The 72,089-nt window shown below is 31.3% G+C and overlaps 3 protein-coding genes across 9 annotated transcripts; 1 reads left to right on the forward strand and 2 right to left on the reverse strand.

Moving 5' to 3' along the window:
- The first annotated feature begins 174 nt into the window (after nt 1-174).
- On the forward strand, nt 175-1,161 carry LOC107844924 (pathogenesis-related protein PRMS-like). Its single transcript, XM_016689243.2, has one exon. It carries the CDS (start codon nt 249-251, stop codon nt 990-992), a length of 744 nt encoding a protein of 247 aa, XP_016544729.1. The 5' UTR covers nt 175-248; the 3' UTR covers nt 993-1,161.
- A 15,208-nt stretch (nt 1,162-16,369) lies between these two features.
- LOC107844455 lies at nt 16,370-17,038 on the reverse strand. The gene has a single exon (XM_016688866.1). It carries the CDS (start codon nt 17,036-17,038, stop codon nt 16,370-16,372), a length of 669 nt encoding a protein of 222 aa, XP_016544352.1.
- Nucleotides 17,039-23,201: 6,163 nt separating this feature from the next.
- Nucleotides 23,202-38,315, reverse strand: LOC107844456 (protein ALUMINUM SENSITIVE 3). 7 transcript variants are annotated; one of them, XR_007046209.1, is made up of 7 exons: nt 37,731-38,131; nt 34,959-35,204; nt 33,980-34,204; nt 25,939-26,084; nt 25,497-25,871; nt 23,922-24,520; nt 23,202-23,723 (listed from the first exon to the last, which is right to left on the reverse strand). XR_007046209.1 is itself a non-coding variant. In XM_047398592.1 (4 exons), the coding sequence occupies exons 2-4, from the start codon at nt 25,546-25,548 to the stop codon at nt 23,280-23,282; spliced, it is 1,095 nt and encodes a 364-aa protein (XP_047254548.1). In that variant the 5' UTR covers nt 25,549-26,084; nt 26,436-27,352; the 3' UTR covers nt 23,202-23,279. The 7 variants fall into 7 exon arrangements, 5 of the variants coding, with proteins under 5 accessions (XP_047254548.1, XP_016543115.1, XP_016543111.1 ...); XR_007046208.1 differs by having other exon boundaries at nt 25,497-26,084; XM_047398592.1 differs by lacking the exons at nt 33,980-34,204; nt 34,959-35,204; nt 37,731-38,131 and adding an exon at nt 26,436-27,352 and having other exon boundaries at nt 25,497-26,084.
- Between the last annotated feature and the right edge of the window lie 33,774 nt (nt 38,316-72,089).

The raw sequence follows: 72,089 nt of genomic DNA on the forward strand, positions 1-72,089 counted from the left end.
GCAAATCTTGAGATATGAGGCAAATATTTTTCCTAACTAAAAAATTTTTGAGGCCAATGTGAATCCAAATTTGTGAATTTAAAGATGGCCACAGCTTTAGCTACTCTTTGTTCCTCTTTTGACGCTGAATTATTCATGTAGAACTAACACTAAATTCAAAGTCAACATTAAAAGGGAATATTAGTAGAAACCCAAAATTCCAGGACCCTAGGAGGAACCGTTTTCCTATTTGCCATTTATCCTTTTGTATGCATTGTCATTATCAAATGTCAATGCTAATAAAACAAGCCCAAATCCTATCAGCAGCAATTTTGCTGTTTTTCAATTTCAATTTCACTTTTATTTCCTCCACAGAAGCAACCTCTGTCCAACAATTCGATTGGGTCCAACAAGAATTCCTCAAATCCCACAACGATCTAAGAGCAAGCGTTGGCGTCTCACCCTTACAGTGGGACTCCACCCTGGCTACGTTCTCTCTATCCTGGGCGAACCAGCTTAAGCAACAATGCAACTACAGGCATCATTCCACGAGCCCTTACGGGGAGAACATATTCTGGGAAGTCTATAGGCAGAACACCGCCACCAGCGTTGTCCAGAAATGGTTCGCAGAGAAACAGTTATTCAACCATGCTACAAATCTTTGTACTTGCCAGCCTGAACGCGCTGGATGTGAATGCGGACATTACCTGAACGTTGTATGGCGTGCTACCAAGAAAGTTGGCTGCAGTGGATTTGTCTATTGCGATGATCAAAAGGGCGCGATTGTTGTTTGCTCGTATGATCCTATAGGGAACGTAAAGGGCGTTAACCCTTTGAATCCTTCTAACAATGCAGGTGACACATCAACAGTTTCCCCACAAAATCCTGTGAATACTAGCAATGCGCGGCGTGCCAGAGGAAGAAAACACAATTTGGTAGTAAAATCACCAGCTTCTTTGAGACAGCCTTCCAATTCCAAAAATTCTCAACGTGGTAGAGGTAGAAGAAACTAGCGCGATTAAACAGCTCTGATTTCACTATCGGAGCATTGCCATGATTAGTGGTGATGCTCCATCAATAGATGAGATATGATCTCTAATGTAACACTGTGTGTAATCAGAATGTAACAATTGCTCTGCCAAAAAAAAAAAAAAAAGGATCGAAATTGATATTTTTTTTTCATTTGAATTCATCCTAATTTAAGGCATTATTAATATCAATCATTTAATCTGGAAGAAAATACTGGTTGATTTTTCAGATTATCACTCAACTAATAGATATTATCCTAAAAGTTACTTTTTATTGAAGAAAATTAGAATCAAGGAAAAAAGAATATTTTATGACTTTGAGTGAATATATGAGAAATCAACTCAAGTAAATATGTTCTTACAAAATTTGCATACCTTCTGCTTAATCAACGATATGAGCAGATTACATATTAAGAAGAGTTGGGACAAAAACATTACATTTAGAGCTTTATTTTGTTACTAAGAGTGACTTCTTTTTTAGGAAAAATTACAGTTTATAGGTAAAAATCTTTTATAATTACATGGTATGGGTAATGTTTTAAATAATTACAATTCATAGGTAATTGTCAGTTAAAATTCAGTTTTATGTGGGATCATTTATACAAATATAATTTGTAATGTATATAACTAAAGGTAAATAAGATTTTTCTCTCTCATAATTAATATTTTATTTTCTCCCTTAGCCGATTGGAGCGATATGCGGCAAAGGTTACTCCTACAATCTTATTGGATGTTATAGGCGGCAGAAAGTATTCCATCCAAATTCTAACTTTCAACTCAAAATTTTTTTGTTGAAGATTGTGAAAATCTCAAACGTTTGCCTAAGAAATATCAAAAAAAAAATATATCTTTTCCTATTTCTTCTCCCAATTTTTCTCTAATTTTGTACTTTCAAATACACATTAGCTTTATTTTGTCCATTGAAGATTACCTTGAAGCTTTTTTCATCCCTAAAAATATGTAGAGATTTGATTTGAAGATTTGATGGTAAATTTTATATACTTACGGATATACAGATTTGTGCTTCTTTATTTTTTTAAGTTATTCTCTACATTATCCACTAATTTTATTTAATTTTTCATATCTATGCAGTGTTAATTAGGTGTGCAAGTAAGCAATTTGTAGTTTTTCAAATGGATGGGGAAACCCCTTTTAGGAGATTAACAAGAGGTATTGAACATGTAGACAAGACTAATTGTGGTACTCCATCATTTGATTTGGGAGTTTCTCAATTAGACAGTGACAATGCTGGTTTTGTAGCGGAATTGGAAGAAGACAAGTTAAGAACAGAGAGTTGAAGAAAAAGTGTCAATGATCATGTTAAAATTCGAAATAGCATGATAGATTGTCAATCAAAAGACGATTCAATCAACGCTTCAAAAATATCAATGGTCAGTACAAGTGGATCAAAAAAAAAATATCAAATTTTAGCAATGCTGAAAGAGAAAAATGTTTCAAGCTTTATCAATCCAAAACGGAGAGTAATGATGTTGAGATTCAACATAAGGTATTTTTGTATGTTTATCAATTAGATTTTTTGTAGTTTAGTTATTTCATAATATTAAACTTTTGTATTTGTGCAATTGTATTCGATGTAAAGATATATACATATATTAACATAAATCAGTTATACTTATGTAAATATAACTATATTTGTAATCATATACATATATACATATATATATATATATATATACATAAAGTTATACATATATTCAATTCGGTTAGCATATAAAACTTTTATTTGTTTTATGATATGTAATTGTATACAATTAGTTTATGGATGAGGTTTTATATATATTTGATAATTTTTTGTGATCATTTGTGTTTTTTTGGTTAAACAGTATAGTAGTTTTGTCATCACATATCTTCCTAAGAAGTCCCCGCATGTTTCGTGTTATGTGGAGATGAAGATATTTGATACTTTAAAACAAAAGCTATCCAGTGTTCAGCTTAGAAGATTTATGGAAACATGCTTTGGTCAATACACCAATATGCTGGAATCATGGGTTCAGCCCCAATTGTTTAGGTGCGCTATGTCCCTTGAGTTGAAAACTAGTTCAACGGATGCTATAATGTTGCGATTTAACGAAAACACATTAAGATTTTCACTGAGGAATTTTGCAATTATTTCTGGTCTGAACTGTGTTGCTTGCAAAGGTGATTTTGTATTCGACACAAGCGTATCGAATAGATTAATGCAAATGTATTTTGATGGTGAAGAAGAACCATACAAAGCAACATTATTCCAGGAATTTGAGGATAAAGTATGGGGTTAGAATGACGATGATGCTTTGAAGATTTCTATTCTATATTTTGTTCATCGTTTTATCATGTCTGGCGAGATGCATACTGTTCAAGTTCTAAGAATTCATTTTGATGTGGTTGAGCACGAATGATACATGAATTATTGTCGGGGAAAAGAAGCTTTCGAAGATCTTGCCAAGTCCATATCAAGGAAGCTGACCTCTGATGGACAATATTATCAACTTCATGGCATACCATACGTTATGCAAGTATGGATGTATGAGTGTTGCTCGAAGGTTGATAAGCGACTTACCAAAAGGGTGAATTCCGAGGTTGCTGAATTGAAAAAAACATAAAAGACCGGCCAAGGTACAAATGGCTTATGAAGAACATGTTTATGTGCAAAAAGGTAAAATTAAGTGTCTTAGTAATCTCAAATACAATTTTTTTTTTATAAGTTTATATTTGATTTGGTTCATATATACAAAACTGATTACTAATCCATAAATAATGTCCAGATTTCCTTTCGAAACATCAAGGCATCCGCAAGTGAAATTGCAGCTTTCCAACTCTCACCGAAAATTATTGACAATGTTATCGTTGTGAATTCTTCAATGAATGATGTTGTTAATTCTGACGACAACTTTCAATATATTCCTCCAATCTCTCTTAATCGTAAAGGAAAGAGTAAAATAGGTATATCTATATCACCCTCAAAAAGGAAACGGAAGTAGAAGCAAATGTCTTCGAGTGCCTCAATAGCAATCAAGACTCCTACAAAGGTGGTTTCAAACGCGGCAGCCTCTAACACATCTCCACTTTTGAAAAATAAAACAGTCAAAAAGTCCACCTTAAATAAGAAGTCTATAGAGTATTGAACGACATGTGACCGATACAACAGTGAAGAGAACCATTCCGATCCATGATCTCAATATTCTCAATCAGAAAGTCGATGCACTTGAAAATTATGTAAGTATACTATAATCGTCTTCAAATTTTACATAAATTCATATTATTAAATTACCAATGTAAATTCATTATATAAAATGTAGGTGACGTCAGAATTTTAAAATCTGCGCAATTTAATAAATGTCAATCATAACATCATCATGGATGCTATCAAAAGTAAAAATATTGACGAGAAGGTATGATGTATACTATCATTATTTTCAAATGAATCATTTATAATTTAAATAATTATTTGTAATACATGTTAGGATTTCATAAAAAAATCATCAGTTGATGAGCAAGGAGAAATTCCATCCATGAATGTGCATTGTGCTCTTGGCAGTAGCAATTATTCAAAGGTAACTATTTTTGAGGTGATAAAATATATTTTTCCGATATATATTCTTACATACATATAGAAGTTGTTTCTTGATGTATGTCATGTTATTCAACGAACACATATCTACAAACCTGATAAAATAGTATATATGTGTCAAGCTAAATTTTCATAAATATACCTATATACTATTAGATTTTTTTTGTTCTTTACTAGTATAGAATGTTATGATGTTGATATTTTGTATTCGTATGTGAATTAATTTGATACATATATTAACATTTTACAGTTTTACTTAATTATATATACATGTATACATATATACATTTATAATTGTACATATGCAAATATACACATTTAACTCTGCCATCATATACAAATTTTATGTTTGTTGTGATAAGTAGTGTTAATACACTTATAATACATATATGCATAATGAATATATATTTGACTATTGGATTTAACTCTTACCCATATTGCTTGTAATCAGAGTAATATGGGCGCCAATCATATCCCTTCCTGTTTGTATGTTCCTACTGTACGTGAGCATGATGCGAATGTAAATGTTCAAGCTGAGATGGATAGTGGTCATGAAGATGTTGAAATAAAAGATCAGTCATTCGACCCGATGGAGGTACATGTACTTTTAATTGAATTAAATTTTTTTTGAGATGATATAATATGTATTTACGCTACATGTTCTTACGTACATATGACATTTTAATGAACTTTTATATACTAGGTTCCTAATACAAAATCAACTTTGAAGGTTCAAAATGTTGTTATTTATATTGAAGAGTTAACTGATGATTTGAAAAACATATTCAGTGGTTATGAGGATGTTACATAAAAAGACCAGTCATTCGACCCGATGGAAGCACATGTACTTTTAAATGAATTAAGGTTTACTATTTCTCATTTATTTATCCTATTTTTATAATCATTACTTTCATTTTTATTTTAGGTGGATGAAACTAAAGTTATTTGTGAAGAAGGTGATCATTATCATGTAGATGTACAACACGATCTTCATATTGTTGCAGCCTTGCTTCACATGGAAAAACCAATAGAAATCGAGCATCCAAAGTCAATTCAAAATAAAACGGAACCTCAGTGTACATTTCCAGATGAACTACTTTCTAATTTAAATACTGAAAGGCGTATCATAGATATGCACAGAAGAAAACTAGCCTAAAAAACACCAAAACTAGCTCCGAGAAAATGAAAACCAGGTCGATAGAAAACATCTCCATACATGACTGATTTTGGATCCGGATCTGGTACTACAATAAGTTGGTTATTTCTAAAGTTGTTATATACTATAAATATTCCATTATTTAACTAATATTTAATTTTCAGGTAGCTCATCAAGGTTGCCTAAGGTTTTTAGTACAAAACATCCATTCGTATTCAACGCCTTATATGAGCGACACAATCAAAAATTGTACAGCAGTTTTTTGAGTTGGGTACTTGAAGGAACACTAAATAAATACTCCACCAAGTATGTTATTTGTACCTTACTATTTTAGATAACATAAGTATTATATGTGTCAATCTAAATAGTTATACATATAAATATATAATATTAAAATTTTTTGTTGTTTAGTAGTACAGAATGTCTTAATGTGAAGTATTCTATATGTACGTTTCTATTATTGTAACGCCCCGAATATGATACCCAAAATGCTACACGGTTCTCATGACTCCAAAGGACCGCAAGCTAACCCATGATTGATATTTGTACCTGAACACTGCATAATATACTAAATAATTACGGAAATAAAGGCTGAAAGCTCATAAGGTTCAAAACCATAACATAACTGATAAAAATATAACATTTGGATGGGGTATGAAATACCCAAAATAGCTGAAATAACTGTCTGAACATGATAGTCTGAAAAGCCTCTAACTGACTGAACTGTCTGAATAAGAAGTTGATAGGACATGTCCCCAACTAACTCCAACTAATAAATTAAATAATAGGATAATAAAGTAATGGTCATATCCTCGAAGGATGAGGACTCACTGCTAACTCTGACTGCGAAGACTGAAATGCTACTGATGCTCTAGAGCTCGTACTTCTGAACCTATGGCATAAAACAACATATTGCAAATGTGTCAGTACGTTGGAATATAATGGTATGCATATGAGGTAGGCTGAATGCAAAGGGTTCACATGCATGAACTATACTAACTGACTGAATAACATGAATGTGAGAATGCATGCATGAATACATAATAATCGTAACTAAGTATGTGATAACATGATTACTGAGTTTGAGTACTGATAACATGAGATACTGATATCTGTATAACTGAAATAACTGATACTGATCGACTATATCTGACAGTCATGATTCTGATAAAACTAGCTGAGTTTTGTATTATTCTGAGTTGACTGTATCTGACAGTCCTGATTCTGTACTAAAACTATGGGAAGTAGTCATATAACCGACATACCTCTAATACTCCATTATGGTTGAGTTGGGGTCCAATCTGTAACCCCAATTGGAAGGGTATCGATACTGTGCCACTGGTAGGGACAATCTGTGAGTAACCCTCATATAATAGATAACTCTAGTGAGAACGGTAGAAGCCCTCATATAACAGGTTAAGCCACCTCATCTGCCCTCATATAACAGGCTATGATGTCTCAACCTACGCTGGCTACGTAGTTCTGAAATGCAAGGATTACTTCTAAGAATCACACCCTTGTATCACAGGTGGGTTCCCATCCTTGGGTTCGCTCGGTGCTAATTTCTACTCTCATCTGGATAGACACTGAACATGATTAACTAAACTGACTGGACTGAGTTAACTGAGTTTCGTTGAATGACGAAATACTACTGAGATTACTGAATTTCTGAAGTTTCTGAGTTTACTGAGTTTTCCTAAGTCACGTGACAAACTGAATTTCTATGAACATGGATCGACTGAAAGTATCTTGAAAACATGACTCTGGCTCTAGGCACACATCTAATTGTCGGGTACAAGTACCCCCAGGACTCGATAGAATGAAACTAACAAAGCATGACTTTCTTGAATACATGACCAACATCACAATCCATAATACAATAAATTGGAGAATTCATGAAGTACAAGTTCTAAAGCACCACAATGGCCACACATATATCCATAACTCATTGACTAAGACATTTCATCAAACACTTGACATGCATAAACTTGTACATAAATGGGGATTTCATATTATCATACTAGTATGGCACTTTTTTTCTTCACATAGGCATTTAATCAAACACATGGGGAGCATGCTTTGGCTATACAATCATCAACACATCTAACAATCATGGACACATCAATCAACGTGTAAATTTAAGGGTTTATCATAATTACTATGCAAATCACCACATCCTAAGGTCAATCATTGGAATATGTAATTTCAAACATGAATCAAAACCCCCACAACATCATGAAAATGAATTTTAATTCAATTTAAATCATGAACATTCATAAATACACAAATCTTGTATATTGAAAAGAGATTCTTGAGCTTCATGGGTGAAAGGGACCCCCTGAATTAGCACATGACATACCTGGTAGTGAGTTTCTTAAAGTTCTTGAACTTGAAGAATTTGAATCTCTTAGTTCTTGAAGAAGATTTGAATTTTGTTGCTTAAGGATTTCTCTTAGGGAGAAAACCCTAATTTTTGATATTGTGGAAGAATAATGAAATTATGAGCCTTGGTCGGATATTACTAGGTATATAAATGGGTAGTAAAAGATCAACAAGCCCCTTTAAAAATAACTTAAAAATTTGCTAAACGAAACCTGCAACGGCCCGTTGCTGGATTGACGGTCCGTCGTTTTGACCTTTATAGGTGGACAAGGATAGGGACTCACTGCCTAAGTAGCGACGGCTTGGGCGACGGTCTGTCGCAAGTTCGTCGGTCCGTCAACCTATCCATACCACCTTATCTAGAAGGTTTCCGCACTGTCTTGGCTGCGACGATCAAGGCGACAATCCGTCGCTGAGTCGACGGTCCATCAACCTGGTCGTCGCACCTGGGCGATTCTGGCAGCTCTGAGTAAAACGTCCATAACTTTTCACTCCGATACCGGATTAAGATGAAATTAGTATTATTGGAAAGCTAATTCAATTTTCCATATGATAAAAAGTGAAAATATTCAAAATTCCACATGTGCAGAAAAATAAATTCATATTTCAAATTAAGCTTTTAACATTCTTGGAATAATTTCTATCTAGGAAAAAGTACGGGTTATTACAATATCTCCCCCTGGAGAATATTTGTCCTCAAATAAGACTGAGTGAGATAGAAGAATATAAATTGACGTACATACTGAAAATGAACAATTGGAACATGATCTCATGACTGACATGACTGATAACTGAATATATAATACTGATCATGCATATTTGATGCATGTATAACTGATTCATGAATGCATGACTGAGTCTTCTGATGAGCCAAGGTTCTCACAATGAGAATGCATATCTGATGTATGATTACATAACTGAATAGCATATGAATGCATGACTGAATATGCAATGGTATTTAATACTAAGTTTGTGATAGAATTCTAAACATGAAATGGAAACCAAGTTTGTAACTGAAACCTGAACATGAAACTGAAAAGCTTAAGGAGAACTGTTACCTTGAGCTAGATCTGAGTCGACGGAGAAGAGGTGAGGATACTTGGTAAGCATGTTTGCTTATACTTTCCAAGTAGCTCCCTCAACGGACTTATTTTGATAAAGAACTTTGACTAGAGAGACTTCTTTGTTCCTCAGTCTACGAGTCTGGTAGTCAAGAATTTCGACTGGAATCTCTTCATAAGAGAGGCTGTTCTGAACATCTATGCTCTGAATAGTGACTACAACTGTTGGGTCACCTATGCACTTCTTGAGCAAAGAGACACGGAAGACTGGATGAACTGAGGCTAAATCTGAAGGCAATTCGAGCTCATAAGCTATCTTGCTAAAACAACTGAGAATTTTGAAGGGACTGACATATCGGGGACTGAGATTTTCCTTCTATCCAAACCTCTTCACTCCCTTCATCAGAGAGATCTTTAGATAGACATAATTACCAATCTTGAACTTGAGATCCTTTCTGCGTACATCTACATAAGACTTCTATCGGCTCTGAACAGCCCAGAGTCTTTCTCTGATCAACTGGACTTTCTCTAAAGTGTCGAACACTAAGTCAGGCCCTATAACTGAGGCCTCACTAACTTCGAACAAACTGATTAGAGATCTGCATCTCCTACCATAGAGAGCTTCGAATGGAGCCATCCAAATACTAGAATGATAGTTCTTGTTGTATGCAAACTCAATCAAAAGCAAGTGGTCATCCCAACTACCCTTGAAATCAATTGCACACGCCCTTAGCATATCTTCTAAAGTCTGACTAGTCCTTTCTACTTGACCATCTACCTGAGAATGAAAGGTTGTACTGAGATGAACTTGGGTACCAAGACTCTTTTGGAATGCTTTCTATAAATGAGAGGTGAACTGGGTACCTCTGTCTGAGATAATTGATAATGGAACACCATACAATCTGACCAACTCTCTGATGTAGAGTTTGCCATAATCCTCGGTTGAATAAGAGGTATGGACTGAAAGAAAATGGGCTGATTTGGTCATTCTATCTATAATGACCCAAACTGAATCATGCTGGCGATGAGTAAGAGGTAAACCCATCACGAAGTCCATGTTCACTTCTTCCCACTTCCAAGTAGGAATACAAAACTCCTGCATGGATTCGCTAGACTTCTGATGCTCTATCTTAACCTACTGATATGTATAGCACTTAGCAATAAACTCTGTAATATCTCTCTTCAACCCATTCCACCAATAGATTTCTCGCAATTCACGGTACATCTTTGTGGCCCCTGGATAAATAGAGTAGCGCACTATTTGTTTCTACAAAAATTTGCTGCCTTAAGTCATCTACACCTGGAACACACAGACAACCCTGACAATGCAAAACACCATCTCCTCCTTAGGAAAAAACCTCTACTTTCTAATCCTTGACTGACTCTTTAAACTTGACAAGGCTGGGATCTCTATTTTGCTTCTCTTTCACCTCAAAAACTAGAGATAATTCTGAACTACTCGGAACCCATATGTCACCCTCCTCTGAATCGACTAAGCGAACACCTAGTCTGGCAAGCTGATGGATTTCTTGAGATAATTTCTTCTTACTATCCTTAACATGAGCAACACTACCGGTAGACATTCTACTAAGAGCGTTGGCCATGATGTTGGCCTTTCCCGAATGATAAAGGACACTCATGTCATAATCTTTCAAGAGCTCTAACCACCTTCTTTGACGAAGATTAAGATCTTTCTGAGAAAAGACATACCGAAGGCTCTTATGATCTGTGAACATATCTACATAAACTCCATATAGATAATGCCTCCAAATCTTTAAGGAAAAAACTACGGCTGCTAACTCAAGATCATGAGTAGGATAATTCTTCTCATGGGGTTTAAGCTGTCTGGAGGCGTAGGTTATGACCTTACCATGCTGCATGAGGACACAACCCAAACCTACTCTAGATGCATCACAATACACTATGAAACCATCTGAACTATCTGGAAGAGCTAAGACTGGAGCTGAGGTGAGTCGGGTCTTCAACTCCTGAAAACTCTTCTCATAAGGATCTGACCACTGAAACTTGACTTTATTCTGAGTCAATCTGGACATAGGGGATGTAATAGAATAAAATCCCTCAACAAACCGTCTGTGATAGCAGCCAAAACTAAAAAACTCCTGATATCTAATAGAGAGGCAATTCTGGACCAGTTTCTTACCGCTTCGGTCTTTTGAGGATCAACCCTAATGCCATCACAGGAAATGATATAACCAAAGAATTCTACTGACCTTAGCCAAACTCACACTTACTGAATTTAGTAAATATCTAACAATTTTTGAGAGTCTGAAGTACGATTCTGAGATGGTTTGCATGATCATGCTCACTGTGGGAATAGACCAGAATGTCATCTATGAAGACTATGACAATCATGTCGAAGTACTGCTTGAACACCCTATTCATCAAGTCCATAAAAGCTGTTGGGACATTATTAAGACCAAAGGACATTACTAGGAATTTGAAGTGACCATACTGAGTACGAAAGGCTATTTTTGAAATATCACATTCTCTGACTCTAAGCTAATGATAGCCTGATCTGTGGTCTATCATAGAGAAATAGCTGGCACCCTGAAGTTGGTCAAATAAGTCATCGATTCTGGTAAAAGGATACTTGTTCTTGACCCTGAGAGAACCGTCTTTCTTGCATACGAATAAGGCTGAGTATCAGGAAGAAGATTAATGTCGAAGTCTATTTCCCTTTTGGGAGGAATTCTTGGAAGATTTTCGGGAAAGACCTCTGAATATTCATTCACGACTGGAATTGAATCAAGATTGGGAGTTTCAAAACTAGTGTCCTTAACTCAAATAAGATGATAGACACATTCCTTAGATATTATTTTCCTTGCCCAGAGTCAGGAAACAAGCTGACCTCTGAAAGCGGATACACTACCCTTCCACTCTAGGATGGGTTCATTCGAAAACTAAAAATGAACTATTCTATTTCTGCAGTTGACTGTGGCATAGCAGGAATGAAGCCAATTCATGCCGAGAATGACATCAAAATCAGTCATCTCTAATTTAACTAAATCTGCTGAGGTGACTTTTTGAAATATCATAACCGGACAATTCCTGTATACCCGTTGGGCTATGATGGTTTTACCCACTGGGTAGAGACTAGAAAGGGCTTTGCTAGAATTTTAGGACTGACTCCAAAATCAAATGCTATATAGGGAGTAACAAAAGACAAAGAAGCTCCTGGATCTAGCAAAGTATAAACATGTACATAATACATATGTAATGTACCAGTAACCGCATCAGGAGAATTTTTCTAATCTTGTCGGGACTGGAGAGCATAAAATCGATTTGGACGTTGCCCACTAGTAGCACTGAAAGTGGCACCCTACTGGTTTAGGTGACCGAACTGAGCTAAGGAACAGTTTTGCTAACTCTGAGGACCTGGCTGAGGATAGTCTCTAACTCTATGGTCTGTCTTGCCACATCCAAAATAAATACCACTGCCAGCTCTGCAAATACCCTAATGGTGCTTGCCACAAGTCTGGCAAAGAGGATAGGTATGGGCACTGCTAATACTACCCTGAGACTTAGAGCCTAGCGCTCTATCTCTATTACCATACCTGAACTTAGGAGCTGGAGCACTAGCTGAAGAAGGAGCTGGAACTGCTGACTTAGGACGAAATTGAGAACGGTTTGCTCCTTCTAATTTGGTCTGAGCAAAGTTGAAACTACCTGTCCTTGCTCTCTTATTCTGTTTCTCCCTCATCTTAATATTTTGCTCCTCTATCTGCTGAGCATGAGTTATAAGTATGGCTAGAGTCATGTCACTATTCAACATTGCTGACCTATACTCGTTGACCACACTATCATTCACCCCAGAAACAAACTTACTCATATTGTCCCTACTGTCTGCAACCACATAAGAGGCGTATCTGGCTAATTGAGTAAAAGAGAATACTCTTTCACCATCATGTTGCCATGCCTAAGGTTGATGAGTTCTAACACCTTAGCTTCTCTTATCTCTAGGGGCAAGAACCTCTCTAAAAATACGGTGACAAACTCCTCCCACTCAATAGGCTCTGCATCATCTAGCCTTTTTGACTTCCACTGCTTGTACCATGTATGAGCAATATCCTGCAACTGATTTGCAGGTAGCTTCGCACTCTCACTGGAAGTAATCCCCAGATATCCGTAACCTTCTGAAATTAATCAAGAAATTCCTGAGGGTCCTCGTCTGACTTAGACCCAAAAAATAATAGAGGATTCATTCGGGAGAAGTCCCGAATCTTGGCTGCAGCTGAATTGGCCACTGGGTTGGCCGGAATAACAGTTGGTTATTTATTCTAAGTAGCGACTAACTGAGAAAGAGTAGTGAATACAGCTCTGAACTCTGCATGAGAAACATGTTCGCCCAAAGAATCTTCGGGCTGAGGGGCTTGCTGATTACCGTTTCTTATTTTAAGAGGCATGTTCTGTAGAAGAAAGGGAGAAATGGATTAGACTGAGAGATTGACTTGAGATTATGCTCATTGGCACAACATAAATACTGAAATAAGGGAAACTATTCCTAAAACATCTTATAGCCTCCTGTACATAAATGTGGCGTGCAATACACCCATGTACAAGACTCTACTAGATGCGGCTTTCAGACATCCTAGGACACTATTGAACCTTAGGCTTTGATACCAAGTTTATAACGCCCTGAATCTAGTACCCAGAAGGCTACATGGTGCTCATGACCCTGAAGGACCACAAGCTAACCCATGACTAATATCTGTACCTGAACACTGCATAATATACTGAATGATTGCAGAAATAAAGGCTGAAAGGCCATAAGGTTCAAAACCGTAACATAAATGATAAAAATATAACATTTGGATAGGGTATTAAATACCCAAAATAATTGAAATAACTGTCTGAACATGATAATCCGAAAAACTTCTAACTGATTGAATTGTCTGAATAAGGAGTTGATGGGACATGTCCCCAACTAACTCCAACAAATAAATTAATTAATGAGATAATAAAGTAATAGTCATGTCCTTAAAGGATGAAGACTCACTGCTAACTCTGACTGCAGAGACTGGAATACTACTGATGCTTTAGAGCTCGTGCTTCTGAACTTATGGTATTAAATACCATAGCGCAAATGCATCAGTGCGTTGGATGGGACATGTCCCCAACTAACTCCAACTAATAAATCAATTAATGAGATAATAAAGTAATAGTCATGTCCTTAAAGGATGAAGACTCACTGCTAACTCTGACTGCGGAGACTGGAATACTACTGATGCTTTAGAGCTCGTGCTTCTGAACTTATGGTATAAAATACCATAGCGCAAATGCATCAGTGCGTTGGATGTACTGGTATGTAGTGAGGTAGGCTAAATATAAAAGATTCATATGCATGAACTATACTAACTAACTGAATAACATGAATGTGAGAATGCTTGCATGAATATATAATAACCATAACTGAGTTCATGATAACATGATTACTGAGTCTGAGTACTGATAACATGAGATACTGATATCTGTATAACTAAAATAACTGATACTGAGTGACTGTATCTGATAGTCTAGATTCTGATGAAACTAGCTGGGTTTCTTACTATTCTGAGTTGACTGTATCTGACAGTCCTGAATACTGTAGAACTATCTGAGTTCTATTACTGAGATTGAATAATTTATCTGACAGTCCTGATTCTGTACTAAAACTATGGAAAGTAGTCATATAACTGACATACAACTAATACACCATTTTGGCTGAGTTGGGTTCCAATCTGTAACCTCAATTGGAAGAGTGTCAATACCGCGCCACTGGTAAGGACAATCTATGAGTAACCCTCATATAATAGATAACTCTAGTGAGAATAGTGGGAACCCTCATATAACAGGTTAAGTCACCTCATCTACCCTCATATAACAGGTTATGATGTCGCAACCTACGCTGGCTACGTAGTTCTGGAATACAAGGATTGCTTCTAAGAATCACACCCTCGTATCACAGGTGGATTCCTATCCTTGGCTTTGCTCGGTGCTAATTTCTACTCCCATATGGATAGACACTGAACATGATTAACTAAACTGACTGGACTGAGTTAACTGAGTTTCGTTGAATGACGAAATACTACTGAGATTACTGAATTTTTGAGGTTTCTGAGTTTACTGAGTTTTCCTGATTCACATGACTAACTAAATTTCTATGAACATGGCTGGACTGAGAGTATCTTGAAAACATGACTCTGTCTCTAGGTACACATCTAATTATCGGGTACAAGTACCCCCAGGACTCGATAGAATGAAACTGACAAAGCTTGACTTTGTTGAATACATGACCAACATCACAATCCATAATACAATAAGTTGGAGAATTCATGAAGTACAAGTTCTAAAGCACCACAATGGCCACACATATATCCATAACTCATTGACTAAGACATTTCATCGAACACTTGTCATGCATAAACTTGTACATAAATGGAGATTTTATATTATCATACGAGTATGGCACTTTTCTTTCACATAGGCATTTAATCGAACACATGGGTAGTATTCTTTGGTTATACAATTATCAACATATCTAATAATCATGGACACATCAATCAACATGTAAATTTAAGTGTTTATCATGATTACTATGCAAATCACCACATCCTAGGGTTAGTGGCGGACCCAGAATTTAAAGGTTGTGGGTGCTCTAATTTTTTTAAAACATATGTTAACGATGACATAATACAAATATATAACTATTTAAATACAATATTAAAATAAAAGTACAATTAATATTACCATTGCCAACAAAGGCTTCTAGTGACAAGTATCATACAAAAAAGGCTTCAGATCATAAGTCGGAATTCAGAAAAAGACTTATAATCATAGGACACCGATCACAACTGTGCTCGATGACTTTTCATATTTTGAAAACAATGAATAATAGCATCATTTCTTACAGCTGTAAATACCTTACGCTCTACATAGCAAACTAAACAACCATTTAAAAGTTCATCACCCATGTTGTTGCGGAGTTTATTTTTTATGTAGTTCATGGAAGAGAATGCTCGTTCCACAGAAGTAGTAGCAACGGAAAAATGAGAGTCAACTTGATGAGTAAATAAACAAGAGGTCAAGTCTGATGCAATTCTGATTCAACCAAAACTTTAGCAAAATCAGTAATTTCCTTTATATTGTAAAATCTTTTATCAGAACCTCGAACATGTGCTATGAAGTTATCAAGCTAACAACTGAGATCTCGAAGTTTGCTGCTATCAAACTCATTCGAATAATATTCAGCCAACCTCATTACTTTTTTCTTATCAAAATTACCAAATAACTTGGTTGGATGTAAACAAGACATACCAAGAAGTAAGTCAGTACTAACAATGTCGAAATGATTATTAAGCTCCTGAAGTAGCAAATCAATAACAACATAAAATCTTTCAACCCAAAAATTATGAGAATATGTAACATCAAGAGCTCTACGTTTTGACTTACCAGGAATATAGCGAGCTTCCATTTTTGGGATCGCTATCTCATATTTATCACATAAAGAAAAGATACCATCCAATAATGATCTCCATCCACTATCCCTCATTCTTTGCAACTCTTGCTTTGCAGTATTGAGTAGTTCTAGAGCATTGACAATATTTTGATCCATCTTTTGCAACGAGGATTTCAAATAATTTGTTATCATTAGAACTTTCCACATCAAATATAGCATAAAAGCAAAATCAAACCCCTTAATCGTATTCTCAAAAGTATCAGTTGTAAGTTTGTCAAGATAATTTGGGCACTCGCGTGCAGAAAATTCAAGCACATAAAGAATTGATGGAAATATGTCAATGAAGTTCTCTAATGTCTTAAGTGATAAAACCAACGAGTGTCGCATGGCCGTTGAAGTCCGCATTCTTGATTTAGTCCCCGTTCAGTGTGCAATTCACCAGAAATGATCAACTCTTCTAATTTTGCAGCTTGATGTTGTCTTAGCAAATCCCTACGCTTATAAGATGTTCCAACAATATTCAACACATTAGTAACTAAACAAAAAAAATCATCCATATCTGGATTCTTCTTCACAAGAGCCACGAGTGTCAGTTGCAACTGGTGAGCAAAACAATGAGTAGAATAAGAAGATGGAGTATCACGCAAAATTAAGCTCTTACGACTATTTAGTTCACCTTGCATGTTACTTGCACCATCATAACCTTGTCCGCGTATTTGGGACGGACTTAGTGAGTGATCTAAAAGAAAAGAATAGATTGACTCCTTTAATAATCGTGCAGATGTATAACTAACGTGGACAACACCAACAAATCACTCTATCACTTCACCCTTTTTGTCCACATATCACAAAACAAGTGTCATTTGCTCCTTATGTGATATATCTTTTGATTTATTAACTAGTATCCCAAAATAATCACCATCTAAGTCTTCCATGATAACTTTAATTGTTTCTTTTGTACAAGCATCAACAATATCTTTTTAAATTTTTGGACAATACATCATTTTATTTTTTGGGGCATTTTCTAAAATAATGCTCCCAACATCCTCATCAATATTTCCATACCATCGTAAAAGCTCAAGAAATATACCTTTATTTGTAGAAGATACACTCTCATCGTGACAATGAAATGGCAATCCCAATTTCAAAAGAAACCTTTCCACGTTAATTGAAGCACTCAAGCGACGCCGAGATTCATTTTTTTCTTTCTCAGAATGCTTGTCAAAAGATGTGCGAATAGATTGTGATTGATTCATCAAATCAATCATCATGTTGAAACACTTGTTGTGGATGCTATTAACCTCTCCAATATGAGTTCTGAATCTCTCCAAAGCCTTGTTCCAACCCTTAAAGCAATTTTACGTAAAAGCAATATCGGCCATATTACCACGAACTTCATGCTTATTTTTAAACAAGTAGCAACACAAACAATATGCAACATTTTTTGATATATTGTACTCTAATCACTTGAAATATTAACCCTTGAACCAACCAGGATTAAATTTACGCATCGTAATTTTTTTCTTTTCAAATTAATTTTTGGAAAAAATGTGATCCTTAGGCTGACAAGGACCCTTTTAAATATAATATCTTCTAACTTCATCACGTATATTAACATCATATTCTACTATAGACCTTCTTTCTGCCGAGTCAACTTTCAAATATGTAAATTGATATTTGAAGGAGTAATATCTCTTTGAACTTTCAAAGGTATGGATAAAGCAACGGGTGGGATAACAACATTAGAGCTAGGTTGCCCACGTTTTGATCTAATGACAAACTTATCCATCCTAATTTACATAGATTTATAAAAAATCCTGCAAAACAAGATTCCATTAATATGATTTTCAAGCAAGAATCTTTCATAGAATCATATCTATAGAAGATTGGTGAAAAAAAAATCTAAAATTCTTATTTCATTATTGTGACATTTAGGAGATTGGTGAAGTAGCAAAGTACTTTAAAACTAATTGCTAAACAAGATGCAAGAATTTATTTTCGATTCGTACGTTTGTTATTCACCTTTTGTTGTATTTTCCAAATCAAATACTCTTTTTGTTGTATATTATTAGATATCAATTTGACATTTTTCACTTCTTTTTGAAGAAATTTTCCTTTCTTTGACAAAAAAATAGGGAGAACAATAACAAATCTCTACTAACTCATATATTTTCTAATTTCTATGGCAATTATAATGAATAAGAAATAGATAGATATCGTATAAAAATTCAAATTCAAAATCATATTTTAAATTTTTAACTCTGAAGAAAAGTAAAGTACCTGCGCTTTGAGATTGGTGAATGATGATTATGAAAATGGAAAATAAAATTAAAAGAAGAAGATGAAATTTGATGTTTATTTAGTTTTGGAAGAGGATAGTTTTTTATGGAGTGCCTGGAGGATGCCGAGAATGCCAAAGGGAAAGGGTAAAGTGCTTGACTTGGAGTAATTAAAAAACTATAAAAGCTTTCTTTTTTTGTTTAATGAATCAAGAAGTAAACAAAGTATAAAAAATTAACAAATGAAAAGTCAAAAAAAAAAATCAACTGTGGGATTCTGTAATTAATAGTTAATAATATATTATTTATAAATAAACAATATATAAAGAAGCTTAGTGCGTGTAAATACTAATGTAAAGTAGCATAAAAACTTATAAAAAGTAATGTGCAGCTCAGAGAATCGAACACAGAGACCTGGACATGGAAGTCCAACCTCAAACCACTGCACCCAGCCATGTGTTTGTTCACTAAGTGCATTTTTATATATTATATTATTTATTTTATATTTCTTATATAATTACACCTAATCTACGTCGAGTTTAGTGGGTACCGGAGCACCCAAAAAATACGTAGGTCCGCCCTTTCCTAGGGTCAATCATTGGAATATGTATTTTCAAACATGAATCAAAACCCACAACATCATGAACATGAATTTCAATTCAATTTAAATCATGAACATTTATAAATACACAAATCTTGGATTTTGAAAAGAGATTCTTAAGCTTCATGGGTGAAAGGGACCCATGAATAAACATATGATATACCTGGTAGTGAGTTTCTTGAAGTTCTTGAACTTGAAGAATTTGAATCTCTTAGTTCTTGAAGAAGATTTAGATTTTGTTGCTTAAGGATTGCTCTTAGAGAGAAACCCTAATTTTTTATGTTGTGGAAGAATAATGAAATTATGAGCCTTAATCGGATATTACTATGTATATAAATGGGTGGTAAAAGATCAAAAAGACTCTTTAAAATGGCTTAAAAATTCGCTAAATGGAACCAGCGACGGCTCGTGCGACGGCCCATCGCTAGATTGACGGTCTGTCGTTTCGACCATCGTAGGTGAACCAGGATAGGGACTCACTTCCTAAGTAGCGACGGCTTGGACGACGGTCTGTCGCAAGTTCGACGGTCCATCAACCTGTCCGTCGCACCTTATAGAGAAGGTTGTCGCACTGCCTTGGCTGCGATGGTCCGTCGCTAAGTCGACGGTCCGTCGCTGAGTCGACGGTCTGTCAACCTGACCGTTGCACTTGGGCAATTCTAGCAGCTCTGAGTAAAACGTCCATAACTTTTCACTCTGATACCGAATTTAGACGAAATTGGTATCGTTGGAAAGCTAATTCAATTTCTCACATGATAAAAAGTGAAAATCTTCAAAATTCCACGTGTACAAAAAAACGGATTCATATTTCAAAGTGAGTTTCTAACATTCTTGGGACGATTTCAAGCTAGAAAATAGTACGGGGTATTACAATTATGTGTAAAAAATATGACAAATTTTTACACAAAACAGTAGTACTTAAAACTTTATCTATACAAATATACAAATATGAAACATTATCATCATACACAATTTTTATGTGTGTTCAGATATGTAGTGTTAATTCATTTATAATTCATATATGCATAATGCATATATTAATTTCAAGTTAAGTTTCATATTTCTTACGTGGATCTTGTACATACATGCTAAATAATTTTACTTTCATAGGAGTTCTGCCGAGGATCACTACTTGAGCAAAAAATCAGTCATCAAGCCACGTTTATTCTTTGGTGCTGAATCAATTGAGGATAAGAACTGATTTTATATGCTATCATTTCTCAATAAAATGTTGAATGACTTGGTTAGTTGATATTCTCTTTTTGTTAATTCAGCTGAATATATTACACATTTAGTAATTGTGTGAAGCATAAAAATTCCTTTTGCTTACAGCACATTGATGTGATTCTGTATTACTTGCGTAAGAAATCAAAGTACGAGCCGAACAATCAATACAAATACAATACAGTTAACTGTTTATTCATGACAACATTATCGGATATTTTTGACAAGTATGCAGACAGTACAAAGTAGTATAACCTGGCAAATCAAGAGTTGACAATCATCGAATACATTAACGGATATAGACTCCATGCTTCTGTACCTTGGCATACTGTGGATTACATTTTTATTCCAGTTAATATTGGCAGAATACATTGGGTGTTGGTTGTTCTGTCATTCAATGATAGATGTCTGTACGTGTAGGACTCTCTTAGATATGCTTGTCATGATGCCTCTGTTGCCCTCGAAGTGAAGAAGCAGTTAGAATTGTTACCTTCATATATAATAATTTTCTATTTCTATAAAAAAAAAAAAAAGGTATTGATTTTACCTCACATCCCAAGTACATTGGTCATGAAGAATCTTCCCTAGATGTGGTATTCATGGATAATGTACCACCACAATCTCCTGGAAGCTTGTAAGTAGTTATTTCAATGATTTTTATTCTATCAAATTTTTTATATATAAAGATGAATTTTGATAGCAGTACTTACTGTTAAACAAATTGATTCAAGGATTGTGAAGTCTTCATTGTTGCATACGTAGAGTATCTTAGCCATGAAAAAGGTATACCACATGGATATTTTGATACAGAAACTTTTTGGACTCGTTATGCTGCTCTTCTATGGCAGCATGGGACTCAGAAGAATGCAATTGGCACAGTTAGTGATGATGAGAGTCTGGACAGGCCAGTGATGCCTCAATTTGAGTGTGAGAGTAGTGACATGATAATTATACCTTAGTACTTATGCTTCTCTATTTTGTTGGTTTTAGTTGAAAATATAAACTGATGTTCAATCCCTTTTTTTAATCAAATATCGAACATGATTCTCCATTTTGTTGGAAGTTGACAACTGTCGTATTTTTTTTTAATTCTAATCTAGATTGTGTTATAAGCGCGTTGTCTAAAGTATACTAGTAGAATACTAATGGTATACATAAATGATATAATATACATTATGATGGTTAGAACCAAAGGCATATTACATTAGACTGTATATATGATTAACAACTACATTACTGATAATTTATTTATACAATTGTGGCTATTAAATAAAAGTTAAGCATAATCAAATTCATATGTATATAACACTTCAACTATTCGTACTTTCCTATATATATATATACATACATACATACATACATACATACATATCAACTGACATTTTTTGAAATATGTTAATTTATCTCAAAATACATATATTCATATAAATGTATTATTCGTATTATTAAACAATAACGTTTGATATAACATAATTTGAAACATATATAATCTTCAAAAGGTATAAACATAAATATGATTAACAATATACAAATGATATAATATGCATATATACAATCGATAGATGTTATGATGGTTAGAACCAAAGGCATATTACATTAGACTGCATATATGATTAACAACTACATTACTGATAATTTATTTATACAATTAGAGCTATTAAATAAAAGTTAATAATAATCAAATTCATAAATATATAACACTTCAACTATCCGTACTTTCCTACATATATACATACATACATATCAACTGACATTTTTTGGAATATGTTAATTTATCTCAAAATACATATATTCATATAAATGTATTATTCATATTATTAAATAATTGCGTTTGATATATTATAACTTGAGTATAATTATAAATATGATTAACAATATACAAATGATATAATATACATATATACAAATGATAGAAGTTATGATGGTTAGAACCAAAGGCATATTACATTAGACTGCATATATGATCAACAACTACATTACTGATAATTTATTTATACAATTGTAGTTATTAAATAAAAGTTAAGCATAATCAAATTCATATTTATATAACACTTCAACTATTCGTACTTTCCTATATATATACATTCATACATATCAACTGACATTTTTTGAAATATGTTAATTTATCTCAAAATACATATATCCTTATAAATGTATTATTCATATTATTAAACAATTACGTTTGATATAATATAATTTGAAACATATATAATCTTCAAATGGTATAGGCATAAATATATGTATATATATTATGAGTATATACAATAACGTATGCATATAATATGATAAACACCATTATTACAATAGACTGCACACATTTATAGTTATGATGTAAAGTGAATTATATATGTATAAACATGTCCATATAGCGTGAAAAATTACAATTTGAATGTAATATACAAACAAAGAATATATCAAAATGCGTTATGTTATTGATCATTACTTTGAACATAAATCAATCACAAGTCATAACTGATATTTTATTTCTATTGCCGAAAATATTCAAAAAAAGACAAACATAAATAAATTAAAATGTGTAAAATTATTCAACTCGACGTATTTTCCTACACAAACGCCTATTATGACCATTCATCCCACAAGCACTGCATGAATTAGTGGATACAGTCTTGTAAAAATCTCCAACAGACTTTTGTCTTTCTCTTTTCTTTGGCCTCCCGGGGGGGCATGTGTACTTGGGTGGTAGAACAATTTCACTCAATATAAAATCTGGTATCTCCCATGTAGACCTATCAGGCAGTGGCAATAAAGGAATCTCATACGTGTCCAACATCGCTACTGGCTTGTATAAGTTAGAGCAGTAATCATCAGCTTCAAAATGTTTGCTCTTTAAAACTGCATAAGCATGAGCACACGGAATTTTATCAATTTGAAATCTTTGGCAAGTACATGTCTTCTTCTCCAAACAAATGATATAACGTCTATTTTCATGTAGCCCGGTATAAACATAGTCCGTTGCAGGTACAACCTGTGATGAATAAATAGTTATATATATATATATATACACATATTTGTATATGCAGATAAGTATATGTATATATGTATACATTAAAACAAAACATTAAAAACGTTTATTTCTAATAAATTACTACAAATAATTATAAATGTATATATGTAAATATTAAAATAAAATATTAATATTATTTATTTATAATAAATTACTTACCCTCATTCGTGTGCTTTTGGCCTCATTTAACTCAAGAAGATCATTGTATCTCCGGCAAATAAGGGTGCATATAAATGTCCCAACTTGTCGATTGTTACGATTCCATCTTCCAAACATCTTTCTAACTTCCTCTAAGAAATCATATATAGGCAATTCCGTCGCTTCCTTTAGATGCTTATTTATGATTTCTGCAATGTTTGATGTGAGTCTAAAACCACGATTTACAGTAGCATACACCCTAGTCCACTTGTCATAACCAGCCTTCTGCAAGTACTCTTTCACCCTAACATCTATTTGTTCGACCTTCTTCATTAGACTGTTAAATTCAAAAATTGTATATGCTTTAAACACATCAGCTAATTTTGCATGCAACTTTCTGAAATTGGTTACGACATTTTTCCGTAGATGCCAGATGCAAGCATACTGTACAACACCATCATACACAGTCGACACAACCTTTATAATACTCTCGTTTCTGTCGGACACAACACACATATTTGGTTTTACACCATGAGCTTCTTTTAACTGCTCAAAGAACCAACTCCAAGCTGCATAATTCTCAGAATCCAATATTTCATTAGCAAGTAGAAATATATGTCCTGCATAATCAAGATATACATAAACAATTATACAATGTGTTTTTCAGATAATGTATTTCAAATAATATTGTATTTACTAACACCTTAACAATGTTTAAAGTGCAATTAATGTATAAAAAAAATTAATGGGCTAACCTGCTCCATCTAGTGTACTAGCTAACACAAAAGTTCCATTATATATTCCTCTAAGGTGACTTCCATCAACAACAACAATAGGTCTACATGAATTAAATACTTTAATTGAAGAATACAACGATATAAACACATATAGGAATTCATTGTATTTTATTTTTTTCATCTGTATGTACGAACCAGGGTATGTTTTTTCCAACATGTATAAATAGCCCGGCAATCTGTTGTATAAAGCATACGATGTACCCCTCAATGAAATCAAAGCTTTCTCCCTAGCCCTCCAAGCCATTGTATAAGTCAGATCCAATCCAAGCTCATTCTTAATATCCTCCTGTATATGTTTAGCCGTATACACACTTTTATGGTTGGATAACTTTTATTTAAAAATGCCTCCAATCAATGAACTACTAACATGTTTTTTCTCATACACCCGATCCTTTAAAGGACACATACGCTCCTGACGAAATCGACGAATCTTATACAAATCGGACTTTTTATTACTGGATGCCATCAGCAACCAATCACATTCCTTAGATTTACACACCAAATTATATTTGTGATGTAAAACTTTTATATTAGTAATTTATACAAATAAATAGTTTGGTATTTTTAAAAATTTCTAACCTGATTTGCTAACGTATACAATTACATTTACTGTACTCTGTATGAATAGTAATGTATAGTAACAAGTTTGTGTGACTAGTTATACAATATGAATACATAATACATTTTTAAAGTAAGCACAAAACCATGTATACATGAATACATAAATACATTTTTAAACAAAACACAAAAAATGTACAGAATATACACACACATGCTTTAATACGAAAAATACACTTACCCGACTGCATTTGATTGTATTGTATTGAATTGGAATCTATTTCTGATTGCATAAAGTGCCATCACTGATTTTAAAGTGGCTTTGTCCTTATAAACTTGACCAACGAGCACTTCATTGTGATTTGGATCAGAAATAATTGTCTGATCATGTCCATTTATATCAACAACTTCAACTAAAGCACCATGATCTTCAGAATTTCCTTCTTCCACATCAACAACAGAAATAGCACATTCAACATTCGAGCAATCACTCTCCTTTTTCATGGATTTATCAAATACAGAAACACATAAAGGATAGTTTCTGAATCCTTTTTCTTCTTTCAGCACCATTACATAAACTGCCAAGCCCATGTCGTTATGTATCTCCATTCTTCTACTGCTAAAGTCAACTTTATATTCAACTTTCAATGTTTTTGAATTCAACTCAATACAAAGTTGCTTACCAATCAATTGAATCAAACCATTGTATTTTTCTATTTCTTCAATTGCAATTGAGTCCAACTCGTACTGTTCATACTCATTATAACAGTTCCATACGCCTGAATGCTTTAGAATAATAGGTAACTGCCCCATTTTTTTCAAAAAAAATCTGTCAACAAATAGTGTATGTAAACTATCAATAAATACTAATACAATAGAATCAACAAATTATCAAGTTTCAAAAATAATATAAATTCGTTTGCTAAATCACAAATTGTAATTGCAGTATACAAATTGTTGGTAAATCGAAATTGTCCATTTGTTTATCATTAATTTTTGTTAAATTACAAATTTCAATTATAGTATTCAAATTGTTGAAATTTCAAGACGATTTACCAATATACTCACAAATTGAAAAAAAATACCAATATACACGCAAATTGACAAATTGGGTTTCAAAAAAATCGTATTTCAAGAATAATAAAAAATCATATAATAAAAATTTGAATTTGGAACATACCTGATAAAAATGATTGTTGAATTAGTCCTCTTCCTTCTCTCTAATCTTCCCAAAATAATTTTTTTAGATTTAATACATGCTTTAAATCACAGATAATGAGCTTTAATGCTCAGTAATGTATGAGTAATTAGTGGGAAGCTGGAGTAATTTAAGGTTTTTACTGCTTTCAAATTTCCTTTTTATCTCTTGTTTAGTTAAGTTATTTTTCTACTGATTTGTATAATTATGTTATATATACAAATAACTATTAACTACTTTTGCCTATAATTTGTAATTATTGAAACTTTCACTAGGAAGTTAGTTATAGGTCTTATAGTTTGCTTATTTGTGAATTTTTACCTTCTTTTTATTCGACAATAATCCCCTCAAAATTGATTTAATTTCACTTTGCAATTATCCAATCAAAATGAGCGAGCAAGTCCTTAACATAGTTGCGAGTGAGGTTTGCTCTAGTGGTAGTTTCAGAGGTGGACCCGCGTGATGGGTTGGGGTTGTACGTGCACTCATTAACTTCAGGAAAAACTCTCTCTATATCTATAATCTATATCTATATCTATAATATATTAAAAGTGTGAAGACCCTTAGAAAAGTGATTTAAACTTTTTACCTTCATTAAAAGTCTCTGCAGTAGACAAAATTGTCTTTTCGTTTATTTTTTTCTAATTATCATATTATCATATTTATAATATTTAAAACGAATCCTACAATATATGGTAAGAAAAAATATATGGAGAATTAATGATGATAGATTTTTTTCTCCTTGTATAGTTGAAAAAGAAGCCCTAAAATATAGAGCGGAAAAACGGGCAAAATAAAACGCACGGTTGTACACCAAAAACAAAAAATAACATTCTATATAAAAGGAAAAAAAGAGACCTAAACCTAATAAAAACTTGAAAGTTGGCCCAAAAAAAAATGTAACATATGAGAAAAAATTATGAATTTTTAAAATTTTAAAAGGATTTTGTTTAGATTTTAAATCACTTTAACATTAGGATTCTTTAATTAATTAATTAATTAATAATAGTTATCTTTTTCTATTTAAGTTTAGATGTTTTTCTCCAAAACTACCATAGGTAGAGAAAAAACAGGTTTAGATATAGATTTTTTTTTTATTAATGTATATAAATTTTCATGTGATTTGAGGTAAGTTTTTAAAATTTTAGTATGCTTTTAATATTTATAATAAATAAATTATCTTTTATTTATTATAAATAGTTGCTCGTTGAAAGTTTTTTTTTTTTTGTAAAATTTTGATATATGATGTGAGGTGAGTTTTTTAATGTTTTAGCATGTTCTTGATATTTACAATTTTGACAGTAAATGCAATTAAAGAGATAAATTTTTTTGTGATTTGAGATAAGTTTTCTAAAATTTTAATATGTTCTTAAAATTTATAAAATAAGTTATCATGTTTTATTGCTAGACAACTGCTCACTGAGAAGCACTTGTTTTTGTGAATTTTTTATGTATCTTATAATTAAAGAGATAAATTGATTATGATTTGAGGTAAATTTTCTAAAAATTTAATATGTTCTTAAGTTTAAAATCTTGATAGTATTTATAATTGAATAGATAAATTTGATTGTCATTAATTTGAAGTAAGTTTTCTAGAATTTCAGTATGTTCTTGAAGCTTACAATAAATAAATTATAACGTATTGTTGATAGACAATTGCTAACTGAGAAGTTTTTTTTGTGTGTGTGTAAAATATTTATAGTATGGCCCATTTTGAAGAGATAAATTTGCTTGTACTTTGAGGTAAGTTTTCTTAGATTTTAGTATGTTTTTTATATTTACAAGAATAAATTATCTTGTATTTTGATAAACAATTGTTAATTGAAAAGTTTGGTTTTATGATTTTAGTATATTCTAGAAGTTGAAAATAATAAGTTATCATGTATTTTTGATAGATAATTTCTAATTGAGAATTTTTTTGTTATGATTTTTGTTTATAATGACATAAATAATTAATAATTTAACATTGACTTATTTACAATTTTTATTAGATTCTTTGAATAATTACATTCCATCACGAGAAATTGATTTGCCATTCTAATTTTATATGAATTCTCTTCTAAAATTTAATTATATATAATTGTTTCAATTGTGAATAAATAATGAGATCTTCTATATCATTCTTATTTTAAATAATAGGCTCTAATGATTATTTTTTTGTTACACGTTATATCATTTAAATGATATAAAATTTAAGCTATCGTCGATTGTTGATTTGTAATAAAAAAAAATTTTAATTTTATCCTTTAATAAAAAATTTTACAATCACAAAATAGTCATATACTATTTTTCTAAAATATTTATCATTTAATTATTATCTTTAGATTTAAGACTTAAAAATTAATTAAAAATCTTATTTGATATAAGTAAGAAATCAGAAGTTTAATACTCCTAAATTAATAAGAATTTTATCTTATGTAAAAAATTTCTATAATTGCACCATAAAAAAAGAAAAAAGAAGAATAAATGTGTTAATAGGATTCAAACAGTCATGGTAAAATATAAAACAATAGGACGGCAAGTAATCTTGGTGTAGCTTAAATTGGCTCAGGTTTTAAAAAAAAATGGAAAAGAATGGAATAATTAATACTCTCTCTGTTTTATTTCATGGTGGGTTATTTTACAATTTTTCATTACATCATATATGATTTATTTTTGTACTCCATCTACGTTTAGTTATCTTGCATTCATTTATCATCTTTTCATCCTTTCGTCATTTCTTTTAGTTAATCGCTTTAAAGATTATATATGAATTATACAAAATCAATAATTGATTTGTATGAAGTATGATTTTTAATTTTATACAACGGACAATGACATATTTAATATACAATATTTATTTGCATCATTTGAATGTACATAAATTTATTTTAGCATCATCGTTATTTTTAATTATTTTATTTTTTTATACATAATATTATTTATTTATGTAAGTTACAAGTGCAAAGCACGTAAACTAAACTAGTATGTATATATGTGTGTGTATACCTTAAAGAACTATCATATATTTTAAAAGTGTAAACAACATAAATCCCCTAGACAATGAAAATAATTACACAAAAATCCTTGTTGTTTTCTCCCTTCCTTTTTTTTTGCAAACATACTCATACATTCGGTCACATATTATACATTGGTCGAATGTATGATGTAACAGCTAATCCTATATTTGAGGTAAGAGAATCTTTAATTATTTTACAGTTCCTTAATTAAAGGCAGTAATTAGCCAACATTAAATCGTTTATTGATAGAACATGTAACTGATATTTGAATTTAAAAAATTTTGTTATACATAATTTTTTTCTTGTGATTCACGATCTGAAAAGCCAAAAAACAACCATTTTCTTCTACACCCGTTCTTCAAAACTACTAAAATCTTCTTCTACATATGTTCTTCAATACTAGTAAAATTAATATGAATATCTCCGTATTGTTGTGACATTCTAAAATTTGGGAGTCAGAAATTAATGATAAGTCATACAAAAGTGACGCAATAGTAATTTCGGTAAATGCGGACGAGTCGGTCACAATCGCAAGACTTGCGGTTTCTTTCCAAAGGAATCATGAAAAATATAATATGATTTTCTATGTGCGGATGCTTTGAATGGTTTTGGTTGTATAAATATTTTTTATTAGTTTTTTTTTGAATGCTGGAGCAAGTAATATATATATTTTTTTATTGATTATAGATGTTAATTTATTTAATCAATGATTTATATTAGTATAAAAAATTTATGCTTTTTCCCTATATCATAGTTCGTAACCATATAACTTGAAGTTAGAACATGATTATAAATGCACATTAACTATGTAACTTACCCTCTATAGGAGTAAGTAATTGTTGAAACGCACGGTGTATTAAAATATTGTACATTAATAGTTAATGCGTAATAAATGTATGATATAGCATTATACGTTTCTAACATATATGAGGTTATTAGAAATACAGTAACGAAATTTAACTAAATTCAATTTTTTTCAAAAAAAATTATATACAGTATCATTCCAGTAAATTTACGAATGTGTAATATGTTTTTATACAGTCAAATCAATGTATAATAAATGTGTGTCTTTTCAGTAAACATTTGAATGTATAATAAGTTGTTATATATTCAAAGTAATATATAGTGAAACTGTGCCATTCCAGTAGACTTACGAACGTATAATATTTGATTATACATTCGTATCAATGTATGATATAACATCATGCATTATAAATATGAATGATATTAACAATTTCTGTAATTTTTTTACAAGTAATAAACGTTTTACAACATGTATACTGTTATGTAATACATACGTTTAAAACGTATTTGTCTTTAGTTCAATGTAAGATTCACTTATAAGCAAAGGTACATAATGGGAAACATATTATGTGTTCAAAATATAATGTCAGATTAATTAGTAATATGTTGTTTTAATCATTAACTAATAAGAAAACCCCAGTAAATATTTTCTTTGGCTTTGGCCTTTAGTTTCGTCCCTCATAGTTGGTCAAAAAGACAGCGTAATAAACATCCACAACGCCTAACACCAACAAGTTCATAATTGACCCACTCCTTTAAGGGTCGTACGAAATCTGAATGCATTCCAAGCCATCACTGTTCAAGATCTATACATAATAAATTCCTTCAACAAAAAAATCAAATTAAAAAAAAAAAAGAATTACTCAAAATAATAATCAAAGGGGGTTTTCAATTTGATTTTGTTTTGTTATTGAGAATGTTTATTTGATTAATTCGGGTTTAATTTTCTTTTTGAAAAAGAAAAAAAAATTGGGTTTATGGATTTCGAGTAGAGGAAGTAGAATCCGTGGTTAAGGAGAAGTGAAATGGTGAGGAAGAAGAGAAGGTAAAATTGGAATTACAGCTGCTATTCATAATCATAGATGACATACTAAATAAATAGAGAGAAAAAATAGCAAGATTTTAGGAGAAAAATATGGAGCATAATTTGGAGCAAAATATGGTTGTTTGGAATGTATAAAAAGAAAAAGAGAAAATAAAAAAGGTAGAAATTTAAGTAATTAATTTCAAATTTTTGTAGTTCTTTTTCAACATGAGATATAATGTAATAAGGCAAAGTTAGCATACATATATATATTGGGTTGGGTTAGCATATATATATATATTGGGTTGAGATATATAAAAAGGATCCTTCAAACATATATGTTGGATTGGGTTATTTGGTCAGCGTGCCCGTTAGGCCAACCTAATGTATGCTAAGTGGTGTACAAACCGGCTGTTCATGGAGGGAATTTCACGCCTTCTTTTTTGTTTCCTATATATTAACGCGTGTGTGTTAGAACACCAATTCTATTGGAGTCGTTTGGTGTGGGGTATTAAAATAAATAATTTTGAGATAAATTTTTTGATGTTTTGTTTAGTTGTTAAGTTTGAAATAACTATTTTCAGGACTAACAAATAGTAACGGAATAGCTTAGCCCACCTTTTAGGTGGTATAAATAATCCAACATTATTTAACTTCGGATAAAGTCACACACACACATATATATATATTCCGTTACTTTACTACTCCCTTCGTTTCAAATTTTCTAATTTGATTTCTCATTTTACTTGTCTTTTTTCATCAATCAAGAAGAGACAAAAAAAAATTTTCATGTTTTACCTTTTACATTAATTACTTTTTCTTCAAATTAAAATGTAAACATCATTTAAGGGGTATTATAGTAAACTAGCCATATTATTAATTATTTTTCTTAATCAATGTGTCATCTCAATTTGGGACGGCTAATTTGAGACGGAGGGAGTACAATATATGAGAGAAATGTGAAATACTGATAGTCTTCACATCAAATTTTTTTTGTCAATTTTATCCCTAATTTAAATTTTAATTACTCTACAATTTTTCATTCATTTTGGTTAATTTGAACAATTATATGAGTTTATTAAATGCAACAAAAGTGATGAGTCATGAAAAAATGATAGTGACACCATAAAAACTATTTATACAATGAAATTCAAAATTAATCCAACGGTTGTAGAAATGTTTATTAATCTTATTTCAAATTTTCACTTTTCCTAACAAATTTATTATGAACAAGTAATTAAAGTATTTTGACATTCCCTTTCTACCTAGTAAATGCTTAATTATTAAATAAAAAATTACTTTTATATATAGCTAAAACTCTTTGAAAATTTAATTTTAAAAAAAATATAATTTAACTCTCCAAATATTAATGATACTAAATAATGGAAGATGAGAATAATTCTTTTCCACATTTTTTGATGATGAATGTTTTTAACAAAAAATGGAATTATCAACATTTTATAGATTTTAGGACAGAATAAATAATTTAACATAAAATATTAAAACTTCATACACGTTTAATAAATATCAACACAAATTTTTTAACATGTATTTTTAGGAAAAAGAAACTACTTAAGTTAAAAAAAAGAAATAATTTCAATTTCTTTTGTATTGTTTAATATGAAGGAAAATAATTAAGTTAAATAAGGTTAAGGGTATTTTTGTAAACAAACTATCTATAATTAAAACGAATGCAATGCATATTATTTTTAGTACTACAAATCAAACAAGTACTAAAACATAATACCAGCATTACTAATCCCGAACAACTAATCTCAGTATAACTTATCCCAACATAACTTGTTTCCAAACCAAACGACCCCTTCGCGTTTAATAAAATTTTCAGACGAGGCAGTGTCTGCCTTTATTGGTTCCCTGTTATCTTTCAATAATAGGTTTGCCTCTGAGTAGAGCACCTTCACCACTAACCAAAATAGGTTGAAGGTTCGAATAGAGTAACAAAAGAATCTTATAGGTCTTTCCTGGGTGAGGTGAGGGAAAAAGTGGTCCTAATAGTGACTGTCCAAGTCAAAACTAGCTTTTCTGATGAATCTAATTGATTGAGTTTTCCAATTTTCATGTCAAATGGCATAGTCATCCCCTATTTTACCAATCCAACTTCTCAAGAGAATGACTGACACTCACGGAAGGTCATTAGTCTTTACTCGTTGCAACACTAAAGTCGGAATATTAACCATTTATAGTGCCTAGGGTCACAAAATTAGTTTTTATGCGTCAGTGGCCCAGATAATACATATCATTGGAAAGTCAAATTTCAGGCTTCGGAAAATGACATGTTACTGCAACATCGTCATTTTGCCATTCTTGAGAATTTATGTCATAAAATTCACTTTTTAAGTATAAGAAATTAAAAGGAACGAAAAAAAACTGTGTTGCTGCAAATCATATGTACAAATCTGAAAGAGCTATCAAAGCATGCTTCTCATCATCACCGATCGTTGAGAATCGTTCACTAATCTGGAGGCGTTTTTTTAATTCAAGAAGACAACATTAGATGCATGCAATCCCTTGTGACATGCTATAACAAAAACAGGTCATTTCACAAGGTAAAATTTTGGTTTTCACTAGTATAACTCAAAATCCCTTCTTCACTCTGAGGAGAAAACTTTGGTTTCTAACTGATAAGCTTTTGTGAAGAACGAGGGCCACGAGAGGTACGTAGAGAAGATGCTACTTACAGTAGATGCACCGATAAGCATGTTCATTACAACAATCTGCAATTGAATTGCCTCTAGAGGAGAAGATCCTCCCATAATTAGGCCTGTCATTGCACCTGGAAGTGATATAAGTCCAACTGTTTTGGCATTGTCTAACACAGGAGATAGAGCAATGACAAGTGATCTTTTCACCTGTTGTAGTGTTGCTTGCCTTGGAGTTGCCCCTAGAGCCAATGCTGTCTCTACCTAGCCAAAGAAAGAAATTATTTGAGCATGCATAACACCAAAGTTGCCATTTACCAAAATTGACCATAATCATATAAATATATGATTGAAGGGAGCCTTGGAGTAACTCGTAAAGTTGTTGTCATGTGGCCCGGAGGTCATCAGGTTCAAGCTATGGAAACAGCCTCTGACAAAAATGCAAGGTAAGGTTGAGTACAAAGACCCATGTAGTCTTGCCCTTCCCCAGACCCCACGATGCGCGGGAGCTTTAGTGCACCGGGCTACCCTTATAGCAATATGATTGCAGATTGGTTAAATATTTTGAGATTGTGGAAGAATTGTGAGGGAGAAAGGTCTAACTTTGGTACAATTTTCAATTTATGTGACATAGTTATTATCGGCACATAGTTTAGTTTTTGTATAACTATTATTATAAGACGTCTGAAACTTGTGACCTTAAAAATGTAATAACATTTTGTGGTCATAAAAGCTTCCATTAATGGCAAAATGGGAGGAGTAAAGTTAATCGTTTACAAATTTAGAGATGCTTCATATTTTGTGAAACCAACTAAAAAGAAAAGTACATCGCTTAAATTGGAATGAACTTTATATTTGTTAGATGTTTTGCGTAATATAGTCCCGCCATTAGAAGCAAAAGTGTAGATACCAAATGGAGATACCAAAAGTCTAACAAAGGGCAAATTAAGCCTTTTCAGAAAATAATATATTAAAAAAATGTATGTCACGCCTGCATTAAAAGTTAAACTTGACGTACCAGGGACATTTGTATCTTGATGTCATCGCGGAGTTTTTTCATGGTAACACCAGTGACAGTCATTGCATTGCCAACCATCATTCCCGCGACGGGGATGATGTAACGAGGAGTGAAGGGGAAAACATTCAAAATGACCAACAAGAACATAGTAACAGCAGTTCCAGCAAGAATTGAAACTCCTGCTATATATTTTCCTCGTGGTACATGTTTCGCACGTTGTCCTGCCGTATAACCAGCAATTGTAACCTGCAAAATCAAACAAATTTTGGTTATTATAAATACAAGCCAATATCCGCACTGGAATTGGTTTCGATATCCGGATCGATATTTTAGCAAGCTAAGATACAAAATGTATCGTCAAATAATTTAATATGATTCCACTAGATCTAGTTTCTGCTTATTTATTTTTCCAATTATTCTCCTTGAAACTTGAGGCAGGATTGTTGGTAGGTTTTGGTGTTTATCTGAACGATTGGAAGTGGCAAAATGAGCCTATGTTTCAATAACCTATCCAATTCTGCTATGTTTGAACGAGTTGAATTATGATCCAATTATTGACTTAATCTAAGGGGTTGGACCCAAAATAACACATGGATCTATTGGGTCAAAATTAGCTAGAATGGAGTGATGGACTGAGATTTAGTGAGTGTTTACCGAGAAAGATTTTATTCAAAAATGTTTAGTGTTTGATTGGAAAGTGAAAATATTATTTGAATTTTTTTAAATTAAGAATCGATAATAATTTAAATTAGCAAATCGTAAAGTAAATTGATGAAATTTTTGAGTACGAAAGACAAATAAGAAAGTGTTGGTTAAGCTAGTGTGACTATAATTAAAAGGTAAAAAAAATGTTTTCTCTCTTTGTAGGAAAACAAGGAAAATAGTAGAATAATATTTTCCAACAATCAAACATAAGAAAAATACTTATCTTTAAAAAAAAATTCTAAAGATATTATGATGTCATACCAAAAAAGAGATTTTAAAAATTTTCTATTATGTCTAAGAGGAGTACAAAAGCGGATTTGAAGGGTCAATCAAGTGAGTGGAACGTATACTCCAAAGCGAAAATAAAATAGAGACCATGGATTCTAATTGCAATAAAGTGAACATCAGAATAGGAAGTGAAGAGTACATATATTTTTGGAATCTATAATCAACTCGTAGATGATGTCATAAACTAAAATAGGAGATATTATATCAGTAGTCCCTGAAATAAGTGAATTGTTGAGGTATTTATTGATGTTTCAAAATAAGTGAATCATTAAATTTTTTTTCAAAGTTATCCTTATAATTTGATAATCAATTAATTTTTAAAAAGGTATTAAAGGTCAATTTTTGTTTTTTGAGGAGTAAAAATGAAAAGTTATGTTAAATTTATGTCTCTATTATTTTTTTCTTAATTTATGTGTCAAAATTCAATAATTTATTTATCATGAAATGGAGGGGTTATTATTTTATAATAATAAGAATGAGAATAAGAACGTGTCCTCGTTGAATTATTCTTTGCTGAAAGTCAAAAAGAAGAAGAGAGTCTTGATGAAATCAAAAATGTTTTTGACTTTAATAAATGCTCCCCTCAATTGCTGTTTAGTAGCATTAGGTAATGAAAAATAATTTCAAGAATAAGTAGTTAATATTAAAGATAAAATTAAATATTAAAAAAATTATTTTTTTATAATAGGTTAAAAGTGATAAATAAAAATAAAAATAAAAATAAAAATATAGTTTTGAAATAGAGAACAAGTAAAAATGATTGGAGAAAGTGATTAATCTTGAGTAAAAAGTAAGAAATACGAAATTTGAGATATGATTATGAATATTAATGTTATGTTACTTCGTTTAAACTCAATCTTATACTACTCATATACGTCTAAAAACACAAAACCTGAAATTAATTAATGTACTAAAATTTACTATCTCTATTTCATATTAGTTAATCCCTATTGATTTGGCACACCGATTAAGAAAATATTAATTAGGGAGTTTATTTTATCAAATTAACCTTATTAATTATGCTTTAAAAATATAAATTTGAGTAAATATACTTTATTTAGTCATTTAATGTTAAGGGTAGTATTGAAAGAACATAATAAAATTCTCGTGATTTTATCAAAGTGATAAATAAATTGAAACAAATATTTTTAGAAAGAGGACCAACTAAAACAAAACTAAGGAAGTATTTCCGATGGATTCACCGATTAATTTTTTTCTCCTTTATTATGCCTCATATTTTTAGCCAAGTGTACATATATGGATCTTTAGAAATTAATCGATACGATTTACTTTGATGTCATATGAAGTGGCAGAGCTTGTGTATCGAAAATGAGTTTGAGCAAAAATTTAGTAGTTTTGGTTCAAATTATTACTTATTCTCAAAAATTTAACTAATATGTACATATTATTATTTTAAAATTTATTAACTCAAAATAATTATTTTATAAACTTCAAATTTTGACGGCACGTCTTATATGATATTTATTTGCTCTTTTAACACTTTCACTCATCATACTCCTCACGATAACCATAAGATATCAAATCACCTCAAATACCTTTCTCACAAAAAACTAGGAAACTAAATTAAACTAAAAACCACTTGCAGATCCAATATATATGTAGAGAGATTCTATATTTCTGCATTTGCTTTGATCTCCTTTTCTAAATTTGAAAACAGAATAAACAAAGAAGAAGAGAAGAAAGTCAAGTGATTTCTCGATGCCAAATAACTTACTGGGATAATAACTATTAATTTAGTTGAGTGATAATTAAACGTACCATGAATAGATAAGCAAGAATGATCCATCCAGCATTCTTCTGACTGAAAATGAATTGAAGTACAAAACCAATGATTGATAGTTGAAGAAATGCTCTAAACACAGAGTAAATCATTTCTCCTTCAAGTCCTAATTTTTGTATATAAGATAATCCCACTGCCATAAACACAACAGCAAGTGCTGCCACTGGCTTAATCATCCCTTTCAAGAATTCCTTCAACCACTCCCACTCCATAATTATCTCCTAAATTAATTAACCTAAAAAAATTTCAACAAGTAAAATGTAGAATTCTAAATGTGAATATAGGTGATAGGACAATTTAAGGCTATTTATGGGTGCAAGGAACTTGGGAGAATCTTACCCCTTTTTGTACAACCCCCCACCACGTCACCCCCACCCCACCCCACCCCACCCCAACCGAACCAAAAAAGAGAGGAAAATCTCATGGCTAATAGCAGATTTGGTCCTTCAATTATGGTAAATTTGAATACAAGTCCTTGTGATATACTAGTGTAGTTAAGAATATTAAATCTTCACCTATTTGAAATGTGCATATTTTCGTTTCTATTTAATTACATATATGTTACATTAATTTATACTATTAGGGGTCATTTTATTGCTGGTTAGAAAGTGATTAATCATTATTAAGAATACATATTATAATTACTAATATCATGTTTGGTACATAATATTTAGTTACTGAGTATAAAATTTAATACACTAAATGTTTGACTATCAACTTACAATCTGACATAACTAATACATGTATGTTATTAAAAATAATGTGTGAATCACATAAAGAGAGATGATCAAAATGCAATAGATGCTTGACAATTCAAGACTATTTATGGGCGGAAGAAACTTAGGAAAATTTTAGAATTAATAACACTTTTAATCCCTTAATTATGAATAAATTTTAAGTAGAGTCCTTGTTATATTTAGCAAAGAATTTTAATCTTCAACTATTTGAAATGTACATTTTTGATCCATTTATTAGTACTGAATATTCACACATTTTCATTATTATCTAGTGTATTCCCACACAGTAAAGTCGAGAGATAAAATATACATAATCTATATCATTACCTTCGGAAAAAAAAAAAAAGTGCTACTTATTAACAGAATTAAAGTGGTGATACAAAAAAGACCTTCCCTAGATACACTTGTACCCAAAAGCAAAGAGACGTACGTACGACCACATGCGAAATTTGCCCCACAAATTGTGGGCTGGATTCCCCGTTAAATCACGAAAATATTACTTTCAATTCAAGTTGGAGTTTGGAATTAGTGTTATGTTTGATTATGAATATAATATTAAATTATTTTTAAAATTTTATTGGAGAAATAGATTAAAAAAATAAAAATAAATTTTATTTATTTATACTTTTTCAAAAATATTTTTTATAATCAAATACTAATATTCTTTTTTTTTTTTTAATAAAGTGAAATAATTTATATTTACAATCTATAATCTATAATCTATAATCTATAATCTATAATCTATATCTATATCTATATCTATATCTATATCTATAATCTATATCTATCTATAATCTATATCTAGAATTTATATCTATAATCTATAATATATTAAAAGTGTGAAGACCCTTAGAAAAGTGATTTGAACTTTTTGCCCTTCATTAAAATAGTTTGCAATAGACAAAATCTTCTTTTCATATTTTTTTAAAATTATTAATTAATTATTTATTTGATTAAAAAATAAGATTAGCATAAGGTTCCTACAAGGAAAAAAAAATCTATGGCAACTCAAATTTATTTTCTTAAAATAGTAAGGGAAAAAAGAAAGATATGGTAGTCCTTAAAAAAAAAATTAATCAAGCACAAAATTCATTGTATAATAGTAATATATAGGATCAAATATAATATAATATTTATGTGTCAATATTAAGAATACAAAAATTAAACTACGGACCCAAATCAATTCCTGTTGGAGTCCCACATTGGTGGGTTAAAAAGGTTATTGGGCAATCCTCCCTCATGAGCTAGCTTTTGAGGTTGAATTGGGCCCAAAGTTCATTTCTTTATCAATTCCTTCTATAACTAAACTACTATAATAATAATTTAGGATCAAATAACAATTTCAAATCCTATATATGATAAAACTATTTTGAATATTTGATTTGTACATGTTATTTAGAAGAAACAAAATTTCTTGCTTTTTGTTAGTGCTTCTTCCTCCTCTTTATATTTTTGTTACTTCTTTTTTAGATTCTATAATTTTCTCAAAGAGAATTATCAAGTATTATTATCTGGCTTTTTATTTGTTAAATATCCAATAATTTTATGATATTTGAGGTAGGATTTGTAATTCTTTTTTATATATGCATGTGCATTAGATGGGTGTAGAAGTCACAAATTAAGATAAAAGGTTAAATTCTTTTTAATTTATAAATTAAGTTTTTCATAATGTCATAGCTTTTATGCGTAGTTTAATTCTAATGTTGTTGCACATCCGTGGTATATTTATTTTCATAACTTTGTGCTGCCTTTTTATACATGTGCATTAGATATAAGGGTATAGAGAGATCATGCATTAGGATAGAAGATTGATTTTTTACCATATAAAAGAAGAATTTCCACAATTATATTTAATATTTTGGATCAAGGTTTAATATATGAACGCTTCATCTACTTTAATTTTCCTCTTCTTCTTCTGCCACTTCTATTTTTATTCTTATTTTTCTTTTTTAATTCAAGTCGTTTTCTTGCACTAATTATTATCACCGTCTTTGTCTTTCTTTATTTCTTTTAGTTAATAATTTTAAAGATTATTTGTAAGTTCTATAGAATTATGGCCAGATTGATTATGTTGCGTGGAATGGATATCACACAATTTCAGCTTATCAAAAACATGAACTTTGATAGAAGATTATGAAAAACTCAGTTTAGGGTGGAAGGTTTGTTAGATAGCTAAACTTAGGGCTGGGCATAACATACGAAAACCAAATTACGGAACCGAATCAAAAAATTTGATAATTGATATTCAGTAATTCGATATTTAGGAGTAAAATTTCAACATTTTGATATTCGGGATTGAATTTGGTAAGAGATATTAATACTGTTTGGTATTCGGTATTTACCGAATATCGAATTTATATATATATATATATATATATATATATTAGTATTAGTCATCCCAAAGAATCTCTTGGACATGGGTAATATATTTGTAAAAAGCAACAAAAAGAATACTACATAGGATTTCTAATAAATTTACTCTTTGAAGTTTAAACGTACACTTGCACATCTCCAACTTTAATATGGTATTACCAAATACCGTATTAAACCAAAATTTAATTTATCAATTACCGGATTACCAAACTACCGAACCGATTTTTATAAATATAGTATGTGGTATTTACGTTTAAATACCAATTATCGAATTCAAATTTTAAAAATATCGAATACCGAACGCCCACCCCTAGCTAAGCTAACATTTTCTCCTTATTTTTATTACTATTAGCATCAATAATCAAATCGTTAATAATTATGTGACAACAATCGTACTTTTTATCTTCAATTATTTATAAAATTAAATTCATCAATTGAGGTAGACGCGCGAAACACCTACACCTAAACTAATAATTTAAAAAAAAAGTTGAATAAATTCAATAACCAAAGGCCTACATAATAGTATTTGTGTGACGTGACTATTTGGATGACTCTTCACACTAACGAATCATATGATGGAACATTTCTAATCTCACCATTTTTCAGATGGTTTGATATTGGTATTAGAAACTTATTAATTTAAATTTAGATAAGTTCAGGAGGAAATAAGGTTTTATGTCCTCTTACAAAATAAATAGTAAAAAAATTATCAAAAGGGCATAAATTCTTTTTTTTTTTTTTAAAATAAAAAACTAGAAAACAAGTTTTTTCTGAGTTTAAATTATTTAAAACATTTCTTATTAAAAAAATTCATAATCAAAACTTTAAATATAATTTCTATTTAAGGAAGGCACAACTTCATCACATCTTTTCATGATCCCATGACTGAATTGATTTATATCACATCTACCTTTTGTTTCTAGCTTTAATAAAAAGGAGGGCGTAACCATGCAAGGTGTAACTGGGGAATTGAGGGAAAGAATTTGTTTTGTTTTTCTTGATAAAACGGAAAACAGGAATGGATAAAAAGGGACAAATGTTGAAAAAGATGTCTTTTTGTCTGTTTTAATAGACAGACAAATAGAGAAGAGAAAACTCGTAAAAGAGACTAACATAATATTAGTGATAGCACATGGACAAAATGGATTGAATTTGAATAGGATAAATTAAATCAAATTAACTTAAATGGGTTTAATTGATGAATCTTAAAACACACATATGTTTTTAATATGTGCACTGATTTGTATATCATTAACCACATCTTACAATATTTACAATTAAGGGTGTGTTTGGTACGAAAGGAAAATGTTTTTCATGAAAAATATTTTTGTAGAAAATGTTTTCATGAAAATTGTTATAAAACAATAAAGAACAAGAAGAAGAGTAGAGAGAATATACAAAGTGATTCTTATTTTTCTCTTGAGGGATGATTTACAATGAAGCAAACCCTTCTATTTATAGGAGGAATTTGCCCCTAGTTTCACACTAAAAGATAAATACATCAAATCCTGATAGACATTAAATAGATCTTGATAGACATTCACTATAATTGATATATATCATAACACTCCCCCTTGAATGTTTAACAATATGCATATAGGTTGCCTCGTTAAAAACCTTACAAGGAAAACTCAGCGGGATAAAACCTCGTAAGGAAAAAAGAGTACAGCGCATATTAACTCCCCCTAATAAGAACATCCTTGAATCTTTGCATTCCGATCTTGTGCACCATCTTCTTGAAAGTTACAATTGGAAGAGACTTGGTGAATAAATCAGTCACATTGTCACTTGAACGAATCTGTTGTACGGCCATATCACCATCCGTTTGGAGCTCATGTGTATAGAAGAGCTTTGGCGCAATGTGATTCGTTCTATCTCCTTTTATGAATTCACCTTTCAGTTGTGCTATGCATGCTGCATTATCTTCATATAAAATTGTGGATACTTTGTCACATTTCAAGCCACATTTTTCTCGAATGAGATGTATTATAGACCTCAACCACACACACTCTCGGCTTACTTCATGAATAGCTATAATCTCAGCGTGATTCGATGAATTGGCTACGATAGACTACTTTGTTGATCTCCAAGATATGGTAGTACCCCCACATATGAATACATAGCCTATTTGAGATCTAGCTTTCTACAGGTCAGATAAGTACCTAGCATCAGCATAACCAACAAGATCGGAACTGTAATTTTTAGAATAAAATAAGTCCATATCGGTAGTCCCTTTTAGATACCGTAATATTTGTTTGATCTCATTCCAATGTTTCCTAGTAGGAGTAGAACAATACCTTACTAGCAAATTTACTGAAAAGGCAATATCAAGCCTTATAGAATTTGCAAGATACATTAGTGCACCTATTGCACTAAGATATGGTATTTCAGGACCAAGGAGTTCCTCATTCTTTTCTTGAGGTCGAAATGAATCCTTATTCACATCAAGTGATCGAACAACCATCGGAGTACTTAATGGATGTGCTTCATCCATATAGAATTGTTTCAACACCTTTTCTGTGTAGGCAGATTGATGGACAAAGATACCGCTTGTCAAATACTCAATTTGCAATTATGTCATCGACATAGACAACAAGTATAACAAACTCCGATGTTGTTTTCTTTATGAAAAAACATGGCCAAATTTCATCATTGTATAGCCTTCTTTAGATAAATATTCACTAAGATGGTTATACTACATGTATCCAGATTGCTTCAAACCATACAATGATCTTTGTAATCTAATGGAATACATTTTTTGAGGCTTTGAACTATATGTTTTTGGCATTTTAAATATTTAGAGAATTTTCATGTATGTCTCATTATTAAGTGATCCATTTAGATAGATTGTTACCACATCCATCAAATGCATTTCAAGTCTCTCATAGATAATGAAACTAATAAGACAACACAATGTTATTGCATCCATAACTGGTGAATATGTCTCATCACAATCGACACTAGGCCGCTGTGAAAATCCTTGTGCAACAAGGCGTGCTTTATACCTTTGTATTTTATTTTTCTCATTTCTTTTTCGCACAAAGACCCATTTATAGCCAACAGGCTTAACACCATTAGGTGTTTGAGTTATAGGTCCAAAAACTTCACGTTTGACAAGTGAATTCAATTCAGATTGAATTGCTTCTTGACAATTTGGCCAATCATTTCTTTGTCGACATTCTGTGACAGATCGAGGTTCAAGATCTTCTCTATCTTGCATGATTTTAACTGCAACATTGTATGCAAATATATGATCCACTACTATTTCAGATCGATTCAAATTAGTTTCAACATCACTTGAATTTATGAATAGTTCCTCATATTCTTGAGTCTTAGGCTCATTGATTCCTTCAGAAATATCAACATTGCTTAAATCTTGAGCTTCTATATGAGGATCTTTCGTAGCGTCATCTTGATCATTTATTTTTCTTTTTATAGAATTTCGATCCTTAAAACCTAATGGTCTGCCACGCTTCAAGCGTGCTTTAGATTCATTAGCTATGACACTAGTGGATAGTCCTTTAGAGACATCAATTCGAATTGGGACATTCTCTGTAGGAATATGTGATTTGGTGATCCTTTTCAAATCAGTAAATGCGTCCAGCATTTGATTTGTAGTTTTCTGCAGATGAATAATCTTTTGTACTTCTTTCTCACAAATAGAAGCACGTCGATCAAGATGAGATAGTGATGGATTTTTTCACAAAATTTCTCTTTTGATGTCACTATCTTCTCCCCCTAATTTTGGAAAAACTATCTCATCAAACCAATAATCTGTAAATCGAACAGTGAACATATCTCCTGTTAATGGTTCAAGATAGCGAATAATGGAGGGTGATTCAAACCCAAAATAAATTCATAATCTTCTTTGGGGGCCCATCTTGGTGCGGTTTGGTAGTGCTAAAGGCACATATACACCGCACTCAAAAATTCTCAAATGAAATATATTAGGCTCTTGACCAAAATCAATTGCAACTGAGAAAATTTATAATAATTTATCGGTCTAAGATGAACAAGTATTGTAGCATGCAAAATTGCATGACCCCAAACAGAAGTGGGTAACTTAGTTTTCATAAGCAATGGTCTTGCTATCAACTGCAGACGTTTAATTAATGACTCGGCAAGGTCATTTTGAGTGTGAACATGGGGTACAAGATGTTTCATTCTTATGCCAATCGATAAGCAATAGTCATTAAATGCTTGGGATGAAAATTCTGCAGCATTATCAAGGCGAATAGACTTAATTTGGTTATCAAAAAATTGTGCCCGTAATTATTTGTGCCAATAATTTTGCAAATGCTAAGTTGCGAGATGACAAAAGACACACATGAGACCATCTAGATGAAGTATTTATTATGACCATAAAGTATCTAAATGACCCACTAGGTGGGTGAATGAGTCGACAAATATCCCCATGTATGCGTTCCAAGAGCGCAGGGACTCAATCCTAACTTTTGTTGGCGATGGCCTCACAATCGACTTGCCTTGATAACAAGCATTGCATGAAAATTCACCATCCGAAAGAACCTTCAAGTTCTTTGATGGATGTCCATTTGAATTTTCTATGATTCGTCTCATCATTATTGATCCTGGATGTCCCAGACGAGCATGCCAAAATACGAAAGTATTGAAATCAGTAAACTTTCGATTTATTATAGAATGTGCCTTAATTGGACAAAGCTTTGTCCAATACAGGCCAGAAGATAAAGCAGGAAATTTTTCAATAACACATGTCTGTCCAGAGACATTCTTGTTGATACCAAGATATTCAAGATTCATCTCATCAATTGTCTTGATATGATAACCATTTTTACGGATATCTTTAGAACTCATCAAGTTTCTCCGAGACTTAGGAGAATATATGACATTATTTATGATGAGTTTAGTTCCCTTGGACAAGATTATAATGATTTTTCCGAAGCCTTCAATCAAATTAGCACTACCAGAAATTGTAGTGACATTAATCTTGCCCATGTTTAGATGAGAGAAATATTTCTCGTCTTTGAATATCGTATGTGTAGTGGCAGAATCAATCAAATATATATCTTCACAATTTGACAACTTACTTTAAAAATTATCCATATCTTCAAATAAAATGACATACACCAAATAAGATATATATTAAATTTTTGTACAAAGTGAAAGCTTATACTATAAAAAATTGTTAATCCGACATTACTAATCAATTAAAAAAAATGTCCAAAAACTATTGATACAATATGATATTTGATAAGGAATCTAATACGTAATTATTTATAATTAATAGTACGGAACAGCAATACATATAATAATAATATAATATTATTATATTATATTTTGTCCAGTACGTTAATATACAAATATAATATTATTATATTATATTTTCTGAACACATATGAATAAGTAATGACTATATGTGAATATTATATTAAAAATATTAACATGCAAAACTAATATTACTATTAACATGCAAAACTAAAAATCTTAACATGCAAAATATTAATATGCAATATTAAACACAACAGAAGTTCGTGCAAGTTGCACGTATCGTCGTCGTCTTTTTTCTTTTTCTTTTTTTTTTTTACTTTAATAAAGACGAAATTGAAATTCCATTCACTTAAATAATAAATTACAATAATATAATTGAACTAATCAATACGAATTAAAAACCAATACTCACGCAAACAACTACTTTTACATGATTTTCATTCTCTAACTCTTATCAACTAAAATAAAAAATTAAAAGCATTCATTCTTTCAAATTTACGGAACCATCACCAATCAAGTGATCAATCTTTCCTTCAGGGTGCTCGGAAAAGTCTACTACATCCAAGCATATGATGTCAACATTATTTTCAGAGAAAAAGTTAGCCTCGAAATTTCTCTCTTTCTTCTTTAGTGATGCTTGATAAAGGTCCACTTAGTGCTTGGGAGCACGACTTTCATGTGAATAGTATCCTTTTCCACCACATCGGAAATAAGTAATTGTTTCACGTTTCTCATCTTTTTTCTTTTTGTTAAATGAATGATTAACACTCGAAATAAGGTTTTTTTCTTAGTCACGACCACGATCACGTCCACGATCAGGGCCGTGACCTTTTCCACGCCTAGCATGGCGAGCGTGCACATCATTCACCTCAGGGAATGGTGCAGATCTAGTTAGTCGGTTCTCGTAATTTTTCATCAACAAATTATTATTTTGTTCAGCCACGAGAAGATGAGAACTCAGTTCAGTATACTTCTTGAAACTTTTTTCTTGAAATTGTTGCTGTAATAGTATTTTCGAGGCATGAAAAGTGGAGAGTATTTTTTCCATCATATCGCCATCATTGACCGTGTCTCCACATAGTTTCAATTGAGAAGAAATTTTGAACATGGCAGAATTGTATTCATGAACAGACTTGTAGTCTTGAAATCTTAGATGCATCCACTCATATCGTGCTTTCGGGATGATGATCATTTTTAAGTGATCAAACCTTTCTTTTAGGCTATTCCACAATACGAGTGGATCCTTAGTAGTAAGGTACTCAATTTTCAGAACTTCGTCAACATGATGACGCAAGAAAATCATAGTCTTAGCACGATTTTGACCAGATGTTGTATTTTCATTCTTTATGGCATCTCTAAGACCCATAACATCTAGGTGGATTCCAGCATCCAACACCCATGAAATATAGTTTTTGCCCGAACTTTGAAGGGCAACGAACTCACACTTCGTAAGATTGTTAGCCATAAAAAAGGAAGAAAAATAATAATACCTTAGCCTTAGCCTTCAAATTTGAGACGGTAGAGTCTCGTGCTGATAACATATTATAAAATAATAAAGAACAAGAAGAAGAGTAGAGAGAATAGAGAGAGTGATTCTTATTTTTCTCTTGAGGGATGATTTACAATGAAGGAAACCTTTCTATTTATAGGGGGAATTTGCCCTAGTTTCACACTAAAAGACAAATACATCAAATCCTGATAGACATCAAATAGATCTTGATAGATTTTGATAGACATTCACTATAATTGATATATATCTTAACAAAAATCAAGTTGTTTTCTTATTTATTTTCTTATGTTTAGTTGGTGAGTGAAAAATATTTTCTACTGCTTGGTAGGTGAATGAAAAAATATTTTTCTGAAAATATATTTTAGTGTTTAGCTAAACAGTTAAAAATACTTTCTAGAGAAATAATTTGGCTCTGAAATATACTTTTTTTAGGATGTGTTCTGCATGAAAAAGAAAAATATTTTCTAATAAAATAAATCTTTCTTACTTATATTCTTGTGTTAGTTACACAATTTGAGAAGTGGTGGAACAAATGAACGTGAGCATAATAATAATAATAATAATAATAATAATAATAATAATAATAATAATAATAATAATAATTTTCACTGTGGTAATTATAAAAGAAGGAATTTATGGATTTTCAGTAATCACATTGCGACTACTAATTTTGATAAAAATGAAAAACGTCCTATAAGTAAAGCTTAATGTACGACATGGCTGGCAGGGTCGCCCTAAGCATTGTTAATGGTAGAAAGTTTTATATTTTAAGGAGCAAATTATGATGTGAATTGAAGATGTTAATGCTATTGCATGTCTTAGGAGTTAACAACTAAAATAAAAAAATCTGAAATATCTAAACGAAATAATTTAAAATCGAATCTAAAAAATTCAATCCATTTTGAGGTTATTTGGATTTGATTTTCTTCAATCTATATACTGAAAATGCAAATCAAAATTTTCATATTTAATCCGAACAGATTAAATGTCTCTCTTTACCGAACAATCATCTAATTATGTATATGATATATTAACCTAGTATTATTACTATATATTTGTATGGGAATAAGCTAGATGTGTAGTTATTGTTGTATTACTAAATATTTGAGAGCGCTATACTTCATAAGAAGACTAAAAATACATATTTTAATTAATAAAAGAGTTAAATTTATTGAATCAAATATTAAATGGAAGGACCAGAATGATAATTAATAAATAGAGGAGGGACTAAAAGTGCTATTATCAGAAATAAATGATGATCATTATGCAGAAAAGACCTTCCCTAGATAGATCGTACCCGAGAGCTTAAATGAACGTACGTACGACCACATACGAATTGGGCCCCACTAATGTGGGCTGGATTTTAGTGCTATTGTGGGCCCCCAGATTGCAGATTTTATGATTTTGAGGATGACGTGGCTAACATTCAGACTATTTGTTGTCACTAATATTATAGAGTAAACTTAAAATTCACTTTGTAACACGTAATCCCTCTTTGGTTAGTCTTTCCAATTTTAATTTTAAATAAGTGATCTTTTTGCATTGGGTATGTCCAGGGGTGTTCTTAGATCGATTTTCATCGGTTAGTGGTTAAAATTATAACCAAAATTAATTTAATTGATTTTTGAATTTTTAAAATTAAATTAAATTAAATTATAAAAAAAATAAAAATCGTTAGGTTAATTTTTGTTTGTTTGGTTCGAATTTTTGATATTTCAATTTTTTTTATTATTGATTAGCCTACTCTAATCATCTCTAGAATAATTTTTTTTTAACATATAGAAAAGAGTATCACATTGAATAATTTTTCATAAAATATTTGTATAGTGATGGACAAATGACACTATAAACTCTTAAAAATCAGAACAAACACATTAAACAAAATCAATATTAAGATAAAAAAACACCAATTTTGTATTATAGGCACTAAGATTATCTAACAACATATAAACACATACATGTACATTGTAAAACAGACTTTTGTATTCTGTTGCAGTATATTGTAAGAAGAGACAAAATTGGACAAATTTGAGTTATCTATTTACTTTAAAGACTAGTTAGGTGAGCTAATCGTATAGGGAAACGATTGAATAAACAAGGAGACATAAAACTACAATTTGAACCAGGGATCATGATAACTCGTATTATGAAAGTTGAAGTAGAATAAGTGAGGTAGGGACTGTAGGGTTAACTTATTAGTAATAGTAAGTGGGGTTTTGAGAAATTGAGCTAAAGTATTGGTTCGGCTAGACATAGATTAAAATTTAGGTTTATATTAAATTTAATAAAATATTTATATTTTATTTATAAATAATTATAATATATATATATATATATATATATATATATATATATATATATATATATATATTATCGACTTGATTTGGTTATTTTCACGATTTTTTTAAGTAAAACTATAGTCAAACCAAATAGCATTGGTTTTTTAAAATTTAAAACCAAATCAAACGTCGATTTTTTTAATTGGTTTGATTCTATTTACGATTCGATTTATTTTTTAGCCAAACCCATGAACACCGTATATCCTTTAACAACTTATTAACTTTTATTTCCTCAATTTCATCTTAATTATACATAATGATTAAAAAATTATCAATTAAATTGTAAATTTTATTATCTTATCCTTTATAGATATTAGTGATATTTATTGGGTATTAAATAGACATTGAAATTGAAATTGTTCATCTTTATTGTGTACTTAATTGTAGGAATAAAATAATAAAGAATTAATCTATTCTATCCTGATTCAGTAAGTGATCAACTAATATGAGAGATTTATTTTCAGTAAGATTATCAATTAAAATGGCACAGAGAAAGTAGCAAATAAAAGAAATTTATCAATATATTTCTAAATAATTTATTTCTTGCCAAATTGACATTGATTACATTTTACTTAAGCAAGTTTTGGAAGAACAAGACTAATTTATTCCCGAAGACTTGAACAAGCACTTATTTAGGAACAAAATCAAAAGGTAAAAAGGGTAGTTATTTGAAAATGTAGGGAGTGTATTTATTTTTCTAGAGTTTAAGACGTATGGACTTTGATCAATATTTTTAAATATATATAGTTTTTCGTGATATAATATAAGAAAAATTCTCTTTCCCTTCATTTTACTTGACTAATATTGACTTGAAAATTTCATTAAAAAAAATTCTTTTTGGACCCAGAGAGACCCACAACCTCTGTTCTTCGGATGAGCAATTTGTGATAACCTGCTTGTTGTGCAATGCTCACAAATCACACACAGGAAATGTAAAACACACTAAAAAAGCCTCATGTGTCAAACTCATAACTGAATGACAAATGACGATTGAATTGGATCCAAGGTCTTCTATGGGAGACCTAACTCCAAAGCACTCAATCATATCCTTTTGAGCATTAAGAGAATATTTATTAGAAATTTATTTTGATAAACTAATCATATAAATGATGTTTTTGAAATCTGAATTTGACTACCAATACTTTTCGTAGTCATCTAAATATAGTAATATTGAAAAAAAAAATGATAAAATTCTCTTAATTTTATAAATTGGACAAAGTAATTAAAACAACTATATTAGAAAGGTGTCCAAGTAAAATAATACGAACCATACAATTTGATTTTTCTATAATTTTTAATTATTTACACTTTAATTATAAAATATTAAATTTATCTAATTAAATTCAACTTCAGCTCTTACACAAATTTGCTCTTAGAAGCAACATGTTACAACTTTGAAAAGAAAAATGTAGTTCAATAACCACATTATGATTTATGAGGGTAAAATATAAGTTTTAAATTCAGAAATTTATTACTAAATTTTAAATAAGTACTTATACGTATGTTTAGTCTAATTCCTAGCTGTTAAAATTAAATTAATAATTTAATAGAATTTAAATATCGAATACAGAAAATTTATCAAATCTGAGAATGGACCAGTGCTGATCCCACGACTGAAACTGGTGTAGTTATACCTCGTCTACTTTTTGTTTCTATCTTTAAAATATAAGTTAGGTGTAGGTTTAGCTGGGGAAATAATGGGAATGAGCAAAACAGAAAAACTTTTAATAAAGAAAAGAAAAGAGTGTGGATTAAAGAAAGCCAAAATGACCTTCTGGATCGTGTATTATGTCGGTTTTGTAAGTTGGACACTTCTACTTACATGTTTGTCATCTGAACCCCTGAATCCCCTAAAAAGCAATATTTTAAACACTTTTTTAGTGAGTGTAACACGCTCTCCCCTACGTCAGCTGCCACGTCAGACACGTCTGCCACATCATCTGCCACGTCATTTCAAAAAAAAAAAGTATTATATTAAATTCTAAGTCATTTTTAAACTGCTACATAATAAATTAAATATTAAAATTAATTTAATTAAATAAGAAAATTTTATAAATTGTAGAAAAATTTGAATAATCATGTTTTTATTTTTGCTCACAAATTAAACATCAAATCCATTACAAATAATTAAAATTCTTCTCTAACTAATTTAAACTTTTAACTATAAATTTATATATACAAACATAAATTTTTTTTTATTTTTATATTTGAATATTTTTAACAAATTCATAAAAAATTTAATTTTTTCAAGCGAAATTCACTATTTTTTTTTAAATATTCACTATCACTCATTTTCAATTTAAATTTAAATTTTAATCCAAAAAAATAGATTTCAAATTTAAATTTTAATTAAAAAAAAGAATTGAATTGAGAGGAAAAATTAAAATAAAAAATAAAAAGTGAAAGTGAGAGAGGGGAGGGAGGGGTTGGAAGAGTGTTAGGGTGGGGTGTGGGGGCTGGAAGGGGAAGGGGGTGGGGATGGGGATGGGAGGGGTGTGGGGGCTAGGTGTGGGGAGGGGCTGGACGGGGCTGGGGGGGGAAGGGCTGGACGGGTGTTAGGGTGAGGTAGGGGGATGGGGGTGGGGTGGGATGGGGCTGGGTGGGATGTGGGGGTGGGGACGGGTTGGGGCGGGGTGGGGAGGGAAAAAATATTTTTAATTATTTTTAAAATTTTAAAAATATTTTTAAATTAAAAAAGATGGAGAAAAAAAGGATCCTTTTTCAATTTTTTTTTAAATTTTTAATTTTTTTAATTATTTTAAATTTTAAAAATATTTTTAAATTATTTTTTTTAAAAAAATTAATTTATTTTTAAATTTTAAAAATGTTTTTAAATTTAAAAAATAGGAGGGAAAAAAGGATTCTTTTTATTTTTATTTTTTTAAATTTTAATATTTTTTTATTTTTTAAATTATTTTAATGTAAAATTGGCCAAAAAATGACTCCCACTCGCACCTCCGACGAGTGGTGCACTCTCTTTGTCGTAGTCACCATTTCAATGCCGCATAGGCAAGGTCAACGATCAAAGGGTACGAAATGTTGCTTTTTAATGGGTTCAAGGGTCCAGATGATAAACATGTAAGTAGAAGTCCAACTTACAAAAACGATATAATACAGGAGTACAGAAGATCATTTTGCCTTAAAAAAAAAAGACTAACTTTTTATAGAAAAAGAGATTTTTTTTATAAGAAAAAGAAAACTGAATATGCTGTTATTGTATACACAAATAGAGTAGCTGGGGAGATAGCTTGTAAAAGCAATAGTAATTTAGATTGATAAATGAAGATAAAATAGAAATATATATGGCAAACCGACATTAGGTATGTTGACGTTAGTTGTATATGCAAACGAAGTACGGATAGATAGCTTGTAAAAACAATATCAAATTGAATTGATAATGAGGAATAGAAATATATTATATATGGAATAAATAATTTGTTGTAATTAAATCTGCATACGAGTGAGTGAAGGATGTCGTCATCTAAATTAACTAATTATCAAAAAGTTATGTTAACTTGGTGATCTATATTATATATTTATATTAGTCAAAATGAATTAATATAATAAAGTTTATAGTTTTTGCAAAAAAAATTTATTTTAAAAAGACAGAAATTATTTAGGTTAGGATACGTTTTCAGTTTTAATTACCGCCTGAGTGAATTATATTAAGCAACTCAATATTGTCCCGTTGTTGTTGTTCTATTATTATTACTAGTGGCGACATGTTTGTATTAAGCACGGACCCAACATGTTAAGATTAATTTTTTTAAAATTATTATAAAAGCATTGAAATAAATCGTCATAATTAAGTATTGATATATTTATATATAATAAGAGTGTATTTAGAAATTTAATCACAGTTTATATTCTTGCGATAATTTTACTACCTAAAGTTTAGATCTTTCATTAATTATTAAAGAGATATATTTATGGCTTTATTCATGAAGGGACATAAAAAAGTTAAATTCTTTTAAATTATTTTTAAGTTTTTAATTATTCTGATTTATAATACTTTTTCTTTTATTTCAATTTAAGTGACAATCAATTTTCTAATGCTTAGATGATTTATAATAATTAATCAGGGATGATATAATAAAACTACGATTGAAACAGTTGAAACAGACATTTTATAAATGTCTATTGTACTTTTTTTTAATTATAATAATTAATTAGGGGTGATATAATAAAATTACGATTGAAAAAGTTAAAGCAGACATGTCATAAATATCTATTGTACTTTTTTTAATTAAATATTATTAATTTTCTAATCCATAAATAACTTATGATAATTAATTATGAATGATATAGTAAATTAACAGTTGAAGCAGACATGTCATAAATATATATTTTATTTTTTAATTAAATATTATTATCTTTTTTAATACGTAAATGACTTATAATAATTAATTAAGAATAATAAACAAAAATTATGATTGAAGCAGATGAAACAGACATATCGTTCATAAGCTGCCTTCTTCAACAGCTTCATTGCCGCTTATATTATTATTATTATTATTATTATTATTATTATTATTATTATTATTATTATTTACTACTTAGGGAAAATTAAAAGGGAATTTATTTTGGCTATGAATAGGGAGATATATTAAGGAAATCAAAATATATATCTCAGAAGAATCACATGGATGCCACATTCTCACAAAGCTTTTTATTTTTATTTTTATCCGATATTCAATATATTACGATCGATTAAATATGAATATTTGCATTATAGGATCTATTTTAAGAGTTATATTCCTATTAATTTTTTTTTTCATTTTTAAAGTCTGAAATTTGAAATTTATAATTAAAAATAAAAAAATCTCAATTATTTTCATCACGACTCCATCACGCATGTTGGTACACGTAAGTCTGAGCTGCTACCATTCATGAATGAGTCGTTGATAAAAGACAAATGGTTCATATTTTAATAGTTGAATTTGACGTATTGACAATGATTATCTTGAACGTGGTATTTAAATACTTATATAATTAATTCATTCATTTAAAAAAGTTCTGAATAAATATTTAATAATACTATTTAGCATCACAAAATAAATAATAAGTTAAATTATATTATTTGATATAAAAGTATATTATATAATGTAGAAAGTATATCCAAAATAATTCTCTACCTAATATAAGTTTGAAGTAAGATTTGACCATAAAAATATATGGTGCAATGGATTGCATTGTTCCTCCCGTAATCAGAGAGGTTTGAAGTTCAAATAGTAGCTATGAAAAATCTTTGATAGGAAACGTTTTTCAATTTAAATTAGTCGAACTTTAATATAGATATCAAACACTAAATTTATGTACATTTTATTTTACTTTAGATCTTATTTATAAGATTACAACACCTAATATATTATTATATAATGGTATACATAATCTTAAATCGTATTTTAATTAATTCTAGTACCAAAAATAGCTAGATGGAAGACAAAAGAAGAAGGAATGTGATTGGGATAAGTTGAGGCTGAATAAAACCTGGGAAGACAAAAGAAGAAGGAATGTGATTGGGATAAGTTGAGGCTGAATAAAACCTGGCAAGTTGTGATAAACCCCACTAGCTTTCATAAATGATGCTCTTCTTACCTACGTACTTGATATAAGCATTTGGACAGACCAAATGCTTTATTCGATGTGACTATTTTATTATTACTAGTTTAGAATACGTGAGTTTTACATTTTTAAAAAGTTACATCTATTTATTAAAATAAAAATACTAATTCAAATGCTTTATAGGCATGTTGATGTCTTGATTTTCTCCCAAAATCATATTAAATTTGATATAATAATGACCCTAAAATTTATTTTAGCCACAAAACTTTTAAATTCATCGGTCGACCATAATTACAAATTTCTATTTTAACACCTTCATAAAATCATCTGAATTCTTAATCGGATTCTGATTATAACATAAATGATTTTCTTAAACACCTTATTTAAATGATTTTCTTGATTTTCTATAAATAAAGTGAGGGCTCTTTTTCTTTTCTTTTTTTCCTTATTTTCAAAAATAAATTACCAAGTTATGAAAAGTTTTGATCAAATTTAAAAATGACTGTAACACCTTGATAAATTTTAAAATTTATTTTAATATTTTAGATGAGTACAACTCTTAGTTTATAGAGATTTACGTGATATATACTTTTTTAAAGAAATTATGTTGTGTGTAAATATATATGTGTGTATGTAAATGTAGTGTATAGAATGTGTATAGTTGCGGCTGGTGGATTAAAGAATAAGTGAGAAGTTTTATTATATATATGTAAATTTTTGGTGTAAGTGGGGCCACTTTATTATTATTTTCTCTACAAAAATACTTAAAGAAAAAAGGGGAACCACCGCCTCTTTCCTTTCTCTCTCTAATGTTACTGTGCCACAACTTCGCCGGCAACAACAGTCGTTAGCCGGCTAAACCCCCACCGGCGTCGCCTCTCATTCTCTGCTCTCTGTCCCTTCCTTGTTCCAGTCAACCCAACCTCCCTCTTTCTCTCTCGTTGTTCTCTTTTCTTCCTACACAATTTCGATCGCCAGCGAACCAGCACCAACGAAATTCACGACTGTCCCAGCCGGAGAACCCCACTAAAACCGCCCCTAACAGATTTGGGTTGGAAAGGGGGAAAGTTCAATAGTTTCTCAACATTGATTTTGAAATATTAAGACGGAAATTGATTATCTATCGAATTGTGGAAATTAATAGTTGGCAAAACAAAGGTTACACTCCCGCGGGTTGAATTGTTTGATACTTGTCGCCCTACCGTTAGCTAGGAAGAAATCAAAGGTATGTAAAGCCAAAACCTCCCTCGCCTTTAAGGCACGATATGTAATCATTTGTTCCTCCTAAAGTAGTCGAGATAGTCTACTTGATATATGTAACTAGAGTTTTCGCCTTTTATATGCCTAACCCATGACCACGTATCCTTTTCATTTGAGATTACTCTTATTCAAGCTTTTTGCGTTAATTTGTTGAGGTCAAAACATTTGTACTACTACCATCAAGTCAAACATCTATAGAGTTTGTTCGTCTTCATTAGGAATTGTTAGAAATCATCTAGTATACCGTCACATGGTATAAATTAAAATAAATGGTCATACTATAGTCGTCCTAATATATTAGACCACATAGTGATATAGCCATATGATGATATAAAATACAAGTGTTGTAATAGTTCAATACTATCAAAGAAGTCAATTGCATATGGAAAGCACTACTCGCATAACTAAATTGTATTTGCCTCAATATATACTTGCATAAGCCTCAAAGCACTATTTGATAAAAGTTAACGACGGGAGGTTATCATAGATTTGATTTGGCATATGTGAGACGTAATTTCGTGCACAAAATTGAGACCGGACCACTATAGTGAGCCTGAATGTGTGGCGTACCTGTTCTTGCGACATCATTTGCATTTGGAGTCAGTTGGACTAGTTTCCCTGACTCAAGCCAATATATTGCATAAATGGCCTGTGGACAAAATATTATAGTGAGTCCCTAAGGAGAAGCGTACACTGTATCGGACTGCGATTACAGTTATACGCATAAAATCATAGTCAGGAGTATCTGGGTAACACATGTCGTACACATGACATAGAATGCCCTTGGTAGGCCATCATATGAGTATTTGTATTAAAAGTGGGCACAAGACATCACTTAGGTAAATTTCTAAGCCCTTATAATGATGACTTACTCGTAAGCACTTATATGATAAATTAATAATAAGTTAATAAGGTAGATGCTAAGGTAATAGTTTATATGGTGTATTTGACACCTGTCCCTCATAAGTTATAGTTTTATATAAGAGTTTCTAGTAGTCAGTCGTCCGTAGTTTCTCATTTTGTTGTTTGATCATTGAGCATCCTTATACATCTGCTTGTTATTCTGTCTGTTTTAAATGCTAATACATATTTTATATGTACTAATGCCCCTACGTTCGGGGGCACTACATTTCTATAAGTACAGAATCAGGTCAATTGATGAGTAAACTTCTATACTAGGCACTTATTCATATTCAGCAAAGCAGTCGGGGAGCTCCTCTCTTACCTGAGGCTAATAAACGTCGAGTACTATTTAATTGTGTTTCTAGTTATAGTTTGGAGATATAGGAGCCCTGCCCCGACCACCTGCTTTAGTATAGTTATAATTTCTTTTAGAGGTTTCGTAGACAGAGATAAGTTGTCATACGTGATCTAAGTTTCACATATTTGTATCATATGAGTGTTTAATAAGATAGAATTGATTTGTACATATCCCTTTATCATTTTTATGAGTAGTAACTTCTTCGCACAATATATGTATGTCAGTCATATAACTCATGCTCATATGGTTCTTGTTCATCCGGTTTAGACTAGGGGCGTGACAAAAGTGGTCTCAAAGATCTAGGTTTAAGGTGTCCTAGGGAGTCTACGAAGCTGTGTCTAGTAGAGCCCCACTTATGGATGTGTTGTTCATCACATTTATAATGGGGGAGTTGCTTAGGCATTTAGGATTTTTGACATTTTTTGTGATCTAGATTGTGCGACAAAGATAAGTTATAAAGTGTTACTTCCGATTCATTTCCTGCTTGATTCCCATATGGATTCATCCCATTAGAGGTAATTTTAGATCAGGCCGACGGGCCATATACAAGCATTCCAAAAGGAAGTTTACAGCTAAAAGCTCAGTATCAAGATTCTAAATTAAGATTCGAGATAGAAAGTGGCATATTCTGGTATAAATGTTGCATAAAGTTTAGTGATTTTCAAGTTCGAAAGCTTCCCTGCATGATCCTTCTAATACCTATGGGATTTAAGTACATGAGGGATGTTAGTATTACCTTTGTAATGCACCCATAAGCTTTAGGATAATGTATAATTTCAGAGTAGAGGTAATTAAATTAGGTCTTTGTGAGTTTAAGGTACGCTGGTAGCTTTGACTGTTAGGTAAATGTATCTTGCCAGTATTAATTAAAGGTATTCCTAACTGATCAACTAGGCATAGATGCTTTACTCATTTTTCCAAGCGAATACATAAATCAGTCCCTTAGAATACGTGCATTGAGTTATATTGAGTAGATAATGACCTGTATGTTTGAATTCTTGTAAGGCTAGCAAGCTTAGGGCTAAGTGTTGTTATCATTTTATAGGAATATATGGGTAGAGATTACCCTATTATGATTTGTTTTAAAAAAATAATGGTGTGCAATCAAAGATTAGAGTTGAAAATATCGAGGAGTCAGACATAAACTAAGAGTTATTAATTATGTCTAGAATAGGTCAAGACGTAGTATTGGTCAATTGGTTATAAGAAGAAAATTGTTACATTTGAAGAATGGTAAAATATTATTTGAAAATCTTGGACTATATATATAGGTGGATGGATAGTGTGCCTAGTTAGAGTATGACTTTTATTAAAAAAGTTATGTAAACATAATTATATAGCTTTAGTGGATTGCGGTGCCACATCGTGAGGAATAATGTTAGTATCACCTTGAGGTCTGATACCCTTTCTATAAAACAATGGAAGTTGGCAGTCAATTGGTAGACCCTCTCGATAAGAGATACATTGATCTAGTATGATGCTTAGGAATGCACCTACGTTGGAGGGCAAGAATATATCTGGAGATGCATAGATTACCAATAGTAGATTACAAATGTCTTAAGATATAATAATTATTTGGTCACTTGATTTCACATGGTCATAGTCATTTGTTAAGTGCCTTTGTGGCCTAACTAGCTACTTCTTAGGTATTGATGAAGTTTATAAGATTTTCTTTCGAAGGAAGGGATAAGATGTATGTGTGCACCTGATACATGTTCATCATGAGCTTATTGATTTTTGTTTGGCGAAAAAAAAAGTTATTAACCTTAAATATTCTTTTTATGTTTTATTTTATTTAGTTGTAGCAGTTTTGTCGAGCAGAGTCGAACCTCAGTTATTATGTCCAAGGTGGCTAATCTTTAGGTATTATGGAGAGATAACAAAATGACTCCATAAGTATGTGGTAAACAAAAATTCTTGCATTACATTATCTTTAGCATCCCGCCTATCTATTTGTCTATCAATCTATATGAGCTACTAGATGTGGAGTTTAATAATGTGACGCCTAGTAGCATTGAATATGCGCATTAGAGGTTATTCATTCAAGGTTCATAGGGTTATTTACATGTCACAATCATCGAATATTGTCTTTTTGTACATCGCATGTTCTAAAATCGTAATTGTTTAAGTGTTATCCATTTCATAAGTTTATTTGATTAGAATGTAAAGTTTTATTGCTCATATGACACATACCTAATTTTTATAGGTTATAGATGTATCTGCTCAAAGACTATATTTCATGTGCTCATATGTCATAATTAAGTTATTTACATACTGTGGGTTTCCATAATATTAAGATTTATGCATCAAGCACTTTCATATTTTATTTATATATAGTTATACGATAAATGTTACGATACAATTCGTGTATCTACATGCTATATATATCGCGTATTATAATCTATGTTTTATAGATTGGATAAGTCATTTGCTTGTAGGTCACCTTAATTATGGTATAGTTATTTGGATATCATATGTTTCATAGGGTATGCATTTGGAAATATCAAGGACATATTTATTTGTATAACATATGACTATTTGTTTACGATGGTCCCCATCAATGGTTCATGGAACCGAAAAGCTCAGTGTTGGTGCATGTCATGACCCGAAGCTACCCCCTAGTCAAGACAACGGTGCTTACGGTCACAAGTGACCACAATCTAACCCATGAGCTGGTATCTGCTGTGAGCACCGAATAATATACTGATAATGAACATGTCCGAAAATAACTGAATAAGGCCATAAGGTTTAAATACTGATAATTGCGATTTAAATCATAAATCTGAAAGTTTGATGACATACTGAAAAGTCTGATAAACAACTGAACTGATAAACTGACTACTACCTGAACGACTGAAAACTTTTGAAAACCTCCAAACTGACTGAAGAGTTGATGGGACAGGCCCCAACTAACCCCAAACTGAACTAACTGAAATAAAATGCAGAAAATACTGAAATAACAATACTGGTCCTCGATATATGAGGACTCACCATAACTGCTGCTGATAAGCTGAATTGTCTACACGCGGTAGGGAAACTAAGCGTCTGAACCTAATATCATAGTGCAAAGAAAAGTATGCGGTCAGTACTTTAAATGTACCGATATATAAGATGAGGTTAGACTGTAATGCATGGGTTAACTGTGCATGAAATACTAACTGGATGAATAACATGAGATAACTGATGCATAAATTTGTGAAAACTGTAAATATGGGAATGCAGACCAAGCATATAACATGATACTAAAATAATCTGTGAACTGAAATACTAAATTTTGGTAACTGAATAACTAATAAACTGTATGCTATGGTAGAGCAAACCTAAACTGAATTCTGTACTGAATACTAAACTGAGACTGTGGGAGCTAGCTATAACTGACATGCCCCAAATCTATTGTTGGGGTCCAACCTGTAACCTTACTTGGAAGGGTGTTAGTATCGTGCCACGAGTACTAACGCTGGCTCTGTAGATTCACTAATCTGATGTCCCAGAGGACTAGGGTGTCATGCCTAACTAACGGGGGATCCCTCAAAGTCTATGGTGGTGCCGTAGGTATGCAACTTAGGGATGGCTACTAACGTCTTATGCCTAACTAACAGGGAAGACAAATGTCTCATGCCTAACTTACAGGGGAGACAAATGAATCATGTCTAACTGACGGGGGAGACGTCATACCTATGTTCACTCGGTGCTAAGTTTTACTCCCAACTGAAAGACACTGATTACTGGACTGAACTGATCTTAACTGAACTAACAAATGATCATAATAACTGACTAAATTATAATACTTATGGTTTATCTGAAATCATTCTAAAAATACTGAAATTATGTAAACAACTAGGTTTCGGGTATTCATAACCCACAGTACTGAATGTGAATAACAATAAGGACACATGAAAGCTTTGAAATCATAGTAGGAAATCATTTGTCAAAATCAACACTTAGGCATTTTCATCGAACACATGAGGTTCATGATCTTAAACATGAAAAAGGGTGAACCATGCAAAAATACAATAGTTACAACACAAAACCGTGAATTAGAGATTTAACATGAAATTTTCATCATTCAAACGTGTAAGGGCTACTTTCAACGAGAAACACTTGTAAACATCATGTATAATCGAAGTTCATAAAAGTTTTATGGAGATAACTCATTGTAAACATGTAAATTCATGATTTAAAATATAAAAGTAGATTCTTGGACTCCATGGGTGAAAAGGGCCCATGGATGAACATCACACATACCTTAAACCCTTAAGCTTGAAAGGAAAACACAATCTTGAAAGCTTTCTTGAAGTTCTTGGATTGAGAGACTTGAATTCTTGATTTTCTTGAAGAGAATGTAATTGAATTTAATGTTCTTGGGAAAGGGTTATGGTTTTTTTTTTTTTTATAAAAATTGGAGAAGAATGGGCAAATAATGCCTAAATTACTAATATAAGTTGGGTTATGACTACATAGATTGAGGGGGAAAATGCCACTGTCCTCCAGACATTAAATTCATAACTAGAACACATTTTAGAGGAGCACCGCAATGCATCAAAGGCCTCATTGCTCTACCCACCGTGACGCGCCACTATCGCAGTGAGGTGCTGGAAATGAAATCCAAACACAACCCAATCCTCGTCCAAAAAATTCAAAACTTCTCCAAGACATACTCCTTACACCCTAAACATGAACTAACTCAAAAACCAACACCTCGAGATCAGAAAAACCAATTTAAAAATTCTCAAATTTAAGAGGCTAAAATAAGACTAAGTCCCCAACACTTAGTGAAAATTTTCAGGTTCTAAGCCTCTTATGCAAGCACTATAAGCTGAATTATGCTAAGAAAAGTATGGGGTATTACAATATCTCCCCCTTGGGAACATTCATCCTCGAATGAGACTGATTAAGCTGAGAATACTGAGGAACTGAGATTATATACTGAACATGCATAACTAAAAATATGATTACATGACTGAACTAGTTCGTGAATGCATGCAATGACATGGAGATGATTTTATAGCTGGGACTGAGAATAGAAAAGAGCCAATCTAAGAGGAACTGTTACCTTAAGCTGAGTCTGAATTTACAGAAAAAAGATGAGGGTACTTGATATGCATATCTGCTTCTGCTCCCCAAGCGGCTCCCTCAACGGACTAATTCCGCCAAAGAACTTTGACCAAGGAAACTTCTTTTTTCCTTCGCCTACAAATCTGACGATTAAAGATCTCGACTAGGATTTCTTTATAAGAAAGGCTATCTTGAACATCTGCGCTTTCTAAAGGGACTATAATAGCTGGATCACCAATACACTTATTTAACAAAGAGACATGGAACACTGGATGCACTGATGCCAAATCTGCAAGTAACTCAAGCTCATAAGATACCTTTCAGAGCAACTCAAAATTTTATAAGGGCCAACATATCGGGGAATAAGCTTCTCCTTCTTGCCAAATCTTTTCACTTCCTTCATGGGTGAAATTTTCAAATACACCAACTCTCCAACTTCAAACTCAAGATCTCTTCTCCTTACATCTGCATAGGATTTCTGACAGCTTTAGGCTGTCTTAAGCCTCTTTCTGATCAACTGAACCTTCTCTATCTCATTAAATACCAAATCTGGTCCTACCAAAGTAGCCTCACCTGCCTCAAATCAACCAATAGGAGATCTACATCTTCTCTCATAGAGAGCCTCAAATGGAGCCATTTGAATACTGGAGTGATAACTTTTATTGTAGGTAAACTCGAACAAAGGTAAGTGATCATCCCAACTTCTTTTAAAGTCAATAGCACAAGCTCTCAGCATGTCCTCTAAGGTCCGAATGGTCCTCTCTGCCTGACCATCTGTTTGAGGATGAAAAGTTACACTGAGATGACTTAGGTACCAAGACCCTTCTGAAAAGCTTTCCAAAAGTGAGAGGTAAAATGAGTATCTCTATCTAAAATAATAGAAAACGGGACTCCATGCAACCTAACCAACTCTTTAATATAGAGCTTAGCGTAGTCTTCGACTGAATAAAAAGTATGAACTGGCAAGAAATGAGTTGATTTTGTCATTCTGTCTACAATGGCCCATATTGAATTATGCTGACGACGCGTACGAGGCAAACCCGTCACAAAATCCATGTTCATATCTTCCCACTTCCAAGTAGGAATACTGAACTCCTGCAATGTACCACTAGGCCTCTGGTGTTCAACCTTAACCTACTGATAATTAGAACACTTAGCTACGAACTCTGCAATATCCCTCTTTATACTACTCCACCAATAGATTTCCCACAAATCGTGGAACATCTTAGTGGATCCTAGGTGAATAGAATAACGCGCACCATGCACTTCTTCCAAAATTCATTATCTCAAACCATTAACACATGGCACACACAGTCTACCCTGATAACGCAATACACCATCTCCTCTTTGGGTGAAAATTTCTATTTTCAGATCTCTAATTGATTCCTTTAACTTAACCAAACAGGAATCCCTATCTTACGTCTCCTTCACTTCGGCAACCAAAGAAGATTCCAAACTATTCTAAACCCATACACTACCTTCAGCTGAATCAACCAATCGAACACCTAATCTAGCAAGATGATGAACCTATTAAACTAACCTCTTCTTATCATTCTCAAAATGAGCAACACTACTCATAGACAATCTACTAAGAGATTCTGCTACTACATTGGCCTTGCCTGGATAATACAACATACTCATATCATCATCTTTCAGCAACTCTAACCACCTTCTCTGACGAAGATTTAAATATTTCTATGAAAATAAATACTGTAAACTTTTGTGATCCGTGAACACATCAACATGAACGCCATACAAATAGTACCTCCAAATTTTCAAGGCAAATACAATATCTGCTAACTCAAGATCATTGGTAGGATAATTCTTTTCATGGGGTTTAAGCTGTCTAGAGGCATAGGATATGACCTTATCTCTCTGCATCAACACATAACTAAGACCAAATCTAGAAACATCACAGTAAATAACAAACCCGTCTGAATCATCTGGCAAAGTCAAAACTAGGGATGAAGTGAGTCGAGTCTTCAATTCCTGAAAACAAAGATTTTCAGATGTTTATATGGGTACATGCACTTTACATTTATTGGCTAACATGTTATAGTTACTATATGATTTGATAGATTAGGTAGGTATCATTTAGAAAAGGCATCAAGTGGCTCCGCAGAATCGATAAGCTGAGCCCTGAGTGTATAAGAAAAACCAAATGATGTATTGCTCTTATATTAAAATGTAGAGAAAATCCAGGTGGCCTAAGTGAGGTAATATCCTCCAGATAGAGTTTTAGTGCACCCACTATTCCATATGTGTTTACCATGTTAACATTTTGAGGATATGATTTATGCCTATGATCCCTAAAATCTTAGGTGTTCTTCTCTGGTGAATTATTTCAATACAAGGACAGAAGGCGAGATACTTAACTTGTTTTAAGAGCCATTTGAATGCACATGATGTGTGACTATGAAATGGATTCTCTTGTATTATTTGTTGGATATTGTATTTGCCGTGACGCTCTGGGAAACGTATTTGTATGTATTTTGGTTTTTATTTGTTGTGACGCTCTGTGAAGAATATTTGTATGTATTCTGGTTAGCTGACTGGTTCCTAATCGGACTATTTATAGGGGAGACTCTATCGAAAATTTTGAAAAAATTAAGATTTAACCAAATTTTAAGACCTTGAGGTAGATTAAGGGAAATGGACGTTGAGTAAAGAATATCATAAATGTCTTGAGAAATTTTAGGACTCAAAATAAGTTGTACGCATTATTCGAGGATGAATAATCTTGAGTGGGAGAGATTGTAACACCTCGGTAAATTTTAAAATTTATTTGAATATTTTAGATGAGTATAACTCTTAGTTTATAGAGATTTACGTGGTACATACTTTTTTAAAGAAATTATGTTGTGTATAAATATATATATGTGTGTGTATCTAAATGTAGTGTATATAATGTGTATGGTTGTGACTGGTGGATTAAAGAATAAGTGAGAACTTTTATAAATACATATATATATATATATATATACATATATATATATATACATATATATATATAAATTTTTGGTGCAAGTGGGGCCACTTTATTATTATTTTCTCTACCAAAATACTTAAAGAGAAAAAAAGGAGAAAATCCTTATCATCTTACCCAAACCACTGCCTCTTTTCTGTCTCTCTCTAATGTTACTGCGCCACAGTTTCGCAGGCAACAACAGTCGTCAGCCGGCTAAACCCCCACCGGCGACGCCTCTCGTTCTTTGTCTCTCCCCTGTTCCAGTGAGCCCAGCCGCCCACTTCCTCTCTCGCCGTTCTCTTTCCTTCTTCTACAGTTTCGATCATTGGTGAAACAGTGCCGACGAAATTCACTACTGTCCCAGCCGGTGAACCCCACTAAAACAACCCCTAACAGATTTGGGTTGGAAAGGAGGAAAGTTCAATGGTTTCTCAACATTGATTTTAAAATATTAAGACTGAAAGTGATTATCTATCGGATTGTGAAAATTAGTAGTTGGCAAAAAAAAGGTTACACTCCCGCAATTCAATTGTTTTATACTTGTGGTCCTACCGTTAGTTAGGAAGACATCAAAGGTATGTAAAGATAAAACTTCCTTCGCCTTTAAGGCACAACTTGTAATCGTTTGTTCCTTCTAAAGTAGCCGAGATAGTCTACTTGATATATGTGAATAAAGTTTTCGTCTTCTATATGCCTAACCCATGACCACGTATCCTTTTCATTTGAAATTACTCTTATTCAAGCTTCTTGCGTTAATTCGTCTTTAGAGTTTATAGAGTTTATTCGTCTTTAGTATGAATTCTTAGAAGTCACCTAGTATATCGTCACATGCTATAAATTAGAATAAATGGTCATACTATAGTCGCCCTAATATATTAGATCACATAGTGATATAGCCATATGATGATATAAAATACAAGCGTTGTAATAGTTCAATACTATAAAAAAAGTCAATTGCATATGAAAAGCACTACTCGAATAACTAAATAGTATTTGCCATAATATATACTTGCATAGGCCTACGAAGCACTATTTGATAGAAGTTAATGACAGGAGGGTGTCATAGGTTTGGCTTGGCATATGCGAGACATAATTCTATGCACAAAATTGAGACCGGACCACTATAGTGAACCCGAATGTGTGACGTACCTGCCCTTGTGGCATCATTTGCATTTGGAGTCAGTTGGACTAGTTTTCCTGACTCGATCCAATATATGACATATATAGCCTGCGGGCTGACTCTTATAGTGAGTCCTTAAGGAGGAGCGTATCCTGTATCGGACCACAATTACAGTTATACGCATAAAATCATAGTCAGGAGTATCTGGGTAACACATGTCGTACACATGACATAGAATGCCCTTAGTAGGCCATCATATGAGTATTTGTATTAAAAGTAGGCACAAGACATCACTTAGGCAAATTACTAGGCCTTTATAATGATGACTTACTCGCAAGCGCTTATATGATAAGTTAATAATAAGTTAATAAGGTAGATTCAAAGGTAAGAGTTTCTTGTAGTCAGTCATCCGCAGTTGCTCATTTTGTTGTTTGATCATTGAGCATCTTTATACATCTGTTTGTTATTCTATCTGCTTTACATACTAGTACATATTTTATATGTACTAACGCCCCTATGTTCAGGGGCACTACATTTCTGCAAGTACAGGATCAGGTCTATTGATGCACAGACTTCTATACTTGGCACTTCTATACGTGGTGCGCTCCTCTCTTAACTACTTCCCTAGTACAATTATAATTTCTTTTAGAGGCTTCGTAGACAGAGATAAATTGTCAGACGTGATAATAGTTTCACATGTTTGTATCATATGAGTATTCAATGGGATAAAATTGGTTTGTACATATCCCTTTTATCATTTTTATGAGTAGTAACTTCTCCTCACAATATATGTATACCAGTCATATAAATCATGTTCATACGTTCTTGTTCGTCTCGTCTAGGCTAGGAGTGTGACAACGACAAACAATAATAACCAACACAATTAAATCTTTCATCTTTTCAAATTCATCATTAACATCTAACCATGTGTTTAATGCCCATCACTTTAAGTTAGTTAATAATCCATAAAACTTTGAGATCATAAGCCGAAATATGCTCAATGTTGTTAATAAAAATGATAGAATTTAACTTAACATCTTAGCTTGCTATGATCGAAATAGTAGCTCAAAAGCGAAGCTTTCAATCACTTTTTTGTCAAGTTACAGGACAATGCTCAATGGATGTAATGACAAAATACAAAACACAAGTCCACAGATATGGTCTTGGAGGGTGATGCGTATGAAACCTTATCAATACCTCGTGAAGATAGAAATGTTGTTTTTAGTAAGACTCTTGATTATATTTGAATAAGTATATTAAAAATCAAGTATATGATCCACAATATTTGATTGTTACTTAAATTTTACTATAGCATATCGTTTGAAAATAAAAAAATAACGAAAAATAAAGTAACATGTGAAACAAGTAACATTGCTATGCAACTTCATGAAAAACCTTATCCTTTCTCATAGTTTGAAGTTTTACACACAAAACGATATCCTCAAGATCTTCAAAGGCTGTGACTGTTTAATTGATGGAATATAGAAACTCATGAAAGTGGAAACTAATAAATTACCTTGTAACTTTATACTCTCTGTCTTTGGCTGACTTTTCGTTAGGTGAATTACCTGAAACTAAGTCAACCTAGTCGCAGAGGGTTTGATACTTTCAAAATGACCCCCCCTTCTCATTCACAAAAGTTTATTTATCCCATTTAAATTTCTACAAAAATCTAATAGAACAAAATTATCGAGCAAAATTTAGAATTATGGAGAAAGTAACAACTTCAAAAAGGATATTAAAAATCTTAATAATTAGAGGTTAATTCCTTTTAAATTAGTTGTTCTTTTTTATGAACTTGATGATTCTGGTTTTTCATAAGCTATTCTTTTTGTTGTGCTTATTGTATCATTTATTATTTCTAAATTTTCTTCTATATCTATGTCTCTATAACTATAATCATTATTATCAATTGTTTTTACAAATTGTTCGAAAGGACTTTCTATTTGTATTTTGTTAATTTTATTTTTTCCCGTTATTTTATGTTTTGTTGTTAATACATATAGATTTTTACATCTTGCTGTAAATATTGTACTTCTTGGGGTTAGTTTTATTCCTGATATTTTCTAATATAATACTAATGATTTATCTATATTTTTATCTGTTATTGATACTGAATAATTTGTACTTATTATAAATTTAAATTTTTGGTATATTAAATTTCCTTTTATGACAGTTATTATACTTTTTTCTATAGGTTTTATAATTCTATCATCTGCTAGGTATAATTCTATTGGTGTATCTATTCCTTCTCTGAAACATGCTTTTATTAATATTTCTGTACCTCCTAGCTGTACGTATTTTATTGGGTCTCTAATTTTTATATCATTTATTTCTTCATTAATTAACCTTTTTGTTACTAGTGGTATACTAGCTTTACCTTTTGCATATCTACAGTCTATTACATGTTCTTTTTGGATTACTACGTAGTATTCTTCTTTTCTTTTACTAAATATGTATTTTATTGTTGGTATTTTAAATATTTTTTCTACACTTAAATCTAATTCTTTTACTTTTATTTCATCAAATATGTGACTATCAAATATTATTTTCTGATTTGTTCCTTCTTCACTTAAATATTCTTCTTTTGTTATTATTTTTATATCTTCTTCAGTCATTTAATTCATCTAATTCACTATCTATTTCATTATCTGTTTCATTCTCTGATGTCTTCACTTTCTAATTCATAATCTATATAATCTATCTGCATATATTCTGTAATTTCTATTTTTATTTATGATATTTGTTTATTTTTTGGGTTTTTAGGTAATTTACAATCTCTAGCTAAATGCCCTAATTTTCCGCAATTATAACAAGTACATTCTATTTCTTTTTCCTATATGGTCTTTTATGTTTATAATTTTTTACATAATATCTTTTTATTGGTTTCTTATATTTATATTTTGATTTTTTGTATTTCTTATATTTCTTATGTCTTTTTCTTTTCTTATAATATCTTTCTTCACATTCAAATTGAGGTGTTATTTTATCTTTACAACATGCTAAATTTCTTATTAATAATTTTTCCATTTTTATTTCTTCTCTATATTTTTCACATAGGTTTCTATACCATTGTTGTAAAAATTTTATTCTTGCTCCTAAAGTATCTACTATTTTTGCTTCGTCCCAACTTTTTATTATTTTTGAACTAAATAGTTCAGGTAATTTATTAAAATATAATTTTCTTATTTCTTTACTTTCTTCTGTATTATATGTTCCTTTATAATAATATTCTTTAAATGCGCAAGTATACTCATCCATGTAACACATATTACATATTGCTAATTTTAACATTAAATTCCTATTTGTATCTTTCTCTTCATTTTGTTCTTCTGTTGTTGTTATGCTGCTAAATTCGTCTTTTATAGCTATTTCATATTTTTTTAATAATTCTATAGGTGTTAATTTAGTTGTAGTTGTTGATGATGTTCCTTCTGTAGGTTTATTAGTTCTTAATACCTTCTTGCTATTTTCAGTTAAATTTGAAAACCATAATTTCACTGTTCTTATTAGTGTTCTTTCTATATATTCTGGTGCATCTGTTACGTTTATATTATTATCTAATAATTGTTTTGTCATATATCCTATCCATAATTGTATTATTTTTTCTGTATCTATTACACAATCTAAGTCTAAAAAGTTAAAGTTATAATTTTTATTAACTATTTGTTTTGGTGTCCATTTGTCATATTCATCTTTTAGATTATATCTTTTAAATTTATTTTTATAATATGTAAGTTTTCTTATTTCTGATGTTCTAGGTATTATATTTTCATCTTCTTTTTTATCAAGAGTATTTATTTCTGTGTTTTTATTTTCTAAGTTTTCTTCATTAATTACTTCTTGTTTTTCATTGATTTCTAAATTTTTTGTATTTGTTAAAATTTCTGTATGTGTTTCACTATCTTCCAAATCATAATTATCTGTTTCTTTAACATCTATTGTATTTATTTCTAATTCCCTGTTTTCTATTTCTTTGTTGCTTATTTCTATTTTTTTAAAATTGATTTATCTCATTTAATAATTTTTGTTCTTTATCTTTTTCTTCTTTTTCTTTCTGTCTTTTTTCATACAAATCTTTTAGCATTTGTAGTTCTCTTTCTAATTCAGCAATCTTACTATTTTTAATTTCTTCTATTTTTCGTATTTCTTCTGTAGTTTGATGTTTTATTTTTTCTATTTCTTTTTTTCTTTCTATTTCTTCATTTTCTTTTTCTATTCTTACCATAGCTGTCAATTTATCTTCTAATTTTAATTCTTCTTTTTCCAACATTAAATATAAATGTTCACCTATTTTCTTATACCTTCTTCCTAGATTAGAAAATACTATTTTTATTTTTAATCCTTCATGGTTTTCATATATTTTTTCATCTATTATAAATTCTTCTTTGTTCATTTTTTATTTAATTGTTAATAGATCATGTTGGTATGTATATTCTAGACTATCTATTGTCGATTCTAAATTTGATATTTCTTCTTTTTGTGCATTTATTGAGTTTTTACTAACTCCGGCAATTATGTTATATTGTAGTCTTTCTATCCTTATTTTTAATTCTTTACGTTTTTTTAGATATTATTTGCTTTAATTCTTTATATTTTGGTAATTTTTATACTTTATTCATCTAAATAATATAAATCCAAATATATACTATTCAACATAGGCTCTGATACCATTACGTAGGGGGTGCGGATTAGGCGCGGTAAGTTTACTAGATAATAAATACGTATGTATTTATTTTTATATAATGTATTTTGTGAATATTATTGATTGGAATAATTTTTATTTTTATCTTCTTGACTTAAGATATTTTATTAATTCATATTCTAGATTAGATATTATCGTAATTAAATTTTCTAGTGTTTTAGGATCCTCGTTAGTATTATATCCAGATTACCATGCTA

This window comes from Capsicum annuum, chromosome 10 (assembly GCF_002878395.1).
Source record: "Capsicum annuum cultivar UCD-10X-F1 chromosome 10, UCD10Xv1.1, whole genome shotgun sequence".
In the NCBI taxonomy this organism is placed as follows: Eukaryota; Viridiplantae; Streptophyta; class Magnoliopsida; order Solanales; family Solanaceae; genus Capsicum; species Capsicum annuum.

Bases quoted from the DNA above. Each gene is read 5' to 3' on its own strand.
- LOC107844455 (XM_016688866.1), bottom strand. From the start codon at position 17,038: ATGCGGACTTCAACGGCCATGCGACACTCGTTGGTTTTATCACTTAAG.
- LOC107844456 (XM_047398592.1), bottom strand. From the start codon at position 25,548: ATGCAATCAGAAATAGATTCCAATTCAATACAATACAATCAAATGCAG. The intron at 24,521-25,496 runs GTAAGTGTATTT...TTGATTATGCAG, and splicing joins ATACAATCAAATGCAGTCGG to GACATATATTTCTACTTGCT. The intron at 23,724-23,921 runs GTAAGTAATTTA...TATTCATCACAG, and splicing joins CCAAAAGCACACGAATGAGG to GTTGTACCTGCAACGGACTA.
- LOC107844924 (XM_016689243.2), top strand. From the start codon at position 249: ATGCATTGTCATTATCAAATGTCAATGCTAATAAAACAAGCCCAAATC.